General features: G+C 45.4%; 1 protein-coding gene across 1 annotated transcript; it reads left to right on the plus strand.

The window, feature by feature from the left end:
- The first annotated feature begins 18,017 nt into the window (after positions 1 to 18,017).
- Positions 18,018 to 36,898, plus strand: LOC129694578 (uncharacterized). Its single transcript, XM_055631307.1, has 4 exons — positions 18,018 to 20,976; positions 22,122 to 22,257; positions 33,711 to 33,857; positions 36,115 to 36,898. Exons 1-4 carry the CDS (start codon positions 18,055 to 18,057, stop codon positions 36,213 to 36,215), a joined length of 3,306 nt encoding a protein of 1,101 aa, XP_055487282.1. The 5' UTR covers positions 18,018 to 18,054; the 3' UTR covers positions 36,216 to 36,898.
- Positions 36,899 to 69,995: the final 33,097 nt, after the last annotated feature.

Below are 69,995 nucleotides of genomic sequence, written 5' to 3' on the forward strand. Positions count from 1 at the left end.
ATATTTGATCTTCCAATTATTTTAGTGAATAACTTTGTCATGCATCACCTTCCTCTTTGCACTAAATTTCTATACTTGCTAAATTACTGTCATCACTTTCATAAGTTAGTCTCCCTAATACTTTTGTCTTTATAACTCATTAATCAAACAGCCTTGGGATTCCAGAGAAGCAACTTTCTATCAAATAACTGGGAATGTGGAACATTTTTCAGCTCACATTTAACTAATGTGAATAAAACTGAATAAAATAATTCAATAATACTGAATAAAATACTCATCTTTCAAAATATGCTCATATTTGATCATCTCCTAAGTGAATACATAATGGTATTTTAATTCTGTAGGAAGGAACTGCATGTGCTGGTTTAAACCGAAGATAGATACAAAATACTGGAATAACTCGGTGTGTCAGGCAGCATCTCTGGAGAGAAGGAAATGTCACCCATTCCTTCTCTCCAGAGATGCTGTCTGTCCCACTGAGTTACTCCAGTATTTTGTGTCTATCTATGGTATTTTAATTATTTGACTGGTTGAAACATGCAACAAGGAAACAGGCCCTTTGGAAAAGCCACACTGATCATCGATCACGATTCATACTAGTTTTATGATATTCCACTTTTGCATCCACTCCTTACACAGCTGTGGAAAATTACACACAAATCCGCACGTCTTAGGGATGTGAGAGGAAACTGGAGCAGCCAGAGGAAACCCACGCAGTCTCGGAGAGAGAAAGAGCATACTCCACACAGAGAGCTCTGAGGTCAGTATCGAACCCAGGTCTCTGGCGCCATGTTGCAGCAGCTCTACCGATTGTGCTGCTATTAGTTCAAGCAATATCACTAATAGAAGAAAACAGATCTTGCATTCCTAAAGAACTTTCACACTTGAAGCAGTCTCAAATAAATTTGATATATTTTACTATGGTTCTATATTATCTTTCAATACTGCCCCTTAAATGGAATTTGAATATTGAGTATTGCATCAAATATAACCAGAACCCTCAATGGTTTTTCTATTTTATACCGTTGTTTTCGTGGTTTTGTATAACTTAGCAACAGATGCTTTAAACATAGCATTTCCAGCATCAAATGTCTGTTTCAATAATGCAAGACACAATGTCTGACAACGTCTCTTTGTCAAGATATTCGTTTCTTAGTGATGAGTTGAATATAATTTTACCAGCTTATCTAATGAGTGAGGTTAATATTAAATGATAGTATCTCAGAGAAGATTGACGTTGGATCAATTTGTTTGCTTGATATTTGAATTCTTCATTGTGCTTATTTCCCATTTTGCATATTTTTATAATCTATTCCTAGAAAATTAAGCATTTATAAAGCATTGGAATGATTTAAAAAAAATTGAATTAACCAGTATAAATTTCACAGTTATTTGGGATGCAGATGATAGAAATTGATGAAGCTTTAAGGAATATATATATTTTTTAAGTTTTTAGAGATACAGAATGGAAACAGGCCCTTCGGCCCACTGAGTCCGCACTGACCAACAATCACACGTATGCTAGTTCTCTCCTACACAACAGAGACAATTTATGGAAGCCAACTAACCTCCAAACCTGCACATTTTTGGAACGTGAGAGGAAACCGGAACAGCCGGAGAAAACCTACAACCGGAGAAACTGGAGCATACTGGGAAAATGTACAAACTTTGTACAAACAGCCCTGTAGTCAGGATTGAACGTGGGTCTCTGGCGCAGTAAGGTAGCAATTCTACCGCTGCGCCACTGTGTTACTTGACTACTTTGTAACTGGAAAGAAAATAGAATGACAAAATATCAGAAAATGTAATCATGGTCAAAGCCACATATGTCATCTCCTACTCAACAGGAAATTATTTTCCAGATTTTTTTCTATTTTAACTGCTCCTGAGATCATTCTTCTTCTTTTTGGTCACTCCCCTGTAGATTACAATTCTTCAGAATTTGCCACTCTATCGACTTCATGAACTGGAGGCTTTACTCCTTGTCGTTTTTGTTCCTTCCTTGGCAAGGCAGCGTCTTTACCACCTCAGGCAATTGAGGAAATTCAATGTCTCCGAGGATCTTCCAGTGCTTCTACTCAGCGGCTGTGGAAAGCATCATGTCCGGAAACATCACAATTTGGTTTGGGAACTGCTCTGCCCAGGACAAGAATGCTCTGCAGAGAGTAGTGCGTTCGGCTGAACGCACTATGGGAACTACACTCGCCCCCCTTGTATGAACTATACATCAGAAGGTGCAACTCCAGAGCCAACAAGATCATGGGAGACCCCTTCCACCCCAGCAACAGACTGTTCCAGCTGCTATGGTCAGGCAAACGCCTCCGTTGCCATGCTGTGACAACAGAGAGGATGAGAAGGAGTTTCTTCCCAGAGGCCATTAGGACTGTAAACTCCTATCTCACCCGGAACTAACTTACTGTACCAATTTGATGTCTTTTTAAATTGCTGTTTCTTCTTTTTTTTTTCCTCCCACAAATATGTAATTACAGATTCTGTTCTATTCTGTTTTGTAGTTTCTTTGCACAATCCGCGAGCATTGCCACTTTTCATTTCACTGCACATCTCGTATGCGTATGTGACGAATAAACTTGACTTGACATTTAGGAAGCATTCAGCAGCATGCGTTCAGGAGGAAATCTTTCACCGTTTAATTCATGAGAGAGGTTCTCTTCTTCATTAGATTTGCTTCAATTTAAATCTTTAATTGGCTCCAGCCTTGAAGTGGAATCTCACACACTTATTTCATAATCACCAGCCTCAAAAGTAATAAGAGGTTCAGAGGAAAAGCATTTGTGAATCCAAGTCAATTCGACTTGCATTTAGCATATCAGGATCTCACACCAGGCTAATGCAATGTTTCACAAAGCATCACTTCCAAGTGTGTTTTGAGGAGGCTGCTAATTTCTCACCAGACTGAGTCTGTTCTTTGATTCCTACCTAGCTCTTGGCATTCTGTCTATAAGACCTCAACCTTTTTCCTACCAAAGTTATTGATTCCAACATGGGCTAGAGTAACTTAGCCGGTCTGGAAGCATCTGGTAAGCGAATGGACAGCGTTTTAGGTTGAGACCCTTCCTCAGGCTATATCGACATGGCTTTATGCTTGTCTGCCAAATTAAAAGCAAGCACCGTTCTGCAATGTCCTTTATTGTGCAGCTGGGAAATAACACGTGAAACTCACGTGAAGGTCTGAAGTAGCGTCTCGACCCGAAACGTCACCCATTCCTTTTCTCCAGAGATGCTGCCTGTCCCGCTGAGTTACTCCAGCATTTTGTGTCTATCTTTGATTTAAATCAGCATCTGCAGTTCTTTCTGACATGTGAAACTCATGTTTGCTGTTGTGAGAATGCCCTTCTAATCCCCTTGACTATCAGGTTCCCTGTGACCACACATCTGCAAATGTTGCCATAATCTGCAGGAAGTCTTTTCTGCCCCAATACCCTGTGGTGGCCTCACCCTCTACTCAACCCCGGAAGCCCTAACCTGATATTAATCAATATTTCAACGGTGGTTTTATTGTCACATGTGAAACGCACTGTGAAATTATTTTCTTACAAGCAGTCCAGTAGAGCATTGCTATACCAAACCACATACCCAATTAGCAAATTGTACAGAAACTGATCCTGCATGCAAAATACACCATGCATTGCCACCATTTTCAAAGACCAGTCCATGCTCTCTAGGTATAATGAGCAGGGCCCATCCCAGGCAAGGCCCAGGTGTATTTTGTGCCGACATGATTATCCAAGGCACACAAACTGTTCTGAAATTTCCATTTGCTGCAGTCATGGCCCTCAGCCGAAGGACCTCAGCCATGCCAACATTTTTGCCTAACAAACTATTTCCTTGTAATTTTACTTTTGTTAAGTATCTCTTACTCCAACCATATTTGTAAAATTGTTTGCATATACTCAAAGTTCATTTGATGCAGTTCTGAAAATGTGAACAATGAACATTCCCCTAACTAAATTTACTTTTTATCTCCATAGTGCAAATTAAATATGTGGATTATTTACATATTCACTATTTCCTATTGGTGTTAATATTCAAGATTCAAGATTCAAGAGAGTTTATTGTCATGTCTCCCAGATAGGACAATGAAATTCTTGCTTTGCTTCAGCACAACAGAATATTGCAGGTATAAATAAAATACAGAACAGATCACCGTGTCCATATACCATTGAATATACATATATATATATATATATATATACACAAATAAGCAGATAAAGTGCAATGGGCTATTAATGTTCAGCATTGTGTTTGTGTTGAGTTTAATAGCCTGATGGCTGTGGTGTAGAAGCTATTCCTGAACCTGGATGTTGCAGATTTCAGGTTTCTGTACCTTCTACCTGAAGGCAGCGGGGAGATGAGTGAATTGCCAGGATGGTGTGGATCCTTGATGATGCTGGCAGCCTTTTTGAGGCAGTGACTGCGATAGATCCCCTCAATGGTAGGGAGGCCAGAGCCGATGAGGCCACAGGGAGAATGTACAAACTCCACACACCTATAGTCAGCACTATAGACAGCACCTATAGTCAGGATTGAACCTGGGTCCTCGGCGCTGTGAGGCAGCAACTCTACCGTGCCGCATTCTACCTCAACTAGTTCTCAGCACCACCTTTCTTCGCTGGTGGCATTGGGCCTGACATTTCTGAGCAACAATTTCCTGTTAGATAACTTGGAATATGGAAATCAAATCTACTCAGAATTAAGCCTCGTTACACTGAGCAAAGTACTCACTTTCAAAAATATTGTCTTACCTTTTAATTTTGTTTAGTTTCATTTAGAGATACATTGGGGAAACAGGCCCTTCGGCCCACCAAGTCCTCACCGGCCAGCCGACCCCGTACATTAACACTATCCTACATACACTAGGGACAATTTTACATTTATACCAAGCCAACCTACAAACCTGTACGTCTTCCGAGTGTGGGAAGAAACCAGATTTCTCGGAAAAAACCCACACAGGTCACAGGGAGAATGTACAAACTCCATACAGCCAAGCACATAGAATCACATTGAATTATAGGCACAGAAACGTCCTTATCAGCAGAACGTTCAACTTACATCTGTTCAGTGGCACGGTGGTGCAGCAGTAGAGTTGCTACCTTACAGGTCCAGAGATTCGGATTAGATCATGATCTTGTGTGTTGTTTGTACAGAGTTTATATATTCTCTCTGTGACCATGTGGGTTTTCTCTGGGTGCTCCAGTTTCCTCCCAAATTCCAAAGAAGTGCAGGATTCAATCAGTCAATCAATCAACCTTTATTGTCATCTTGCAAGCAACAGTTGTACAGTGCAAAATGAAAAGGCGTTTCCCAGTGAATAGCGGAGCATCGCACATGAAATTTAAAACATTTCACACATAATAACACTAAAAACAATCCAGTCCCTGATGGAACAGTATAAATAGTTAAAAGCAGGTAAAACACAATGTTAAAATACAATAAACCAAGCATAAAAATGTCCGGGGCAGCTGATTTGAGTGGCCAGTGCCAGTTATTAAAGTGTCCGTGCCAGCCGCAGAATCAAGTGACTGTGAGTACAGAGTGACTGTTTAGCAGCCTCACAGCCTGTGGTAGGAAGCTGTTTAGCAGTCTTGTAGTCCGGGCTTTGATGCTTCGATATCTCTTGCCTGATGGCAGGAGATCCAGGTGTATGTGGATCGTAGGTTAATTGGCTTCTGTAAATTGTCCCTAGTGTGTAGGATAGAACTAGTGTATGGGTGATCATTGGTCGACGTGATCTGGGTGGAACATAAGGCCTATTTCCACACTGTATCTCTAAACAAAACTAAATCACCTCCTCTATTCAACATCTTAAATCAATTCTCATAGCGATGTGGTGCCCTATTGTTTTCCCACTCTACAACACCATCTGCACTTCAAAAGGATTTAAATTACATGCAAAGCACTTTAGGAGACACTGAGTTTGCATAGGGTACTAGATAAAATAAAGTTGGCTCTCTTTAATATTTGCATACCCGTTAAGGGCCTGTCCCACTGTACCAAGAAATTCAAGAGCTCTCCCGAGTTTTTAAAAAAAAATCAAACTCGTGGTAGGTATGTAGAATGTACGTAGCGGCTACGTCAGAGCTCGTGGATGTCTCATAGCGGCTCGTACTCAGGAAACGCGGTAACTCGTGAAGTTTTTCCAGCACTGTGAAAAATGTCCACGAGAGCCCCGAGTACCTACAAACGGCTATTACCTTAATTCTCCGAGTTCGAATCAGGGGAAACTTGGGAGAACTCTTGAATTACCTCGTACAGTGGGACAGGCCCTTTAAGTTGCAAGTTGTGATTAGCTTTATGTTCATCTCGACCATTTTTCATCAACTCTGTTTGCATTTTGCGGGTCATATTAAACTTCCTCCATCACTTTGTTCCATATTAACCACATCATTTTATCCCGTTCCATATCACAGCTCATTGCAAAAACACTCCCACTGTTCCATTGGTTGTACGAGGGGTTTCAGTCAGTACACTCATTTTATCCTTGTAGTTGGTGCTGCAGAGGTACATATGTTCTATTGAAGTCAGTGTGTAGCAATAAAAACCTGGTCATTATATTGCCACCCTGTGGCTCAAATTAAAGTCAGTTCTTTTTATGCAGAATTAAACTGATGCACCACCAAGTGGCAGAAAAGAGATTTCCTATTTCATGTGACTGATGTGTTAACCCATGTTTCTATGGTGATGCTGCTCATGTTTATAGGAAACAGGAAATAATTGGAGCTGCAGATTCCATTGACTGGTTGGGTGTAGCATTGACTGGGGACTTGGTATCTCTTTCATTTGAGTATAGGAGTAAAGAGGTCCTTCTGCAGTTGTACAGGGCCCTGGTGAGACCACACCTGGAGTATTGTGCGCAGTTTTGGTCTAATTCGAGGAAGGACATCCTTGCTATTGAGGCAGTGCAGTGTAGGTTCACGAGGTTAATCCCCGGGATGGCGGGACCATCATACGAGGAAAGATCGGAAAGACTGGGCATGTATTCACTGGAATTTAGAAGTATCTTATAGAAACATATAAAATTATAAAAGAACTGGACAAGCTAGATGCAGGAAAAATGTTCCCAATGTTGGGCGAGCCCAGAACCAGGAACCTGTCTAAGGATAAAAGAGTGACCATTTCAAACTGAGAAAAAAAAATTCACCCAAAGAGGTGTGAATTTGTGGAATTCTCGGCCGCAGAAGGCAGTGGAGGCCAATTCAATGGATGGATTGAAAAGAATTAGAGGTCTAGGGGCTAGTGGTATCAAGGGAGAGGGGAGAAGGCAGGCACGGGTTACTGATTGTGGATGATCAGCCATGATCACAATGAATGGTGGTGCTGGCTCGAAGGGCCAAATGGCCTCCTACTGCACCTATTTTCTATGTTTCTTTGTTTCTCGCTTCAGAGCCAGAGGGGAAATTGCATGTAATCAAGTGTAAATAAGCATGTGATTTCTTGCTGGAAATCATTTTGAAATCGTATGCCCGTGGAATGGTTCTAAATATGTCATTATTACCCCCAAACACAACCCTTCCACCTATACACCTCCCTCTGGCTTTATGTTTCACCCAGACTGCAGAGATTCAGCACAGATAAAGACCCTTCGTCCCACCAAGTCCGTGCCGACCAGCAATATCAACACTGCAATATCCTACACTGGGGCAATTTACCTTTTTTTTTTTAACCAAAGCCAATTAACCTACAAACCTGTACTTCTTTAGAATGTGGGACAAACCCAGAGCACCCGGAGAAACCCCACACGGTCTGCAGGGAGAACGTAAGAACGATGCTACACATGTCCTCCCCCCTCGACTCCATTCAAGGACCCAAGCAGTCGTTCCAGGTTCGCCAGAGGTTCACCAGCACCTCCTCCAACCTCATCATCTATTACATCCGCTGCTCTAGGTGTCAGTTGGTCTACATCGGTGAGACCAAGCGTAGGCTTGGCGATCGTTTCGCCGAACAACTCCGCTCGGTCCGCAACAACCAACCTGATCTCCCTGGGGCCCAGCACTTCAACTCCCCCTCCCATCCCGAATCCGACCTTTCTGTCCTGGGCCTCCTCCATTGCCCGAGTGAGCACCACCGGAAACTGGAGGAGCAGCACCTCATATCCCGCTTGGGCAGTCTGCATCCCAGCGACCTGAACATTGACCTGCAATTTCCAGTAGCCCTTGCTGCCTCCTCCCCTTCTCAGCTCTCCCTCTGGCTTATCCTCTTCCTTTCACCTTCACACACACCCCCCGCCCCCACCCTGCTTCAGTATGAAGAAGGGATTCGGCCCAAAACATTGCCTATTTCCTTCGCTCCATAGATGCTGCCGCACCCGCTGAGTTTCTCCAGCATTTTTGTCTACCTTTGATTTTCCAGCATCTGCAGTTCCTTCTTGAACATCCTGGGAATTAACCTTGTAAACCTATGCTGCGCTCCCTCAATAGCAAGAATGACCTTCCTCAAATTAGGGGACCAAAACTGCATGCGATGCTCCAGGTGTGGTCTCACCAGGGCCATGTACAACTGCAGAATGACCTCTTTGCTCCTATACTTGTTATAAAGGCCAACATGCCATTCGCTTTCTTCACTGCCTGCTGTACCTGCATGCTTACTTTCATAGACTGATGAATGAGGACCCCCAGATCCTGTTGTACTTCCCCTTTCCCAACTTGACGCCATTTTGATAGTAATCTTCATTCCTGTTTTTTTTATACCAAAGTGGGTAACCTTACATTTATCCACATTAAACTTCATCTGCCATCCATCTGCCCACTCCCCCCCCCCCCCCCCCACCTGTTCAGGGGTAATTAAAGTAAGGTAATAAATACAGGTGCTATCAACAACGCTGTGATAGTCCCTGCTTCAACTGCCTCCTCAGGCAGCTTGTTCCAAACACCCACCACCTTTTATGAGAAAAAGTTACCCCTCAGATTCCTTTCAAATATTCCCAATTTCACCTGAAACCTATGTCCTCTGGTCTCGATTCCCACACTGGGCAGGAGTCTGGACAAGAGGGTTCGTTGTATATTTTCAGCATTTCTGTTTATCTTTAAACAGTGAATAAGTCTCAGAAAGTAATGTTAAATAAAACTTTCAATCATGTTTATATAATTTCAGTTTATGCTAAGGGGAAAAAAAAAATTTGTTCGGCATGGACTTGTAAGGCCGAGATGGCCTGTTTCCGTGCTGTAATTGTTATATGGTTATATGCCACGGGTGCAGTTACGGCCGAATCACCAGAGAGTTTGAAGCAAAGATCCTACAGCAAAGCTTTGCTATCGAATCTTTGGTTTGAACGTTAACAAGCCACTGCAATTGGACATCTCCACAGCAAAGCTTGTTGGGAAGCCCCGCCCGCCGTGGCGGACCCCGGACTGCGAACACGGCATATGCGTGCGTTGGCATTGGATGGTCGTCGTTGGTTCATGCTCGTTGACGTGCTTCGCATCAATCAACTAGTACCCTGGACAATGAATATTGCTTGCACCCCAACCAATGACAAGAGTTAGCGGAGTTTATAAAAACCGAAATCCTCCCGCTGCTGATGTCGCACGCAAAGGGACAGAAGGGTAAGTCCGTCCGTCACGAGGTTGTTCATGTAGCTGTGTAGGAAGGAACGGTATATGCTGGTTTAAACCGAAGATAGACGCAAAAACCTCCCTGCTCATGCCGCTGTTGTTCAATACTAAGCGTGTAAATGCAGCAAGTGGGCAGCCCAGCGAAATGTTCAAAGTCAAATTTGATTTGATTTTTTTATATTTCATACCTTTCAATCATCTGTTATTTGTATCCTTCCATACATCTGGTTTCCCTCTCTCCTGACTTTGTCTGAAGAAGGTTCTCGACCCAAAACGTCGGCCATCCTTCCTCTCCAGAGATGCTGCCTGCCCCGCTGAGTTACTCCAGCACTCTGTGCATATCTTCGGTGTAAACCAGCACCTGAAATTCCTTCCTACGCAGCTAATTGTTTGAAAACGCATGTTCTGTTTTAACTTCAGACGGCAAATACAGTCTGAAATGGTTGCCTCGCTGTCACTGGGGTAGTTTAAACTTCAGACGGCAAATGCAGTCTGCCATGGTGAAGGGAAAGGACTGTGCTGGGGTTAGTGGAGCGCCAGCCGGCTTTAGTTAAAGCTGTCGCAAGGGATGAGCACAGAATGCTGGAGTAACTCAGCGGGACAGGTAGCACCTCTGGAGAGAAGGAATGAGTGACGTTTCGGGTGGAGACCCTGACCCGCTGAGTTACTCCAGCTGTGTCTGTGTGCGTGTCTCTAAAGCAGCATATGCACTTCCTTCCTGCTCCGTTCCTGCCAAAGATCCTATAGATTCCTGCAGCGTGCGGATCACACCCAAGATCAAAGATCCTAGAGGGACAAGATAGACCACTCCTCCGAAATTCAATGGGCTGGCGTGTAGTACGTGACGGAACGTCACGGCCGCCATTTGTCAATGCGACACGCGACTTCCGGTATGCCACCCGCTGTGATCCAAAGCAAAGATTATAGAGCTCCGCTATAATCTTTGATCCAAAGCAAAGATCCTCGAGTATCTTGTAGCGGGAACAGCCCCCTCCTTTGTGTAGTTTCCCTTGCATTGTATTGCTTTAACACACACTGCAAAAAATTAAATTTAACGTATATATATTTAATATATTTATATGAATGTGTGTCTGTGTGTGAGAGGCAAGTTAGAGATAATAAAGTTTATTCTCATGTATCAGAAGCAACTTTGATTTAAATCATCACTATTAATTTATTTGTCTTGTAAGATGATATACATAAACCATAAAGGCAATTATATATATATAATTATACAGTAATAATAAATATATGCATATATATATATATTTATACGCACACATATATACACATACACACATGCACACATACAAATGCACATACATATTGATACATTTATATGCATACATATATACACATATATAAACATATATATACACATACATATATACACACATATACATGCATATATACACATACATGCATATATACACATACATATATATTTATATATATTATCATTTTCCAACGATCAATAGATTTACGATCAGCTCCTGTGGATTGGAGGATAGCTAATGCTATCCCACTTTTCAAGAAAGGAGCGTGAGAGAAAACGGGAAATTACAGACCAGTTAGCCCGACTTTGGTGGTGTGAAAGATGCTGGAGTCAATTATTAAAGATGCAATAATGGGGCATTCGTATAGCAGTAAAAGGATCTGTCCAAGTCAACATGGATTTATGAAAGGGAAATCATGTTTGACTAATCGTCTGGATTTTTTTGCCACAGGGCTTGGTGTTGGGGCTGCAACTGTTTATCATATATATTAATGATTTGGAAAAGGGAATTAGGAGCAAAACTAATGCATACATACCTACATATTTAAATTCATCTGATAAGTTGGTCAAATAACATGGGCACATTTGTGGGTCAACAGTATTTTGTACCAACCCCCACAATTTCAAATAATTCTAAATTGAACTTCTTAAACAAGGAAAACAATTTTTATTTACATCATTTTGTGTGGCTGTCAAGGTAGCTGTGTTGACTGTAATTGTGAGACTGCCGGGCAGTATCACTGTGAATGGTGGCGGCTGTGTGTTTTAATGCAAGTGTGAAAAGGAGAGTAAATTTAAAGAGACAATGTGAGAACCATCAGGGTTTCATCCAGGAACCAATTTAAAGGCAAGTTTCCATCAATTACAGTATTTTAATTGAAAATCTTACTCTTAATATTCTTCCTAATTAGGCTTTTTCAGTTCCCTCTTGAACCTTGTGTCTCCCAGAGCCTCTGGGGAGGTTCTGGAGATACAATAACCCAATCTTGAGGCAAATAACCATCTTTAAAACTGGCATTGCCTCTGCCTTTAATTCTACATTCTCCGAGGATGCTGGATGCCGCGACAATCTCTTGCAACAAGTACAGAAAGGCAGTCAGCTGCAAAAAGATCAAAGAGAGGAAAGAGTATGGAAGGGAAAGGCTTTTCAGAATCATAATCAGATTTTATTTTCCAAGTATGTTTTGCAATATACGAGGAATTTCATTGGCCAGGTCAGTCATACAATTAAAAGCAACAGCACTCAAAAACACATTTTAATACGGACATTCACCAAAGTGACTCCTACACATTCCTCACTGTGATGGAAGGCGAAATAAAGTTCAAGTCCCTTCCTTTTGTTCTTCCTCGGTCGGGGGCCTCAAGCCCCCTGTTCAAACTCCGTTCAATGGTGAACTCCTCTTGGTCTCCAGGCCTATAGTGCTGCACAAATCACTGCACCACATGCATCTATTTATTCATTTTTCACATGGTTCATATGCAGCTGGATATTAACTTGCTGACATGGAAAGAGATGCAGTGAGCATTCAATAGTTCAGACTTCTGTGCAAATTAAGGGACTGCTTGACGGGCTGAGGGTAATCGAGATTGGCTGATTGTCATTCTTTTGGAAGAACTGATGGAAGTTCTTATGGAAAAGCTGATGAATTGACTACGGGATGAGCTGGTGGGCTCGAGGATTGCTGGATGAGTGTTCTAGAAATATAGAAAATAGGTGCAGGAGGAGGCCATTTGACACTTCGAGCCAACACCGCCATTCATTGTGATCATGGCTGATCAGCCCCAATCGATAACCCATGCCTCCCTTCTCCCCATATCCCTTGATTCCACTAGCCCCTAGAGATCTATCTAACTCTCTCTTAAATCCACCCAGTGATTTGGCCTCCACTGCCCTCTGTGGCAGGGAATTCCACAAATTCACAACTCTCTGGGTGAAAAAGTTTTTTCTCACCTTAGTCTTAAATGGCCTCCCCTTTGTTCTAAGACTGTGGCCCCTGGTTCTGGACTCACCCAACATTGGGAACATTTTTCCTGTATCTAGCTTGTTCAGTCCTTTTATTCATTTAGATGTTTCTATAAGATCCCCTTGCATCTAACAAGAGTGTTTTATTGTCATGTAGAACAATTTCCTGCATCTAGCTTGTCCCAGATAGAACAATTAAATTCTTACTTTCAGCAGCACAACAGAATCTGTAAACATAGTACACTGTAAACAATATGATAAGACCCCCCCTCATCCTTCTAAACTCCAGTGAATACAAGCCTAGTCTTTTAAATCTTTCCTCATATGACAGTTCTGTTAGGTTATTTGATGGTTAGGACAGGTTTAGAGGGGTATGGGCCAAATGCAGGCATGTGGGACTAGTGTAGATGGGACATGTTGGCCAGCGTGGGCAAGTTGAGCTGAAGGGCCTGCTTCTACGCTGTGAGACTCTATGACTAGGTGATCTGTTGAGGCTGGTGGTATGCCATGAGGAACAATGGGCATGGACCTTTGTAAACCACCACCTGGTTGAGTCTCCTTGAGTCACCATCGGCATTGATAACATCAGTCAGGGGTTGATGATCTGCAAAAAACAAGTTGGTCTCATTCTTGTTCTCTCATGCGATACAGGCAGCAGCTCTGAACTGCCTGTGTTTGCCCTCTTGGCTGTCTTGTCAAATTACGCTGGAGATTAGAGTCACCCCTGAAACAAACAGTGCCTTGTGATCCACAGGGGAAAAATAAAATCTAAATGCAAAACAATGGATGGTTTAAATCAAAGAAAATGATACAAAGAGGCCATTAGAGCAATACCGATCTAGGAAACTGAGAGCAGATTTTACAATGCATTTAAAACTCTCCCATTTTTATGAGATGCATTCCTGGAATATGTAGGAAGTTTATTGTAACCTAGTGCCCTAGTGGATTAAGGGCGGCATGGTGGTGCAGCAGTAAAGTTGCTGCCTTACAGTGGGTGCTGTCTGTACTGAGTTCGTACATTCTCCCCGTGACTGAATGGGTGTTCTCCGAGATCTTCGGTTTCCTCCCACACTCCAAAGACATACAGGTTTGTAGGCTTGGTATAAGTGTAAATTGTCCCTAGTGTGTGTAGGATGGTGTTAGTGTGCGGGGATCGCTGGTCAATGCGGACGCGGTGGGCCAAAGGGCCTGTTTCCGTGCTGTGTCTCTGTAAGAAATAGAAGCAAGGATAAGCCATCTAAGTTCACACCACCATCAGTAAGATTATTGTTGATCCTGCAACTCAACACCTTATTCCCACATTCTCTCCATTATCCTTCATCCTTTTTGTATTTGAAAAAAAAATCTCTCCTTTCAAGGGCTCGACTTCCACCATCTCACGCAATAAAGAATTCCAAGATTCCCAGCCCTTGAGTGAAGAAACTGCTCCTTGTCTCATTACTAAATATCATGACCCATATTCTGAGACTTTGGCCCTCGTTCTAGATCACCAGACCAGCCGCAATCTCCACCCACGAGTCCAATCTAAACAGAGATAGACACAAAATGCTGGAGTAACTCAGTGGGTCAGGCAGCATCTCTGGAGAAAAGGAATAGGTGACGTTGTAGGTCGGAAGCCTTCTTCAGACTGCGTTCTGACACTTCTTCTTCTTCTTATTGCGTATGGCGTGCACAGCCTAAAGTTGTAGGACAACTTGTTCTATTTGATCTTATTTGACTGTGCACACCGGGTTGATTGCATTTGTCGAAACAGGGCGGACCACGTGAAGGTTGCAATCTCCCACCCCGCGTTCTGACACCAAAGAGCAAAATGTCCAACGTAGATACAATAATAAATATATCGCCATTTGCATTAGTTTTGTGCAGTGAACAAATCACAATGTACATAAGACGGCAGTTATTTGACAAATACTCTGCAGTTCGGTGCAGGAGATCTTGTCAATGAGTATTCTGGACCCACTGTTGACATCTGAAATTACAGGAGATATCATTTAGGATTAACTAATAAGAAAAAAGATGATCATAACTACATGCCTGAATAATGGATGATATATCACTTAAATGCAATTGTTTTCAGTTGTGTGGAGATCTGTACGTTGAAGATGTATTTTGCCTCTAATATGTCAATTTACCTTAAATGTAGAAGAGATTAAAATCTTCTTACAAAGACCATTAAGTATTTTCTTTCTATCCTCTTTTGGACCCAAGGCATAGCAGAGCTGCCAACTCTCATGAAGAGGTAAGGGAGAGAGAGAGGGAAGGGAGGGAGATCGAAAGAAGAGAGAGAGAGATCGAGAGAAGAGAGGGAGAGAGAGATCGAGAGAAAAGGGGAGAGAGAGATTGAAAGAGAGGGGAGACAGAAGAGAGGGAGAAGGGGGAGAGGGAGATGGGAAGGGGGAGAAGGAAAAGGGGGAGAGGGAGAAGGGGGAGAGGGAGAAGGGGGCCAGGGAGATGGGGGACAGGGAGATGGGGGAGAGGGGAAGGGGGGAGTGGAACGATACCACATTATAACGCGCAACCGTCCCATTCCGACCAAAGATTATAGAGCAGAGCTCCTCTCGTATCTTTGATTGCGGCCGCCGCCGCCTAACCCCCCGGCCCACCATTGCACCCAAAGATGATAGAGCAGAGTTGTATAATATTTGATTGCACCCTTCTTCACGGCGGGCTTGTGATCTTTGCTTGTGATGTCTCGACAATTCGAGGGATATAATAGGTAACAGCCGCCGCATTCTCGGACACGAATCTGAGCTCGAAAAATCCCGTGGTGACTGGGCCTGATGTGTCCGCGGGCCATATTTTGGAAATAAATCCCTTACAAGAACAAAACCTAAAATATACAGAAGTGTTAAAATTGTCTTTATTATTATGGTAAGTAAAGATCTATTAAAAATAAGTCTAATAACTTTCTAATGTACCGACAAACCTAGTTTCCCAATGGCTGTTGATGGGAGAACAGAAAATAACATTTTCACGGCAGAATATCGACTGAAAATAATAAAAATATTTTCTCACCTTTCTTTTTTATTGGGGAACCTAAAGAATGACAGGTTGGGTGGTTTAGATTTACGATTAGAATACTTGATAGCAGAGCAGTGAGATGAAATTTAGATAAGAACGCCATGACAGTGTGGGGGAAGCCCAATAAATGCCTCGAAAAATGGCGTCGACGATCACACACGTGATACTACGCGTTTTTCGAGGAGTGGTCTATCTTGCTCCTCTAGGATCTTTGCCCAAGATCTTTGGACCAGACTCCAGCAAGTGCACGTAATCGGCCTGGCGATTGGTGGCAGGAATAGCCAACCGAGGTGCACTGTTGCTGGAAAGAAGCGCTGATTGGATGCGAGGGTGGAGTAGGTGGTCCCCACTGACCAATGGGCAGTGAGTGCGCACTGTTTGAAACAGACCAGGGAAGGGACTGTAATTTTAGATAGCTGTGCCTCACGGTCACCCCGACTGGCACAGTAAATTGCAGCTCAAAAACTGTCCGATTTCGATGTTTTTAACAGGTGTGAAAGTGCGTGTTTTCCCATTCACTAACATGTACCGGAAGTGACGAGTGCCCTCCAGTTAAAATTTGCGGTCGCGTGGGTCAGGATCTACGCTCCAGTGACCTTTCGTGAAATCACCCTATGTTGAAAATGGAAGGTGTGCGTGTGAATTTCCGATTTTGAATTTAATTGTGTCCTCGCCTTGGAAGCCTTTTTTTAAATAAACGATACAGGGAGCGGGTGAGAAAGTGGGATAACAGAGTGTAGTGCATCGGCGTGGACTAGAAGGATCAAAGGGCCTATGTCCACGCTGCAACCCTGAACTAAACTAAACATCAGAGGGTTTCGTTTGCAGTTTAATTGTTTGGGTGGCCTAAAATTATAAATGTAGTTCTGGTCTTTGATTTTTGACCTAAGATATTCTATGCACGGGAAGCCTGGTTTGTATTCTATGACGCTGAGACCATCCAGCTGAATATTTTAATATTTAACTGAATTTTGACGAGTTTATTGCGATTCAGAATGATTAAAACAAATCATCAGTAATCTAGTTATATATTGATAATCTAGTTATCGCTTTGCTTCTCTTCAAATTTTAATCTCGTTTAAACCATCTAGTTTAATGCTGGAAAGGCATTTTGATAGATATTTTGCAAGAGCAGCTTTTCTTTTCTATTGCTGCCATCCTTCCCATTTCATTGACTTTAAAGAAATTCCCTTTTTTAACCGCTCCCTCCGTAATCCCTTCGTCCCTTCTCACCCAAACCACCCCCTCTCTGGGCACTTTCCCTTGCAACCACAGGAAATGTTACACTTGTTGCTTTACCTCCCCCCTTGACTCCATCCAAGGACCTAAGTGGTCTTTCCAGGTGAGGCAGAGGTTCACCTGCACCTCCTCCAACGTCATCTATTGCTTCCGCTGTTCCAGGTGTCAACTAATCTACATCGGTGAGACCAAGCACAGGCTTGGCGATCGCTTCGCCCAACACCTCCGCACAGTTCGCAATAACCAACCTGATCTCCCGGTGGCTCAGCACTTCAACTCCCCCTCCCATTCATTACCCGACTTTTCTATCCTGGGCCTCCTCCATGGCCAGAGTGGGTCCCACTGCAAATTGGAGGGGCAGCATCTCATATTTTTGCTTGGGTAGTTTACACCCCAGCGGTATGAACATTGACTTCTCCAATTTCTGGTAGTCTTTGCTTTCTCCCTCCTTCCCCTTCCCTGCTTTCACACAGCCTACTGTCTCCGTCACTTCCTCTCTTCTTCCTGCTTCCCCCACATCAGCCTGAAGAAGGGTCTCGACCCGAAACATCACCTATTCCTTATCTCTATAGATGTTGCCTCACCCGCTGAGTTTCTCCAGCAGTTTTGTTTACCCTTTTTTATCCTGTCTTCCAATTCTGATTTATCATTATGGGGTCTAGGTTGTATATAGCTCTTTATTTTAGCCATGCTTAATCTCCAACTGTGCCGTTCCGCCCCCCCCAAAATAATTTCTCCCCCCCCCCCCCCACAGTCCATATCTACCTGTGATGCCACTATCGAGGAACTGTGTACCTGCACTCTTAGATCCCTCTGCTCTACAACACTACCCAAAACCTTGCCATTGACTGTAAGGAACTGTTGATAGAAAAAATACTGTTGCTGCTCAACTAATATGCTGCTTTTCTTTTTTTATCCCAATCCTTGCTAATAAATGATCATTGCCAGATTGACTACAATGAGATCCTCGCTATCTACGTAACGCCATGCTGCAACAAGAGTTTTCCGCCGGGAATTTGAAGAATGCAGCACCTACCGCGGCTAAAGAGATACGTGAGATAAGAGAAAAATGTAGCGTTCCACTGCAGAGCAGAAAAAATGTACTACTTAACAGTCTGGGAAAGCCACCCACTGGGTTGAGGAAAACCACCATTGAAGCCAACGACCTGAAATCGTTTAGGAACCAATTGCCAAGATCAAGTGTTTCAACTATTAGAGGTAGGCGAAACTGCATGGTCTCCTTCAATCAGAATGAGCTCAGAAAGATGGGTGGGAAGATGGACACTACATTTATAAAAGCTGCATGCTCAAAAGAAAACCAGCTCAATGTAACATTTTCTCTCCCATGTTCTGGTGACAACGATGCCAGGCGCAAGAGCGTGGATGAGGTTATGCAGCGGCATAACCTGCCCAGCATTGATGCTGCCAGCAATACCCTTCTGCCCGAGTCAGCACTTTCAGCCCACTTACCAGATATCCCTATCGAGCCGCATAATCTGTCTGGTTTATTACCCGGCTTCGTCAAACAAGAGTGTTTGCGTATAGCTGCTCAAATGAGCAATGAAAGCAACTATGCACGAAATCCACGCCTCATGGACAATTCTAAAATAGATCAAGAGCCTGTGATTGATTTCTCAGTACTCTCGTGTTCAGACATCTCTCCAGTAAAACCCCCACAAATTCGCTATACCGCTGAGTTGCCAGGAAATAGTTTAAAGGATGCTGGATGTCAACTAATCCATACTGAAGTTGATGTAAAACTTAAAGATTCATTTTTTAGTTCCATGTCAGAAGATGAATGCATTGACTCAGGAAATCTGCCCTATTCTCCACATAATTTGATTCGGTTTGATGACACCACCATGCTGAGCGACCCTCATGATCTCAAGGACGAAGATACAAATGTGTCAAAGTCGGAAGGTTATTCCAGAAATCTTGTGAGCTTGTCGCCCACCTGTAGACCTTACTTGAGTAAGGGAGATTTAATGGAATCAAATAAAGCCATGGTTTTCTATGATACATCAAATATGCTGGCAGAGAATGAATGCACTGATAAAAGTGTCATCGAAACAAAGACTTCAACAAACTCCAAAATATCTCTCTCTAAGACTGACTTGCTCTTGTGTAAAGGATCCTTGCCAAGCCATGACGATCTAAGTGTGCCAAAACCGAGTTTTGGTCTGGGAAATGAATTCCAGACTCCAACTGATCAGACTAATATTGTGCCCAGTGTTAGTTGCGGAGACTTGATCAAGTTGAATGAAACCATGACTCTGGCAAATGTAACATTTGAGGTATTAAAACATGAAACCAGCTTTGGAAATTATCTCTCGGCTTCCATCTTGTCGGATTCCAAGATGTCCCTGAATGTCCAAGATGATGTGCAATTAAATGGAACAATGACGGCATTTGATCATAATGCAACATTTGAAAAGTCAAAGCATGAAGACTTTCTTGGTCATGATGGTAAAGCGACTGCCTCGATGAGTTGCAAGTTGGCTCTATCCACAACCACAGAGCTTCAAGCGGCTGAAATCGTGGCAGGGAATGACTGTAAAGATGCTACGTTTGATACATCAAAGCAAGACTATGATTTGGGAAATGAACCCAACAATGCCACTTGCTTGTTGCCTCCATCTATTGGAGATAAAGTAGAATTAAATGGTACCATAACTCTGGAACATAAAAATGCAACGTTTGATACTTCAAAGCATGAGAGTAATTTGGGTAATGACTGCAGCAAGACCACTCCCTTGTTGCCTCCATCACCAGGTGAAAAAGTGCAATTAAATGAAACCGTGATTGTGGACCAAAAAAATGCAACGCTTGATGTATGGCAGCTTGAGAGCTGCGTTGGAGGTAATGTCAGTGACATCACTGCCTCGTCACACTGCAGGCTTACAACTCAAGTGGTGCAGTTAAACGGAACCATGACTGCGACCAATTCTGAGATTGCGAGATTTGAGTCATCAAAGGATGGTATCGGCTTGGAAGTTAAAAAAACGGGCAAAACTACCAACTTGTCCAGTTGTACGCCGTCTCTATCTTCAAGAGACTTGGATGGTCTCGTACCACTGAGCAAATGTGAGGGTAGTACTTTAATTTCTGCAGCAGAGTTGCGGGGAATCCAGTCTAACAGTGACAGTAGTACGTCAAACAATACATATGCTGCGGGAAATTTGGGAAAAGATGATGCGGCGTGTTCTGTAAAATGTGAAGGCAACCAAGGCAATGGTGGAAACATCAACAGTTCCAGAGGACCTCCAGACCTGGTCAAAAATCCACATTTGAGAAATTCCATGCACAATGAGGAACTTGATGCAGTGAATTCAGAATGGGCTCCAGGCTGCATGTCGACCCCAAATATTGCAGTGAAGTATAGTTTTATAGAAAATCCACCATTTGACTCCTCCTTCCAGACCTCGTCCTCCACCCTTCAGAATGACACCCATGTTGCAGTTGGTGATTGTTCAAATAAACAAGCTCCCAAGGGTGACTCGAGTTCAGAATCTAATGAGAACAAACCTAAGTCTTCCAGTGGCAAAGCCATAAATGCACCACTACCTGATAATCAGTTGCGAGAATCCAAAGCAGTAACTGCAGGTTCCTCCAAACCTTTTTCCAACCTTCCTATAACCAGAAGGAAAAATGGCAACCCAGGAGCGACGTCTGTGGAACATAAATGTAGTGGTGAAAAGAAGTCGATACCTTTGTCTACTGGAACCTCTAGGCCAAGTTGTTCTTCGATGGGTAGAGGAGGAAGGCCTCCGATACAACCGCCGAACCTTTCGAAGAAGTCCCTTCCAAAGCCTCGTCTAGTCCCAGGAAGGCCAAGTAGTGTTGTAGGGACAGGGCAAAGGCCACCCAGCAACCAACTTCCATCAAGCAAGACTACAGTCAACACCAAAGTAAGTTGGTTTTTTTTTAACTGTAGTCTTTTCATGCCTTTCAGTGATTCTAGATTAGTCTCTTCATACTGCAGCAGGTTTTGGAGGCAATAAGTACAACACTCAATGCCAACGTATAGTAATCTGAGTAAGGCATCTCCGGAGGGAAGGAGTGGGTGACGTTTCAGGTCGAGGCCCATTAGATCAGTCTGAAGAAGGGTCTTGACCCAAGCCTCAGTGATGTGTTTTGAGTAGTGGGTGGAAGAAGGAATAAAGTTCTCCAACTAAACATCTCGACTAAAGTCAATGATTTTGTTTAGAACTTGTGTTTAAAAATCATCCTTTGGAAAATATTCAAAAGGCCAGGCAATGTCTGAAGAAAGGGTTTGTATTTCAGATTGATCATTCAACAGAGGCTTAAGAGCAACTGTTTATCACTAAATGCTACCTGGTATCTTCTGTTTGTTTTATCTGCACCATCACATTATTCTGCACCAATACTGGCACTGAATTTTAATTCTAATCGTTTTAGCCATTTTAAGCACAAGGCCACATACCCGATGCCTTGAAAAAGTGTTTAGATAATAGGTGCAGGAGTAGGCCATTCAGCCCTTCAAGCCAGCACTGCCATTCAATGTGATCATGGCTGATCATCCACAATTAGTACCCCAATCCTACCTTCTCCCCATATCCCCTGACTCCGCTATCTTCAAGAGCCCTCTCTTGAAAGTATCCAGAGAACTGGCCTCCACTGCCCTCTGAGGCAGAGGTTTAGTTTAGTATAGAGATGCAACGTGCCATTTGGCCCACTAGGTCCAGCAGACCAGTGGGCCCCATTCACACTAGCATAATCCTTCACACTAGGGGCAATTTACAATCTTTTCAAATCAAAGCCAATTAACCTACAAATAGGTACATCTTTGTGGGAAGCTGGGAAGGAATGGAGCACCCAGAAAAACCCACGCAGTCACAGGGAGAACGTACAAACTCCATACAGGCAGCACCAGTTGTTAGGATCGAACCAGGGCCTCTGGCGCTGTAAGACAGCAACTTGACAGCTGCGCCACTGTGCTTACTGCCATTTGGATAGTTCTGTATGCCTTTTCATAGAGTAATATTTATAATGGAGAAATCTTTATTTTTTTGCAACTACTGTTCTCTTTCAGATACCTATGAAAACAGAGCCTAACGTTATCAGCAAGATACCTGGAATTAAGAAACAATCGCCACATGCAACTTCAGAGGAGCCTACCCAGGAACCAAAAAAATCAGAATCTGAACTGGCTCAACTCTTCAGTGTGGGTAAATAGTGTGCTGTAAATGTACAGGCATTTTTGCTTAAATTTAAATATACAAGTAAACTATAAATCTGGTGCTTGGGAAATTTTAAGTAAACATTATTAATGTAGAGGTAAATGCTGATCTGTAGATGATCTTTATGTTGGTGCTTTTAAAGATATTAATTTAGATGGCTTGGAAAAGTATGCAGTCCTGGGCAGGCCTTGTTTTTAGAATTGAATTTCAACTTGGTTGAATGACATTGAAATCCAATTCAACAATATAGACCAAGTAATAGTCCTTGGATAGACACAAAAAGCTGGGATTGAAGTCTGAAGAAGGGTCTCGACCCAAAATGTCACCCATTCCTTCTCTCCAGAGATGCTGCCTGTCCCGTTGAGTTACTCCAGCTTTTTGTCTACCTTTAGTTTAAACCAACATCTGCAGTTCCTTCCTACGCAAGTAATAGTCATTGATTAAGTAATATGATTGCCAGAGTACAAGTGATTCATTATTGGTGTTGGTCATTATGTAAACAATTGTAGCTTGTTTGGGCCATCCGGAAAGATTGGCAAGGGTCCTCCTTAATCAATCCCAAATCTTTCAAATAACCATGGTCTCCATTATTGAATTGTTCTATCAAATTGGGCATCTTGGTCAGCAGAGGCAAATGGGGCCACAGGGCCTGTTTCCGTGCTGTATGACTCTGACTCTAATTGATTGCCATCTACACCAAGTTCCAAGTAGTACCATTTGAATTAAGTCCTAAACTTATAGTTTAAATCCAGTTTGCATTTTTAAAGTAACTTTCCCCCTTGTACATTAATTCATTGCCACAGAAGGTTGTGGAGGCCAAGTCATGATGCTTGATTAGTATGGGCAATGGGGTTATGGGGAGAAGGAAGGAGAATGGGGTTGAGAGGACAATGTAGATCAGCCATGATTGAAAAGAGGAGTAGACCTGATGGGCTGAATGGCCTAATTCTGCTCCTATAACTTATGAATTTATGATTTTTCTAAGACTACATTAAATGCCTCCCCTGTGGACTTGCAGATTCACTCACTACCCCTCCGTCAAATCTGACATTATTTTGAGGGGACGACGGTGGATGGGAGTGAGTGGGGTAAAACAGGCTTTGTCCTGTTTTTGAAGCGGCTTCAGTGGGTGAACATGTTCCTTATTTCTTTAACATGAATCAAAGGGCGGCATGGTGGCACAGCGGTAAAGTTGCTGCCTTACTGCACCAGAGAACTGTGTTCCAGTCTGTGCAGAGTTTGTACTTTCTCCCTTTGACCTGCGTGTTTTTGCCTAGATTTTCGGTTTCCTCCCACATTCCAAAGATGTGCAGGTTTGTAGGTTAATTGGCTGATATAAATGTAAGTTGTCCCTAGTGTAGGATAGTGTTAATGCACTGGGATCATTTTCGGCGCGGACTTGGTGGGCCAAAAGACGGTTTCCGCACTGTATCTCTAAACTAAAAGTGCTTATGGTTTTCCTCCTGGCTTGTACACTGTAACAACTACAGGATAAAAACAGACGGCTTACTTTGGTAACCAGCCTTTAAAATTCTCATGCTAATCTGACCACTTTGTATTAAAAATTCAATATTTATAGAGCTTTGAGCATTTTAATTGACAGTGATGATACAGTTGGTAGCAATGATAAGAGTCTGGATTATTTTCCCAAAGTAGAAATTTGAGCACTATCCAGACAAACATCCTGACATTGTTTAGTCTTCCAAGAGAGATGTTGAACAGAGCCCCTGATTTCTCTCAATTAACCACAAGAGAATCCACAATGTTATTAAGTAGACCACTTAGTTTTTCTGCATTTTCTTCACTATTTATCCCTCAGTTAACATTTAAATTATCTGGCCTTTTCCACATTGCTGTTTGTAGGAGCTTGCTGTTCATAGTTTAGTAATGTTACAGTAGTGAGTGCCTGCTAAAATACTTCACTAGTTGCACAGCACATTTGAGACTTCACAAATGGGACACTGGCAAGCACTCGCCTATCTGTGAAGCCTGTTTTTTTTTTAAGCATGAACAGTTTCTATTCCTTGGAACCTGATGGCAATAATTTGGAACAGTCGGTGGGTCAAGCAGCATCAGAATATTGAGTTTGAATGGGAGTGTCTGATGCTTGTACTGGTATCAGTTGTCTCTTTGGTCTTCATTGAGCCGGTTCTTGTTTTAATTCCACAAATGGAGTTAAAACATCTACATCGGATGGAAATATATATATTTTTTTCCTCTCATTAATGTGTTCTGTTTCCCTCTATCTTCTACTAAAAATAAACATTTTTAGAATAAAGGTTTGCCATATAATTTGTATACCATTTTGTAGCATTTTTACTTAGCAAGTCCAAAAGGGGGGGGGGGGGGGGGGGGGGGGGGGGGGGGGGGGGGGGGGGGGGGGGATGAGTGCTAATGTTTTAAGCTTTACTTCACTAGATCTTTAAGCGTGGTATGTTGCCAGCTAGGCAACATGGAGTCCATGGCTAATGGCCATTGGAAAATTAGTTGTGATCTGCCATTCGGCCCATCGAGCCAGCACCGCAATTCAATGTGATCATGGCTGACATTCCACAATCAGTACCCCGTTCCTGCCTTCTCCCCATATCCGCTGGCTCCGTTATCTTTAAGAGCTCTATCTAGCTCTCTTCAAAGTATCCAGAGAACTAGCCTCCACTGCCCTCTGAGGCAGAGAATTCCACAGACTCACAACTGTGTGAAAAAGTGTTTCCTCATCTCTGTTCTAAATGGCTTACACCTTATTCTTAAACTGTGGCCCCTGGTTCTTGACTTGCCCAACATCTAGAATATGTTTCCTGCCTCTAGTGTGTCCAGATAAGATAAGTTTCAATAAGTTGCCCTCTCATTCTTCTAAACTCCAGACCATACAAGTGCAGCAGCTCCATTCTCTCAGCATATGACAGTCCCGCCATCCTGGGAATTAACCTTGTGAACCTACGCTGCACTCCCTCAATAGCAAGAATGTCCTTCCTCAAATTGGGAGACCAAAATTGCACACAATACTCTAGGTCAACGTGCCATTCGCTTTCTTCACTGTCTGCTGAACCTGCATGCTTACTTTCATTGACTGATGAATGCGGACCCCCATATCCCATTGTGCTTCCCCTTTTCCCACCTGACACCATTTAGATAATAATCTGCCTTCCTGTTTTTGCTACCAAAGTGGATAACCTCACATTTATCCACATTAAACTGCATTCGCCATGCTTCTGCCCACTCACCCAGCCTGTGTCACCCTGCAACCTTGTTTGTTAGCACCTCCAGTTTAAATTCCATTTGGAATATTTTGGAGGACCAAGGAGACCAAGAAACCTAGAACCACTGGGTCTAAAGCCTTGAAGTAAAGATAGACAAAAAGCTGGAGTAATTCAGTAGGACAGGCAGCATCTCTGGAGAGGGAATGGGTGACGTTTTGGGTCAAGATACTTCTTCAGACCAGTTGGGGATAAGGAAAATGAGATCTAGACGATGGTGTGGAGAGATAAAGAACAATGAATGAAAGATACGCGAAAAAATAACGATGATGAAGGAAACAGGCCGTTGTTAGCTGCTTTTTGGGTGAAATCGAGAAGCCGGTTCTTTGAAATCTTTGAAGTAATAGCATAATGTTTCCAGGTTAGGGTGGTATGTGACCAATACCATATAACCATATAACAATTACAGCATGGAAACAGGCCATCTCGGCCCTACAAATCCGTGCCGAACAATTTTTTTTCCCCTTAGTCCCACCTGCCTGCACTCATACCATAACCCTCCATTCCCTTCTCATCCATATGCCTATCCAATTTATTTTTAAATGATACCAATGAACCTGCCTCCACCACTTCCACTGGAAGCTCATTCCACACCGCTACCACTCTCTGAGTATATACGGGGCCCTTCGGCCCACAGATTCCATGTGGACCGTAATTCACACAAACTAGTTCTTTTATCCCACTCTCACATCCACTCTGTATGCCCTGGGGGCAATTTATTCAGGCCAATTAACCTGCAAACCCACCCATCTTTGGGATGTAGGAGGAAACCAGAGCATGTCGAGGAAACCCATGGTCACGGAGAACGTGCAAACTGCACACAAACAGCACCCAAGGTATGAATTGAACCTGGGTCTATGGAGCTGGGAAGCAGTAGCTCTCAGATTTTACTTCGGAGTCACGCGAGTGACTACGTGAAGAAGCCCGCTACACGCATTGCGAAATGTCAGACCCGGTGGAAGGACGTTCCCCCACGGCGGCATTTTAAAAAGCCGCTATTGCAGGTAAGGTTTTACTCTGCGGTCTTTTGCCTTTTTGCCCACTACAGATGGGGAATGGAGAAGGGGAAAAAGACAACGAGGGCTGCGATGAAGCTGGTCAGGGAGGACCGCGGAGCAGCGGATAGCCAGCAAAAGCAAGCGTCGGCACTGAGATCACCCGTAGTGGGATCAGCTGTGCCCTGTGTAGCCGCCGCGCCAGCCTAATCAACGCGGCCGGGCGGCAAGGCAAAACACAAAACAAACAGAGTCGTGGACTCGGAGAAGTCCGACTCTGATACACCGCGGGAGACCAGCAATGAAGGGCGCTGGACCCGTATGGACGGTGTTGGGAGCATCTGCTCCAGCGTGACCAGCTCCGGGATTTGGAGTCAGGCCACTGTGGGCCCTATATCAAACCCACAGCAGCACCTTTCCAAGGGCTGCATAGTGTCTCCACCTTATCGGAGGGGAGCACTTTGAGTCAGTTCTGGGCTGACTTGGAAGAGGGGTCCGCGGAAGAACATACAAGTGTGCATGGGGTGCAGGACAAAGAAAACTTGCTGGATATGGTGGCAAACTTCATACAGCCAGAACAAACTGGGGCAAACCTGGAGCCAAAGCTTGCTGCCAGTATTGACTATATGTCACTGCACCAGTTACAAGAACAGGCTGTAGTGGATACGACAGGAAGACATATGGCACCAGGCAACTGCATTTCCCTAAACGTCCCAATCATCAACAGCTGCATCTGGAAACACATCGGACCAGGGGTCAGAAGTATGGACGTGAAATTTCAAAATGTCCTAAAATTGCTGACTGCAGGAATAACGGCATTTGCCCGCACTGTGGACGACAGGGTTATGTCCCAAGATCAACAGGATGCGCTGGCACTGTTCTGCAATACGCAGCATGAATTAAACAGCATCAGAAAAAGTGCCATACAGCCGACACTTAATCCTAAATTTGCGGGACTGTGTAAACCTAGAGCCACCAAACCATCCATTCTCCTGTTCGGAGGCAACTTATCAAAGTAAGTAAAGGAGCTAGACGAAGAAGCAAAACCTTTGGGGTTAATAAAAGGAACAACCCACCCTGCAAAAACCCACCACAGCCTACGACTGCACCCTTACGCACCCACCAGCGGAACTGGTGAAAACTTGAGGGCACGGCACTCCAAACATGAGTCTTTTTTAGGCCATGGCCCAGGCCGGACTTCCTGGAAAATGCGGGGAACCCCAACAACACCATTTGGCTGCTCGTGACATATTTTTACTTTTTTGATTTTGTTCAATCACTTAAAATTGGGTCCTGAATATCTTGTAATACTTATTTTACCTTCATTGAACACGTTTTGTAACTCCAAATTCACAAAGTTGATTTGATGGGGTTTCTAAATATATACTGGCAGTTCTCTGCATCCCAGTTGCTTTGAAGAAGGACCTGGATTAAAGATCTGTTTTCAGGGTCTCTATTTGCTTTTGGAATTTATCACTGTTTCTGACTTTAGATATTCCTGTGTTCATCTGTTCTACCTTCACTTTGTAGAAAATAACCTGCTGATGATCCAGTTGCAATCATGTGTTTGTAATATGGACACATGAAAATGTATGCACATACTTTTCACATAGGAACTCTTCACAAATGCTTGATTCAATCCTGTTCTGGTCTTGCCTTCTATTATATATTATTGTTGCCCCCCCCTTTTTATTATTTTTGAGTTATCGGGTTTGGTTGCATGCTATCTCTAAGTAAGTGCCTTGCACCATCTGGTGTTGTTGTTTGGTATTGCATCTCGATCAGCAGTCAAACTGTGATTTGCTTTGGCATTTCATTTCTGCTGGTTGATGGTAGCATCCAACAAATGGTTATTTGAAACTAACCAGAGATAGACACGAAAAGCTGGAGTGGCTCGGTGGGTCAGGCAGCATCGCTGGAGGAAAGGAATAGGTGCTGTTTTGGGTCGAGACCCTTCAGACACTAACCACCCTGGTAACTCTAGCCTTGATGTGAAAATGTCTGAAGTGACAATGCAAAATGCACAGATTCCATTTTATGCAGTGGATCAAAGTGGGGTGAATCAGATATCCAGGTGTTGGACCCAAACCTCATCTGCTTGAAGGACATCTGACCTCTGAAAGGAAGGTGGAATAAAATATTTAATAAATGTTAAGAATTGTTTTAATGTTTTAAATTTTTGCTATTTTGTTTTTAATGCTCAGTTGTTGAAGGCTAAGAACAGAGTTTTGGGTGAACATGGTAAAGGATCAGGCTTGGGCATCATGGAGCAGTGGTTAGTGCTGCTTCTTCAATTCAGCCTTGGCCTCGAGTGCTGTCTCTGTGGTGTCTGCATGTCCTCCTGACCATTTGGGTTCACCCCCAAGTATGCTGAGACATCACAAGGACATGCTGGGCTGTAGGTTCCTGTAAATTTCCCTACGGTAGATAGGTGTGAGTAGGGATGGGTTGTTGGGCATATGTGAGAAAAGATTACTAGGAATTTGAGAAAGGGATTGATGGGCCTGAGCTACTATAGCCTCAATGGGCTGAATGGCATTGTGAGAAATATAGAATGATATTTCTTAAATGGCAAAGCAGGGCTTGATTTAGTTCTGCTGCTCTTGACTTTAAGGCTCTCCCCCTTTTTTGTTTATTTATTTACTTATTAGAAGTAAGTACAATACAGTGGTACCTTTTTTCAGGTGCCAAATATATGTTGGCATGTTACATTCTATGTACAGCTTCATTTTTTAATTTTTTTAATGTGAAAGAGAAAAAGAGAGTAAGCAATAGAGAGTAGAAAAAACATGTGATGTGTAGTGTGTGAGAAAAAAAAACGAAAGAGAGAGAGAGAGTGAGGGAGAGAATTAAAAAAAGAAGAAAGAGAGAGAGAAGAAGATAAGTATTTATATTTTACTTCGGAGTCACATGAGTGACTACGTGAAGACCCCGCCAGCACGCGTGTGCGACATTGCATCTTACGCAGTGCAACAGCGACGAGCGGGGGTGGAGCGCTCCCGCGGGAAAAATTCAAACGGACCTACACAGGTAAGGAAAAACTGATGTTGTATTCTTCCCCTTGCTGTGCTTTATGTTACAGCACGTTGGACAAGGGGAAAAAAACCGGACCTGGACCGCAGGCTGCCGTGGGGAACCAGGCAGTTCCCGGCAGCCGACAGCCACGAGCTACCAGCGGCTCCAGGACCGCAGGCTGCCGTGGGGAACAAGGCAGTTCCCGGCAGCCGACAACTCTAAACGTCCGGCGACTCCAGGACCACAGGCTGCCACGGGCAGCCGGGTAAATCCCGGCAGGCAACGCCACTAACGTCCAATGGCCCCAGGACCACAGGCTGCGGGGAACCAGATAGGTCCCGGCAGCCGACACCACGGACGCCCAATGGTTCCAGGACTGCAGGCTGCGGGGAACCAGGAAGGTTCCTGCAGCCAACAGCCATGAGCAAACAGCGGTTCCAGGACTGCAGGCTGCGGGGAACTAGGGAAATTCCAGCAGCCCACATGGGCAACCAGCGGCTCCAGGACCGCAGGCTGCGGGGAACTAGGAAGGTTCCGGCAGCCGACAGCCAGGTACGACCAGTGCAGGCTGAGCCCAGCACCGTGAGCTGTATACCTGGAAACAACACAGCGGGCTGCAGGCAGGCAGGAGTCGGTACGGCCGATAGACTTGGGGAGTCCGGCCAGAAGGACGCACTGCCTAAGGGCAATGAAAGTGACCATTGGCGTGGTTACTAAGGTCCACTTACCGACTCCAAGCTGAATCCAGCGCCATGAGTCGTACAACACAAAGCAGCGCAGCAGGCTTGAGGCAAAGCCCAGCAGGATTCAGCCCGGCTGATCAAACTCATCTGAGTCCGGCCAAAGGGGCGCATTGCCCCAGTGCAGCAGAGGTCCGCCCGTGACTTGCTCCGGGAGATGGAGCAAGCTCACTATGGGAGTCTTCGCACTCCCACAACAGCACCTTATCGAGGGCTGTAAAATAATGCATCTCCCTCGATAGAGGAAAGCGTTGTGGACCAGGGCTGGGCTGGACTGGAAGAAGGGGACGTTGCTGAAGAAAACGACAGTGTGCAGGGGGTGCAGAATCCTAAGGAGCTACTGGGCGTGATCACCAAAATTACGGATCAACGAAAAATACCATTACAGACCAGGCTGGCGGCCAGCATCGACTACCTGTACTTCCATCTTCTGCAGGAACAGGCAACAAAATTACGCAGACGTATAGGCCTCCTGTGAACTTTACTTTGTTTTAAAAATGCCTGCAGCAAACAATGCGATCTGGGGGTACAGTGGGACTGGCACAAAAACCCAGTAGGTCAAACTACAGAAGATTTCAAAACTTCTGACAGCGGGCATATCATTGGTTGCTCGCCCAGACGATGGTACAGAGAAAAGCTTGACGAAGAGATTAAAGCCATCGGGCTCATAACAGCGTCATCAGCAACGATAGCACCCCTATGCATCCACCAGCAGGTATCAACACCAGGACGCTGGGGCCACGCAGCACCACAAGGTCCTTTTAGGCCAAGGTCCAGAGCGACCCTCGTTAAAAACGTGCCAACCCCGCACTCCGGTGCCTCTTCCGCAGAAGAGGCAGAAATTGAAGAAAGGGACGTACCACCGGCAACCAGGTAAGTAGGTGGATCTGGTTCCTTCCAGAACACAAAGGTGTACGACCTGTACTAACAGGGGGAATATTACGCTTGTTTTGGGAGACATGAGGGATCATTGTCGATACCTAAAATTTAACTGGATGGGGCAACTATGGCAGGGCATAGTGTTGCCTAATGGGCTAACATCAGCCCCAAGACTTTTCACCAAGATATTAAAACAGGCCTTGGCAATATTAGAAACAAAAACATATTGTCGTGGCATATCTTGATGATATATCATTTGTGGGCAAAAAAACCCTGGATCCAAACATAGGGCGTAACTCTGGGGTCATCTCCATCCAGATAAATCTAAGTCGACGGCATCCACAACTGGACTTTCTGGGATTTACAATTAACGTTATCCATATTTCTGTAACATTGCCAAAGAGTAAAGCAGACTTGGATAAACCTACAAAATAATTAATTACTAAAAACACTGGTGTTGGGTGCGTTTTATGGGCTAGAAGCCTACTGCTAACAATGCACCATCTGCATGTCCACCTACAAATTGATAATATCACAGTGGTGGCATATATTAATCATATAGGAGAAAAGATTGATACCACGTGTCAATCTGGCCAATATATTTGGCTATGGTGTGTTAACATACATATTTGGCTATCAGCAAACTTACCTACCAGGTAAGCTCAATACTGAGCCACACACCAGGTCATGAAAATTCAATGACAGCATCGAATGGCTGTTGGACCACAAAAAAGTTGCTGATATTACCAAAAGAGGGACAGCAGATATCGATCCATTTGTATATAGACCCAATCACCAGTTACCTACATATGCCGCTTGTGAACCACACTTGGGGCAGCAGCAATGGACGTTACGCACTTAATGCGGAATAATTGTTTACAATGTTTTTCCCTCCTGCCTCATCAGTCGGATCCTAAGCAAAAACACATATGGACTCGACATCAAGTGTCTTGAAAGTACCTGATTGGCCAACACAGCATGGATCCCTGTGGTCTCGGACATAGTCTCTGAACCATAGTCCACCATGCTAGATCCGGGCTGGCGGACATGAGCATGATCACGGCAGCCTATCAAGAACCATCAAGGACTGGTGTAGCGTATAATACAGCTACAACCACCAACGTCCTGGGAATTCCTATCCAGCCTTCATGTAGATGAAGGACTGAGCTACAGTACTATAATTATGCAGGTGTGCCCTGTCAGCTTGCTGGTGGAAGGCGCCACACCAACTCTCCATGGGATGTCACCCTCTAGTTGTCAAATTTATGAGGATTATTTTCAACACCAACCCTCCTAGAGGGAAGTACTCCCAGATCTGGGACGTCAGTGTTGTACTAACATTGCTAGGGGCACCAGCAATGTCCCTGTCCTTGGGGGGGGGGGGGGGGGGGGAACTGACATTTAAAAACAGTATGCTGATAGTACTGGGATATATGATGGCATCTCCAGAAAAGATAACTTCGCATATTAGAGCTTGTTAAACAAAGACCAGGAACATCAGGACAAAATTTGGAATTCCAGATATACCCAACTGACACCCCACAATGTGTAATAACACACCTTCTATTAAACCTTAAAACTACTAAAACTTAAGCGGAAGTAAATGAGCTGGGTATCAGCACTAACCATCGCTAGATGGTTCAGACAGGCTTGGGAGCTGCTGGGGTGGATACTGACATCTTAAGTTTCTATCCACAAGGGCAACAGCAACACCAGCAGCTAGAGACAAGGAAGTGCCTATGGACCATATCCTGGCTACAGCAGGATGGTCAAGAGAAAGACCTTCCAATTCTTTATAATAAGCCAATAACCAAACCTACGGTATTGCAGAATCAAGTTTGAATTCTTCAATATATTTAGCCTGAGGGAGGATTATTTTCTTAAAATAAATTGTTATTGCCTGAATTGGATGCATGTCTGAATACAATAACATACTTCCTCCCTTGAATGACCGGCAGTGAGTGAAGCATGGACTGTTCCATGGCTTGAAATCAAAGAGCTTTAAAATCTTCACGTAGTCACTCGCGTGACTCCGAAGTAAAATAGTAAGATTAAATGAGAACTTACCAGTTTGAAGTTTGATCTTTATTTTATGAGGAGTTACGATGAGGGATTACGCGCCCTCTGCTCCCCCCCCCTCAATTATAAAGGTCAACTGGTATCTTAGTTCTCCTTGTCTTTACTATGTTTACTTCAATTACTATTTTCTGTGATTCCACACCGCTGCTTTGAAGAATGTTGCGCACGCGTGCTGGCGGGGTCTTCACGTAATCCCTCATCGTAACTCCTCATAAAATAAAGATCAAACTTCAAACGGGTAAGTTCTCGTTTAATCTTACTATTCTTGACCATCTTTCACCCAGACCTGAAACAGTTGGTTTTTACGATTTTGTTGCACCATATGCTTCCAAGAAGTCAATAAATGGAGACCAACATTAAGAATTGGTCTGGTTTATCTGTTAGGAGGAATCGCATTTCTTCAGAATGTGCTGTGTCCAACATATTTATAATCCACATTATAAGGCTATCCCTTTTTTAACCACTTATTTTACACAAAGGTACGGCTGGTCCTTCAAGCACCAGAAAGAATATCCACACACGTCATGCTTTGGCCTCCAACAATGTTATCACTGGCATAAAGCGGCCAGGCAGTACACTGGAGCAGAAGAGACAATGCCCATCTCCAAAGAGACACAAGGCCGTGGGTATGTTTTAAACCAAACCAATACAAAATTATTTAATAACTACATTGCTTTGTGGTATGGTTGTTGGTTGTAAAAAATGTTTGGTAATGGTTAATATTTGAGCTATTGTATCACATACTAAGTGGATGTGTTGCTGTTGCATGCTGGGATCTAGTCAATGGGGCAAATGTCTATAACAATCATATTGTCTGATTTGAGTATGGTATTGATTTAGACTTTAGAGATACAGCATGGAAACAAGCCCTTTGGCCCACTTTAGAGATACAGCATGGAAACAAGCCCTTTGGAGTCCATGCCAAACTGCGATCCCTGCACATTAACACTATCCCTGCACACACTAGGGACAATTAAAGGGCCTGTACCACTTTCACGACCTAATTCACAACATGTTTTTACACGTGAACATTTTTCATCATGCTAGAAAAAACTACCCGACCTACTTGTTGCCACAAGTACCTACGACTAGCATCATGGCCTGGTATGACCTACCTACGACCATGCTGTGAGTACGAGTCAAGGGCAAACTTTTTTTGAAATAATGCATTACTCGTCTGAAAAAGCCACTTTGGTTGTGCACAAGCAGAGGTTTTGAGGCATGCTTTTCTTTTACATGCTTGCTGTCAAATTCTATAGCCTAATGAAAGATTGTCTTCCTTCAGTTAAATGACTTGTTGGGTAAAGAAAATATTGTTGTTAATCATAGCCATAGTTTTACAGCATGGAAATAAGGCCTTCAGTCCAACTTGCCCACACCAACCAACATCTACACTAGTCCCACCCACCTGCGTTTGGCCCATATCCCCCCCCCAAAGCCTATCCTATCCATGTACCTGTCTAAATGTGTCTTAAATTACCTCCTCTGGCAGCGCATTGCATGCACCCACCACTCAATAGACAATAGATGCAGGAGTAGGCCATTCAGCCCTTCAAGCCAGTACCGCCATTCAATGTGATCATGGCTGATCATCTACAACCCTGTTCATGCCTTCTCCCCATATCCCCTGACTCCATTATCTTCAAGAGCTCTATCTAGCTCGCTCTTGAAAGTATCCAGAGAACCGGCCTCCAGAGAATTCCCCAGACCCACAACTCTGTGTGAAAGTGTTTCCTCATCTCTGTTCTAAATTGCTTAAACTGTGGCCCCTGGTTCTGGACCCCCAACATAGGAAACATGTTTCCTGCGTCTAGCGTGTCCAAACCCTTAATAATCTTAAGTTTCAATAAGATCCGTTCTCATCGTTCTAAATTCTGCTCCATTCTCTCAGCATATGACAGTCCTGCCATCTAGGGAATTAACCTACGCTGCACTCCCTCAATAGCAAGAATGTCTTTCCACAAATTTGGAGACCAAAACTGCACACAATACTCCAGGTGTGGTCTCACTAGGGCCCTGTACAAATGCAGAAGGACTTCTTTGCTCCTATACTCAACTCCTCTTGTTATGAAAGCCAACATGCCATTTGCTTTCTTCACTGCCTGCTGTACCTGCATGCTTACTTTCAGTGACTGATGAACAAGGACCCCCCAGATCCTGTTGCACTTCCCCTTTTCTCAACTTGACACCATTTAGATAATAATCTGCCTTCCTGTTTTTGCTACTAAAGTGGATAATCTTTGACATCACTGATGTCAGGCTAACTGGTCTATAATACCCTGTTTTCTCTCCTGCCGTTCTTAAAAAGTTGGATAACATTACCTACCCTCCAACCCACAGGAACTGATCCTGAATCTATAGACCATTTGAAAATGATCACCAATGCGTCCACGATTTCTAGGGCCACTTCCTTAAGTACCCTGGGTTGTAGACCATCAGGCCCTAAGGATTTATCAGCATTCAGTCCCATCAGAAAACCCATTTCTTGCCTAATGTGGATTTCCTTCAGTTCCTCCATCACCCCAGATCCTCTAGCCACTACTATATCAGGAAGATTGTTTGTGTCCTCCTTAGTGAAGACTGATCCAAAGTACCTGTTCAATGCATCTGCTATTTTAATGCTCCACTGAAAGTTGTTGCTGTTCTTTGGGAGGGGTTGCTGGTGCCTGCTGAGCCTCATCAATGGGTTACACATTTATGCTGATCAAACTGGTGATGAGAAAATGTGAAGCAAAACATTTTGCCCCTATCACAGTTGCGAAGATTTCGGAAAGAGAGCAGTCATACTTTGTGGCATTAATTCGTAGGATGTGGAAAGAGAATTGTCCAACTTGAAAGAAAGCTTCAGCTGTTTTGAGCAGGGCTCTCTTTTTTCCATTCCAGCACAACTTCACAGGAAAATCAAAGAACTCGAGGAGAAGGTCGCTGAGTTAGAGCTAGAAAATGCTTCACTTCGTCAGAGAGTGTCCCAACATTGGCCTTGAAGATTCCAATGTTTAACACTATATCTGATGCCAACACAGCACTGCTTAAGTGATGATGTCCACAACTGTGTTTCCATATTAATGCACTGCTAGTATTACATTTTGCCTAAGATTTAAATTGTTGCATGTATCGCCCACATCACATTGTTGCTTAGCATCTCAAAACGTTATATCGGTATTTGTTAAGCAACTTCATTCATGCATATCTTGCCTGGAGAACCTCAGGAACTATTTCAGTCATGAAACATTAGTCTTAAGTGGCAGGAAGCAAGACACTTCCAACATATTAAAATAATCTTTTGGATGGTTAATAGTGGTGTGCATTAATATCCTACTTGCTTTGAATTAACTTTACCCATAATACGCACCTGTGAATGATTCTCGGAATTATCAGCTAACTACTACTTTAGTTTTCAACCATAACCTGGTTCTCCAAACCTGCAGTGTTGGTTAACGTAATATATTCACATGCAAAGCCTTAATGTGCTATCTGTCTGCCTATTGTCTGTGGTAGTTGTGTATGTGAATGTCCAACTAAGGACTCGCTGCAGTCAGATTAATGTTACAACCTGCAAATGCCTCGATTTAACTTGTTTCCTGTGTCTGGTTTTTAAATGTTTACATTATTTATGCACAATGGGTTTAAAAAACTTATAAACAAATAAAAATATATGAATCACTAATCAACTCGTTCGTGAAGGTAACTTGCTTCATTTTTTGGGCATGATTTGACAGTCCATCACTTTCGTAACAGATGGCAGGTGAGTGAGTGAGTTGAGCTTTGGCATTTTCATTGACTGAAAAGTAAAGAAACTGGGTCATTGGCTCATCGAGTCTACGCTGTCCATTGATCACTCGTTAATACTAATTCTCTTATCAAAGTCAAAAGTCAAAGACAATTTTATTCGTCACATGCACCCAAAGGTGCAGTGAAATGAATTTGCCAGCAGTGATACACGTTAAAAAGAACACACAATACACCATAAGATTTAATGCAAACATCCATCACAGCATTCTTCACTGTGGTGGAAGGCAACAAAGTTCAGCCAATCCTCCTCCCTTGTTCACCTGTGGTTGGAGCAATGAACTCTCTGTAGTTGCCACTACGTACGGCCCGATGTACAGGCCCTCTAGTCGGCATGATCAAAATTCTGACGTAGGGACGGTCGAACACACTCCGCGGCTTGGAGTGCCCGAATCAGCATATTTTTACCGGAGACCTCGGCTTTATGATGTTATCGGCTGGCGGTCAGTGCTCTACTCCGGCGATCCCCGGCAAGGGATCCCATGATGGTAAGTTCATGCCACGCCCGCAGCTAGAAGCTCCACAGACCACAGCCCCATGATGCCAGTCATCAGGTCAGTGATCAGAGCACTCCTCACTGGTGACCCCCGGCAAGGGTTCACCCGCTCCACAATGGAAAAGTCCACGCTGCACCTGCTGCCGATGCTCCGGGCCCGACTCCAGGAAAGGCCGCTCCAATCCATGCTGTTAGGCTACGAGGGCGGCGACATGGAAAAAGTCGCCTCTCCATCGAGGAGGCAACCGAAAGCGGTTCCCCCCCTTTTTCCACCACCCCCAACAAGACACACCAAGAGACACTAAAACAAACATTTGGCCACTAAAAAAATCAAAGTCGAAATAACAGACGACTCTAGCCAAAGATCCTATTTTCCCACCATCCTACGTTCACATCTACTCCCTGCAAAGGGGCAGTACGGTGGCACAGCGGTACAGTTGCTATCTTACAATGCCAGAGAACAGGGTTCGACTACGGGTACTTTCTATGGATTTTGTACTTTCTCTCCGTGACTGCGTGGATATTCTCCGAGATCTTCAGTTTCCTCCCATACCCCAGAGAAGTGCAGGTTTGTAGGTTAATTGGTATTGTAAAATTGTACGTTTTCCCTAGTGTGTGAAGGGTAGTTGTGTAGGATAGTGTTAATGTGCGGGGATCACTGGTCAGTGCGGACGTTGGGCCGAAGAGCCTGTTTCTGTGCTGTATCTAAACTAAACTAAGGGCAATTTGGAGGCCAATTAATCTACAAACCTGCACGATGTGAGATGAAACCAGAGCACCGTTGGAAACCCACATTTTTACAGGGAGAACATGCAAACTCCATATAGACAACATCCAAGGCTGGAATTGAAGTGTCTCTGGCACTGGTGCAGCAGCACTACCAGCTGCACCACCTGTTCTCCATTGGATTTTTTAATAATTGTAGTACAAATTAGTAACCTCTTGTAATCAGATCATTGCCTCAAATTTGCAGACCATTTTGTAATTAGTACTATTCTCTTGCCTACAATTCCCAGTTTATAACCATATAACAATTACAGCACGGAAACAGGCCATCTCGGCCCCTACAAGTCAGTGCCGAACAATTATTTTCCCTTAGTCCCACCTGCCTGCACTCATACCATAACCCTCCATTCCCTTCTCATCCATATGCCTATCCAATTTATTTTTAAATGATACCAACGAACCTGCCTCCAACACTTCCACTGGAAGCTCATTCCACACCGCTACCACTCTGTGCGGTTGTGTTACTACGTTTGTATTATTTTTAAAAAGGTTTTTACAAAATATGTCTGAAGAAGGGTCTCGACCCGAAACGTTGCCCATTTCCTTTGCTCCATAGATGCTGCCTCACCCGCTGAGTATCTCCAGCATTTTTGTTTACTTACAAAATATAAATGGAGGTTTTTGAGAGCTTGAATTGAATTCCTGCCACATCTCAACGTGTATAAACCTGTATTAAGAAGAAAAAATGGCCAAAATATGGAGCCTAGCATAGCAGAAGCAGGCCTTCCAGTGGCAACAGCAAATCCTGGCTACAACAGAGTGTTCGTGTTTGGGAACAAGTAGGTACAGTTATGAAACTTCTTGCATGAGCAATTCTTAAACGTATTCATCGGAGCAAAGGAAAGCAAATGTTAAATAGGTTTTGAGTGTTTATTTTGGCTTTGGTGTCAAGCCCTATGGATGGTACCTCTCCTTTAGTGACACTAAGCTAAATAATTGGACAGGCTTGATGCAGGAAGATTATTCCCGATGTTGGGGAAGTCCAGAACAAGGGGCCACAGTTTAAGGACAAGGGGGAAGTCTTTTAGGACCGAGATGAGAACATTCTTTTTTACACAGAGAGTGGTGAATCTGAGGAATTCTCTGCCACAGAAGGTAGTTGAGGCCAGTTCATTGGCTATATTTAAGAGGGAATTAGAAGTGGCCCTTGTGGCTAAAGGAATCAGGGGGTATGGAGAGAAGACAGGTACAGGATACTGAGTTGGATGATCAGCCATGATCATATTGAATGGCGGTGCAGGCTCGAAGGGCCGAATGGCCTACTCCTGAACCTATTTTCTATGTTTCTATGGTTCTAAAAGGGCCAGGTAAAACAAATATAACTGGAAAAGAACTGCAGTTTTTATGGAGGAGAAAAGGTGGTGGTTATTAAAGAGTGAATTTTATTAAAGTTATATTTTTAAAAAAGAATGATCATCTTAAGATAGACAGGAGAGTGATGTAAAAATAGCACTAAGTTAGGACTATTATAAAAAGAGTGCATCATGAAGTCTATCGTAGCATTAAAAACCCATAATAGCATTAAAAAGTGGGTTCAATGGGTCATTTTATTGTCACGTGTACCAAAGGTACAGTGAGATTTTTATATTGGCAGTGAAGGGGTGGTTTGATAGCTAGAGAGTTGGATAAATAAATGGGGTTACCAGCGGGGTAGTAGATATAGAAAAATGATTAATCGCAGGATGAGGGAAGAAGATTAGACTTTATAACCTTCCATCACAGTGAGGAATGTGGGAGATCCACTGTGGTGGAAGTTTATGTTAACTTTTATGTAGTTGTGAGTCTTGTTGCTTTTTAAAAAAAAGTATGGCTGTATGGTAATACGAATATCACTGGACCTTAATTGATGCACATGACAATAAAAGACCTTTGAATTCTTTGAAATCCTTGAAAGAAAACGTTGACACTACAAGAATTATCTCAGGGATGATTGGGTTAACATATGATGAGTGTTTGACGCCACAGGGCCTGGACTTCCTGTAGTTTAGAAGGAAGAGGGGGAAACTAACTACAACTTAGCAAATAGTGAAAGGACTGGATGGAGTGGGTGTGAAGTGGATCTGGTATTTTGTGGCTCACATGCATGATCAATGGTGTTTTATCGTTAATGTTTTATTATTATTAATGTTTAGTGTTTTCTGAGTCATCATAACTGTCACGATGTCATGTTGTTACTTGTGGGCAGAGCACCAAAGCAAATTCCTTGTATGTGAATACTTGGCCAATAAACTTACTTACTTCCAGTAGTGGGAGAGTCTGGGACACACTCAGAATAAAAGGACGTATCTTTATAACAGAGATGAGGAGAGATTTCTTTACTCAGAGGGTGGCAAATCTGTGGAATTCTTTGCCGCAGCAAGCTGTGGAGGCCAAGTCAATGGATATTTTTGTGGCAGAGATAGACTCTTGATTATTCAAGGTTCAGATGTCGGAGGTTATGGGGAGAAGGCAGGAGAATGGGGTTGAGAGGGAAAGGTAGATAAGCCATGATTAAATGGCGGAGTAAATGTGATGGGCTGAATGGACTAATTCTGCTCCTAAAGCTTATGAACTTCTAACCTTATGGACTCTCAGGAGCTACCAAAGCACTTTATGCTAATTGAGTACAGGCGACCATGCATTATTTGGAAGGGTTGCATTCCCAGAAAATGGCCCGATTCACGATTTTTCATATTGCAAAGTTGCATTATCTGCGCATGCGACAGGAAATGTGAGTTGAACAAAAATTTATTTTGTGTTTATACTTTTTTTCACATAAATTCCATGAGGTCCAATTTTATTCCATATCTTATATTTCTGTGAATTCTGTAAGGCCACATTTACATGATCTGAGTGGCCATATCACATGGTTGCCTGTATTGATGAATTTATTAATATGTTTTAAGAAAGGTGATGAAAGTAGGGCATCAACCTTAAATGTTAATTTTGTTTCTCACTCAGCAGATGTTGTCAGACCTGCTGAGTCTTTCCAGCCTTCCCTGTTTTTATTTCAGATTTCCAGCATTGCAGTTGTGCTTATAGAAATATGAGAGGTTGCCTGGAGACAAAATTACTTTTTCAGTGAGGGGAAAATGTGGCTGAATCAAATAACATCCTTTGACTTGCCACACAGGGCTGTCCATGCAATAAAGCAAATGCCTGATGTGGGACATAGTTCTGGGAGCTGGGAGTGAGAAATTCATTCTTTAAATATGCAGTATGGTAGCATATCTGTATTGAATCACACTTCCAAAACTCAATGTCCATGCACTTGCAATATTGTGCACTTGACACTTGTGACAACGGCTATATTTGCTTTCTTTATGTCTAATTAAGTAATTTACTTTGAATGTTAGCACACTGTTACCAATCCGTGGCTTTTAAAGATAGAAATACTCACATTTTCATGGCTGAATCACATCCCTTTCAGGGTATTTTCAAGGTGGAGAGTGACAGACACTTGATGGGTAGGGCTATCAAGAGTTATGGGGAGAAGGGAGGAGAATGGTGTTGAGAGGGAAGAATAGATCAGCCATGATTGAATGGTGCAGTTGACTCGATGGGCTGAATGGTCTAATCCTGCTCCTTGAACTTATGATTAATGTTTCTGAGCATCAGAGGCTCCTGAGGAAAATACAGTGCTGGAGTAACTCAGTGGTCACTGGCATCCCTGGAAAGTATGGATAGGTGGTGTTTCGGGTCTGGACCCTTTTTCGGACTGATTGCAGGTTTGGGAGGAAGGAAGCCAGAAGAGTGGAGGGGCAGGACAAAGCATGGTAGGTCACAGGCGAGGCAGGTTAGTGATGGGTAGATGGTTGGACAAAGGCCAGAGATGAACACATACAAGGAGTAAAATAAAAGGATTAGAGTTGCGAATTGTGAAGCTAGAGGATTGACGAGGCTCGAGTTGTGTTGGAATGGAGGGGGAGGGGGGAGATGGGTGCAAGATGGGCTCAGGGGAGGAGGGGTTTATAGGGGAGGGATCTTGCTATAGTCAGGGGATGGTGAATCTGTGCAATTCATTGCCGCAGGAGGCTGTGAGGTTTAAGTCAATGGATATTTCAAGGCAGATTCTGGTTTAGACAGGTGACAGAGGTTATGGAGGTGAATTTAGGAGGGAGAGTTAGATCAGCCATGATTGAACGGTGGAGTAGACATGATGGGGAGAATGACCTAATTCTGTTCCTAGCCCTAGGAACTCATACCTTGTAGCCTGATTCATGGGTACAGAAGATTAATAGTAAGATTAAACGAGAACTTACCATTTTGAAGTTTGATCTTGATTTTATGAGGAGTTATGATGAGCGATTACGTGAAGAAGGGCCGTCCGTCTGCGTGCGCGTCAATCTTCAAAGCAGTGGTGTGAAATCACAGAAAACAGTTGTTGAACTGAACATAGTAAGATAAGAGAACCATAATACCAGTTGAACTTTATGATCGAGGGCTGGGAGCGGAGGGCACGTAATCCCTCAACGCTACTCCTCATATTTCAGATTCAGATTCAGAAAACTTTATTGTCTGTCGTAACAGAAAATCTTCTTTGACGTGGCTCAACATACAGACAGGACAATGTACTGATAAGCAGTCATAAAACACAGATTTCTGCGAGCACACGCAGTGTGTATCGATCTTAAAAGCAAATATAAAGAATAAAAACTGTAAAAATAGACAAGATAAAAGTTGTGGATACGTGTAAAGTGACAATGCGTCAGAGTTAATTTGTCCATTGTTCATTTTTTATTTAAGCTATTTATGGCAATGGGTATGAATGAGTTTTTGTGGATGTTTTTCTTGGATAGGGGGACTTTATATCGGCGTCCTGATGGCAGAAGTTAGAAAGACTTCTGGGTGGGTGGGATCCTGTGTAATGAGATTGGCTTTCCTTTTAACTGCCTGGGTGTGGAGTACTGATAATTGATTTTGAGTTTTGCCAGTTATTTTGCTTGCCTGATTGATGATCCGGGAAAGCTTTGATTTGTCTATGACAGAGGTGAGGGTGAACCAGGATGTGATGTTAAAGGTGAGTACAGATTCTATAAGTGATTTATAGACAGCTGTTAAAATGTCCTGTCTGACATCAAAGCTCCTGGGTTTCCTCAGCAGGAACAGGCGTTGCTGTGCCTTCTTGTACACAGAGTCTGTGTGCTGCGAGAAGGACAGGCGGGTGTCAATCTCTGTGCCCATGTATCTAAAGGCCTCTACCTGCTCAACTGTCTGCCCATTCAGCCTCAGAGATTCAAAGAGAGGTTGGGGGGAAGATGTTCGCCTCCCCCCACAACACAGCTCCTTGGTCTTGGAGATGTTAAGCTCCAGAGAGCTCTCTTTGATCCACAGCATCAGGGTATTGACCTGCTGATAGTAGGCAGCCAGAGAAGTGTGATCCATGATGTGGGCCACCAGGGCCATATCGTCTGCATACTTAAAAAGGGAAATGTCACTGTTATTGTTTGTTATGTTGTTTGTGTAGATGGAAAATAAAATCGGTGATAAGACACAACCCTGGGGGACACCAGTGTTTAAAATCATGTTCTTGGATTTAAAACCATTTACCACCACATGCTGAGGCCGGTCCTGCAGAAAGTCTTTTATCCACAGGATAAGTGATGGGTTGACTTGTAGATCCAGAAGGCAGTTGCAGAGGGTGACCGTGTTAACTGTGTTAACAGCTGAAGAAAAGTCCATAAATAAAATCCGTGTGTGGGGGTGTGGGAAGTTCAGCTGTCTGCTAACTGTGTCCAGGAGAGTCAAACAGGCATCCTCCACCCCACGCCTTGCCTTATAGGCAAACTGGAGTGGGTCAAGCCTGTCCACCACCATAGCAGTGAGGTGATCACTTACCACCCTCTCCATACACTTGGAAAGAATGGATGTGAGTGCCACCGGTCTGTAGTCCTTCATCTCCCTGGCGTTAGATTTCTTCGGCACCGGTATGAGTGTGGACTCCGTCCACATCCGTGGGACACAGCTGGAGTCAAGGAGATGCTGGAATAGCTGAGTGATAACATCACCCAGCTGAACTGAGCATTCCCTCAGCACCTTGCCCCTGAGCCTGTCCGGGCCAGAAGCTTTGTGAGGGTTGATGCGGCCCAGTATAGATGTAACCTTCCTTTTATCCACTGTGATTGATGAACTGCTGGTGAGGGTCCAGTCATTCTGGGGGGGTGTCCTGTCAAACCTGCTGTAATAGATGTTGAGTTGCTCAGCAAAGGTGGCAGGGTCAGAGCATTGGATCAGGGCCGGTTTCTGGGCTCTGCCCATCATGGTGTTAAGTCCCTGCCATGCCTCCCTTGCATTGCCAGTGGTGAATTTTTCCTCCACTTTGTTTTTGTAGTGGAGTTTGGCCAGCCTGGTCTTCCTTCTCAGCTCACTATTATACTGTTTTACTCTGTGTTTGTCTCCCTGTAGGAATGCCACTTTTTTGTTGTTAAGACACTGCTTCAGGTCCTTGGTAACCCAAGGCTTGTTATTAGGGTACAGCTTGACCTGTTTTGTTGGTATAACAGCATCCACACAGAATGACAAATAGGAGGAGATAGAGTCTGTCAGCAGATTTAGGTCTCCCTCACAACTTTGGAAAAATATTTCCCAGTCAGTGATCTCCATGCAGCCCCTTAATGCATCGACAGAGTCATCGTTCCAGACTTGAATAGTTTTTGTTTGTATATCTTCTGTTTTTAGTTTTTGTCTGTATTTTGGAAGCAGCAGAATGACATTGTGGTCGGAACGACCGAGTGGTGGGCGGGGCTTTGAGACATAGGCTCCTGGTATGTTACCGAAACACAGATCCAGCGTTCTGTCAAGTCTGGTAGGTGTGGTGACATACTGCTCCAAGGTTGGAAGCAGTGTGGTGACATCGCATCTGTTAAAATCCCCGAGCAGGAAGACAGGCCGATCGCTGCTCTGATTGACAGCGATAAAGATCAAAGATCAAAATAAAGATCAAAATAAAGATTAAACTTCAAACTGGTAAGTTCTCGTTTAATCTTACTATTTTACTTCGGAGTCACATGAGTGACTACGTGAAGATTTTAAAGCTCTGTGATTTCATGTCGTGGAAACGAGTCCATGCGTCATACACTGCATCAGTAGGCCAGTGATGAGTGAACATTAAGAATGCATTCAGACATTACATAGATATAGACATGTTGATGCTATTAATGAATAATAGTGGCAATAGTAACCTCCCTCAACCTGGAGGAAGTATGAACCATACCTAACATAGAGTTGGCAAATACCACTGATCTGGCAACAGGTTTATTCTGAATATTTGGACAGATCAATAGTTTGACCATCCTGCAACCGCTAGGATGTGGTCCATCCCTGCTGCTGAGGTATAGCGGTCCTGGTGGAGTGAGACTCAATGTACACTCCTGTATATGCCAGACCCATATAACCATCTGGAGAAGGTTCGTAGTGATTCGTTCTAACAAGGTTTTATGTAACTAATAATATTGCTGTCAGTCTATAAGGCTCTTAGGAACCTTGACACACTGGTGTAAATGCGTGATCACACGCAACCCAAGGTCCATAGGATATGCAACTCTGGTTTGGTCTTGTGTCCCTGTCTAATCTGCTTGAATAATCATAAACAAAACATGTTATTATAGCTCGCAGATATGATCATCCTATCTAGTGTTGCAATGACTGGACCCATAGTGCTGTACTCAGTGCCATGGCGTAATCACTAGTATGTGAGTATGACCACGGGCAGGGATGTTGCTGATGCCCATCGGTGAAGTGACGTAGTACAATGTTAACAACCCATATCTCTGCGTCCCTAAACCTGGGAGGTTTTAAGCTGACGATACCTTCATTCTCTGGATATCAGAGGGTGAGACCGGATAGGATGGTTTATATACTCATCAGCCAAATGATTAGGAGGTACTTATGGCACAGTAATGGAATAGTAACTTAATGTTATAATCCCATAAAACTGAATTTTAATGTGTCAGTCATCCGTGCCAAGTTAAACGTAAGGAAGCATAAACAATGCTTCCCATCTCCTATGCAGATTGCTGCTGTCCCTCCAATCTGTTGTGAGCACTCTTAACGCTTATGGTTTGACAACCCGAGCCGCAGAAACGATCTCTCAGTGTCTGTAAGTCTATGATTGATATATCATGCAGAGGGTGGTTTCAACATCACAATTGAACCAGCATCTTTATATCCGGAATTAACCATGTAAGGTTTTATGTTCATTCTTCACCTCAGCAGGAGCCATAGGTGTATAACCCAGGCAGGCAGTATGAAAACCCGGAAGCGTGAATCTTGCTGAATTTTGCAAGACCCGTTTATTGAGGCCAAATGGAGGAAGACATAAAAGAACATTCCTTCCTAGTGTAGCGAGAATGCACCCTTCGCCACTGTATGCCTCGTTCACTGTTGATTGAAATTGGATGCAAGCAACTCAATAGTTAGTGTTCTATCAATCCACATTGTCATTAAATACTTTGTGATCACACATTCATTCTGTGTTGTCATTGATTTTGCATAATAATACCAGTGCAAAATGCGGTTTAGTAAAACTATCACCGGATACTTTGATTTGATTGTCCCTTTGTGATTAACATATACCACCACCAAAGTGTATCACCTCGGACTTGTGCATGCCGTATATACATATCCACACACCCTTTAATGCACAGAATGCACCTGGTATCCATTGGCAGTTGATACCATGACTGAACACTTGATAACTCATGCTAATCCCATCGGCCTCCGTAACTAGAGATGGTATTTGTAAATTACCCATCTTTGGGCAATAGCATCTTTGGAAATGACTGAAGATTTACGGATAAGAGGTTTTAGTGGAGCAAAGCTGTCCATCATTGTGACTGATTGTTTCAGCTAAAAATAGCAGAGGTCTAATCTTTTGTCTCAGAGCTGATCCCAGACCAATAAATGGATGATTGTATCCCAACAATCCCAACAATCAATAGTTTCAGTTGGTATCAACTTAATTTAAATTTAACTGGACGGGTGAGAATCAATTCCTCAACAAATTCCGAACAAGTTAGGGCTTTATTCTTTGGAGCGCAGAAGGTTAAGGGGGGACTTGATAGAGGTTTTTTAAATGATGAGACGGATAGACAGAGTTGACGTGGAAAAGCTTTTCCCACTGAGAGTAGGGAAGATTCAAACAAAGGGACATGACTTGAGAATTAAGGGACTGAAATTTAGGGGTAACATGAGGGGGAACTTCTTTACTCAGAGAGTGGTAGCTGTGTGGAATGAGCTTCCAGTGAAGGTGGTGGAGGCAGGTTCGTTTTTATCATTTAAAAATAAATTGGATAGTTATATGGATGGGAAGGGAATGGAGGGTTATGGTCAGAGCGCAGGTATATGGGACTAGGGGAGATTATGTGTTCGGCACGGACTAGAAGGGTCGAGATGGCCTGTTTCCGTGCTGTAATTGTTATATGGTTATAATATAGCTATGTGGCTGATAAGGCTAATTTAGTAAAATACAGTATGTTCAATATCATCCAGATTGGCCATGCTACTTATTTGTTAGCTCTGTGAAGTCGAAGCACTGATAGTAGTGATTTGGTAAATAATCTGGTAACTGGATGATGGCATATGGCATATGGATGAGAAGGGAATGGAGGGTTATGGTACGAGTGCAGGCAGGTGGGACTAAGGGGAAAAAAATTTGTTCGGCATGGACTTGTAGGGCCGAGATGGCCTGTTTCCGTGCTGTAATTGTTATATGGTTATATCGTTATATTATATGGAGTTATAATATAATGCATTGTAATGCAGCTGAGTGAATTGTTGCCTCATCCAGTTAAATTTCAAATATCTTCAACCCTGTGAGCGGAAATGATCAGATGGAAGTTATTCAGAAAAGTCTATACTGCACATGCGGGTTGAGGCTATTGACAATGATCAGTCCACATCCCATTCTTGTGAGCATTGTCTTGACAGGCATCTCCAACCATACCTGTGTGCCGTATAAACTAATCTAGTGTTATCCCAAACCAGTGTAAATATTCAAACCAGTTTAATATTACCAACTTGTATCCGTGACAGGAGACATCATCGATGAGGTTCCATACCTTTATCCGAATGGGAGGACTTATGCAACCCAACCCAGGGGTGCTGCCGTCGAAGATGTGAGATCTTGCGTGATGATGTGGCCTTTCTGAACCCGACGGCACTCGTCGAGCTCCTGCTGCTGGTAGTGTTGTTCCTGCACCCCCTGCACACTTGTGGTTTCTTCAGCCAAACCCCTGTCTTCAGAGTCGGCCCAGAAGTGACTCCTAATCCTCCCCTCTGTCGAGGGAGATGCATTATGCAGCCCTCAATAAGGTGCTGCCATGGGCGTCCCAGGTCCCCCTGGTGACTAGGCTCCATTTACTGGAGCATGTCACATTGGAGCTTCTGATCCATCAACTGCTTCATGCGGGATATGCAGTCACAGTTGCTCCCGCCGGCGGTGAGTCTTCCGCAGTCAGTCTGGATGCGGTCCATTCCTGTAACATGTTCTCACAAAGTAGCACAAAACGACCTTTGAGTAAGGAATTTACCTGCATGTCCTTTTAAAACCTTCTGCTGCGGGGCAATGCTCCTCCCGAGCCTGGTCTCGTGGTCGTGGTTTGTTACAGCTGGGGTTCCTCTGTGGTCCTTGTAGAAACATTCCATTGCGGGTTATTTCTCCCCCAAGCTTTTTCTCCGCGGCCCCTTATAACAGGGCTTCTCAACGGTGTTCCCCAGTTGGGGCTTTCTTTCCTAACCCCCGATCTGGGTATCCCCGCAGTAACTGCAGCCGGGATATCCCCGCGGTCCCTATCAAAGTGATAGCCGCGATTTTTAGGGGGGGGGGGGGGGGGGGGGGGGGGGGGGGGGGGGGGGGGGGGTATATGAAGCCGCTGGTTTAACTGCCAGCGGCACAGTACTTACTGCCGTCTGCTCCTCGCATCCCACATCCCACAGTCTACGGAGCGGGTTCTCAGGTCGCTCTCCATATTCCACAGTCTCTGGAGCAGCTGTCCCGGTGTCCCCGGCACCAATATGAAGCCGCTGGCACCACCGCCAGCGGCTCGAAGGTGAATCCTCTAAGTAGAGGTTCCTGCAAGAAGATTTTACAACCTTTTTTTTTTAAACTTACCTCAGGTCTGTTGCTGGCAGGAGAATCACGTTCACCCTGCCAGTCGTCACGCAATGCGATAGAAGATATGACACGCATGCGTACAGGACGGGGTCTTCACGTAGTCACTCACGTAATTCCGATGTAAAATAAGAATGGGCCTCCACAGGTCAGTACATGTGGGCAGTGACCCAGATCGAGCAACATTCAGCCAAACATTGCCCTGGTCCATCTACAATGGAGATAATGTTGAATTGCTTATAAATAGCAAATTTGGAATAACATTGTACTTGATCGTTTTTTGTCAAGTTAATGCCAGGATCAGATCCCATTCATACTGCTGAAGTGCTTGCATCTTCCTCCAGCATCGTTTCCAAGCACAGAACCCTTTGTCTGGAATACAAAACTTTGTGAAGAGGGATCCCCAAGAGGAGGATAATGTGATATTTTGCACTCACACCGTTGTGGTGCGTGTGTCTCAAAAGGAAGCACGAAGTCTAGTGTTTTGAGAGGCACCTTTAATTATGTTCCTCCCGGTTGTAGGGAAAACCAAACAAGAGAAAGATGGCACCCAAACCCCTGCCTTTAAACCCTCTGGCTAAGGGCCGCCTCCAGACTGAACCACTCCCGTGCAAAGGGTTCTGTTCGACAGGTATGATGGCACGGCCCTTGGGAGCCGCCACAGGACCCCCCCCCCCAGAACCCGAGGCACAAAACGCACCGGCGGGCGCACGACCCGGCCGGCCCACGTGCAGAAGTCAGCAGATCGTGGGCTGGCGGAGGCATAGATGGAGGGGCAGGTCGAGAAATAGGTTGAGGGATAGATTGAGAGACCGGCGGGAGGACAGGTGGAGTGACAGGTGGAGGGAGACATGAAGGGGGGCGCCCTCGAGGCCGAGGTTGGGCAACCAGCATCGGCTGGTCAATGTCCAGGTGCGCCGGCTTCAACCGGTCAATGGACATTGCCTCCTGCCGGCCCCCCATGTCCAGGACAAAAGTCGACTGCCCGTGTTCCAACACCCGGAACGGGCCCTCGTACGGCCTCTGGAGTGGCGTCCGGTGGGCATCACGGTGTAGGAAGACATATGGGCAGTCCCTGAGGGCTGATGGCACGTGCGGGCGAAATGTCCCATGGCGGGACGTCGGGACGGGGGCGAGCCTGCCATTTCGCTCACGAAGGCGCTTTAGGGTGGATGAGGGCGTTCCCTGCTGCCCCGACGCCGACGGCACGAACTCCCCGGGCACCGTGAGTGGCGAGCCATACACGAGCTCCGCCGATGATGAGGCCAAGTCCTCTTTAGGAGCAGTCCGGTGCCCAGCATGACCCACGGCAACTCGTCCATCCAGTCCGGGCCGGAGAGTCGCGCCTTCAGTGCTGCCTTTAGCTGCCGGTGGAACCTCTCCACCAGAACGTTAGCTTGCGGGTGGTAAGCCGTGGTGTGGTGTAGCCGCACCCCCAGCAAGCGAGCCATGGCTGACCACAGCTCGGACTGTGGCTCCCGGTATGAGGAGATGTGCACCGGCAGACCCGGCACTGCAACAGGCCAGCCGCTGCCCAGGGCATAGCCACCCGATAGCTCGGGCTTACCTGGGGCGCCTGCCGAAGATGCCCTTTCTTCACCTCACCGGCATGGACACTGAAGATCCCTGGGTGCTGTCTACCTGTCCGGCCCAGGGATTCAAGTCCTCTTCCGCCGGCCGGCAAAATGGCCACCGCGGCTGCCTGATACAGGCGGCCGTACGACTACAAACATGGCCGCCGTGGCCGGCCGGAAGAGAAACTCAAACTTACCATCCACAGCGCCACCTTCCAGCTGGATGCCGTCACTGCAGCCTGACTACCAGCAACAGCGCCACCGTCAGGACGACTGCCGTCACTGCAGCCTGACTACAGGCCACAGCGCCATCGTCTTGTTGGATGCCATCACTGCAACACTATTCTGCATTATGGTCAATTTGAACTTTGGATGCTGATGGCACTGTAATTTTTCTTGTTGCTGTTCATTTTGTGTTAACTGTTTTTCCACGCCCGGTTCAGGAATTGTTTTGTTTATTTTATCTCCTGCGGCTTCTGCACGGGTCCCCTCACACCGCTCGATACCTCGGGATCGCCCATCCAGAGCGTCACTGCGCCCGTGGAGCCTCCGTCCTGACTGTCGCCCGGGGTGTCCCCGACCCACATGCAGGAGCCGCTCTCGACCGTTATTTTCCTTCCTTGTTGCTGACGTCTCCTAGCCGTTGCTGGGGGACGTTTTCTCAGGACATTCTCCCTTCGCTGGTCGAGGAGATACGGCTGTGTCTCTTCCAACCGGCAGCTTCTGCATCGGTCCTCTTGCATCCCTCGGTACCCCGGGATCACCCACGCAGAGCGTCGACTGCGCCCGTGGAGCCTCCGTCCCGACACTCACCCGGAGTGTCCTCGACACACATGCAAGAGCCGCCCTCGACCATTCTACTCCTTCCTCCGTGTCTGGGGGGTGGGGTGGGGGTCCCGTGGCGTCAGCCTAAACAGGGCCACTCATGCTCGAACCTCGTCAGGGGATATGAGGGCGGGCACGTGACGTCATGGGCTAGAGGCAGTGTTGTGATACAAAAGCTCTCTCACCATGAGACCTAGCGAGTCAACTGTCAGCACGAGGGAACAACCTCGCTCAGCTGCAACAACATTGTATTATAGTTAGCGCACCAACTACCACCGAATAAATGATTCTTTGAACCGGCTGAAATCTCATCTTTATTCGCCACGTATGGTGCCACTACACCATGGTGCTTCCCACAAGAAGGCAATTAGAAGGCCGGATGATCGTGACAGCATTTGAATGTGGGTTGGATAATGTTTCTGAAGATGCGGTGGTGGCAGTGGTGCATACATTGGAGGTACTGCATTAATGTTCAGTTTTATTTCATTACAAACATATTTAGGTTCTTGTTCACTTAACCCGAGTTGCATCCTGCTATACTGCAGCATCATCTGCCTCCCATGTACTAGCAGTAAAGCTGGGCAGCACAGTGGCGCAGCAGTAGAGTTGCTGCCTTACAGCGCCAGAGACCCAGGCTCGATCATGACCACAGGTGCTGTCCGTACAGAGTTTGTACCTTCTCCCCCTGACCATGTGGGTTTTCTCCGGCTGCCCCAGTTTCCTCCCACACTCCAAAGACGTCCATTTTTATAGGTTAACCTGAAAAAATAGTCTCTAGTGTGCAGGATAGTGTTCGTATATGGGGTGATTGTTGGTCAACGCTGACTCGGTGGGCAAAATGGCCTGTTTATCTCTAAACTAAATTGTATCTCTAAAGTAAACTAAATAAATCTACGGTACACAAAATTGCTGCAGAAACTCAGCGGGTGCAGCAGCATCTATGGAGCGAAGGAAATGGGCGACATTTCGTGCCGAAACCCTTCTTCAGATTGTTGGGGGGCTGGGGGGAGAAGAAAGGAAAAAGGGAGGAGGAGGAGCCCGAGGGTGGGGGGATGGGAGGAGACAACTTGAGGGTTAAGGAAGGGGAGGAGACAGCAAGGGCTAGCAAAATTGGGAGAATTCAACGTTCATGCCATCAGGACGCAAGCAACCCAGACGGAATATGAGGTGCTGTTCCTCCAATTTCCGGTGTTGCTCACTTTGGCAATGGAGGAGACCCAGGACAGAGAGGTCGGATTGGGAATGGGAGGGGGAGTTGAAGTCCTGAGCCACCGGGAGTTCAGGTAGGTTATTGCAGACTGAGCGGAGGTGTTCGGCGAAACGATCGCCCAACCTACGCTTAGTCTCCCCGATGTAAATCAGCTGACATCTAGAGCAGTGGATGCAGTAGATGAGGTTGGAGGAGATACAGGTGAACCTTTGTCGCACCTGGAACGACTGCTTGGGTCCTTGAATGGAGTCGAGGGGGGAGGTGAAGGGACAGGTGTTGCATTTCTTGCGGTTGCAACGGAAAGTGCCCGGGGAGTGGGTGGTACGGGAGGGAAGGGAAGAATTGACAATGGAGTTGCGGAGGGAGCGGACTTTGCGGAAGGCAGACATAGGTGGAGATGGGAAGATGTGGCGAGTGGTGGGGTCACGTTGGAGGTGGTGGAAATGGCGGAGGATTATGTGTTGTATTTGCCGGCTGGTGGGGTGAAAGGTGAGGACTAGGGGGACTCTGCCCTTGTTGCGAGTGCGGGGATGGGGAGAGAGAGCAGTGTTGCGGCGTATGGATGAGACCCTGGTGCGAGCCTCATCTATGGTGGCGGAGGGGAATCCCCGTTCCCTGAAGAACGAGGACATTTCCGATGCCCTGGTATGGAATGTCTCATCCTGGGAACAGATGCGGCATAGGAGGAGGAATTGAAAGTAGGGGATGGAGTCTTTACAGGGGGCAGGGTGGGAAGACGTGTAGTCCAGATAGCCATGTGAGTCAGTGGGTTTGTAGTGTATGTCGGTCAGGAGTCTGTCCCCTGCGATGGAGATGGTGAGGTCAAGGAATGGTAGGGAAGTGTCGGAAATGGTCCAGGTGTATTGGAGTGCCGGATGGAAGTTGGTGGTGAAGTGGATGAAGTCAGTCAGTTGTGTGTGGGTGCAGGACGTGGCCCCAAAGCAGTCGTCAGTGTAACGGAGGTAGCAGTCGGGGATGGGACCCTGGTACGTATAGAACAAGGATTGTTCAACGTACCCGACAAAGAGGCAGGCGTAGCTGGTGCCCATGCGTGTACCCATAGCTACGCCTTGTGTTTGGAGGAAATGGGAGGAGTCAAACGTAAAGTTGTTGAGGGTGAGGACCAACTCTGCTAAGCGGAGGAGAGTGTCAGTGGCTGGGTATAGGTTGCTCCTCTGGTCGAGGAAGAACCTGAGGGCTTTGAGGCCATCCTGGTGGGGGATGGAGGTGTAGAGTGACTGAACATCCATGGTGAAGATGAGGGGGTGAGGGCCTAGAGAGTGGAATGCGCGGAGGCAGTGGAGAGTGTCTGAGGTGTTTAGAACATAGGTGGGAAGGGATTTGACCAAGGGGGATAGTATAGAGTCAAGGTATGTGGAGATGAGTTCGGTGGGGCACGAACAGGCAGAGACAATGGGTCTGCCGGGAGAGCCGGGTTGGTCTGATGGTGTCGCGGGGCGTCGGGAGCGGCCTGGAGGCGGGATAATTTAAGGTCCTTGGTGGAGTTAAGGTAGGCCAGGAATTTTTGATTGAAGAGGTGGATCTTCCGGCGGATGAAATATAATTGGGGAATAATAAATAAATCTACGTTTTCTTCACCTGGGTGCTGGGAAAACCAAAGTTATGACTTTAGTTTGCCGCCACAGTGTCTTTTAAATTGTCACCAATTCCATCCTTCTCTCTGGTAACCATGTGACAGTTAACCTGACTGTTGGGGATGTTGTTACCCTGGATAAACTGAATTTGTAGGCAGGAACTGAAGGTGCTGGTTAAACTGAACTTGGGCTTTGAACCGTATATCCCTGTCATCATTGCTGACATTGCCCTAATATTGCCTCATTCCATCTCAACTCATCTCATCTGCTATCTCTTTGTAACAATTCCAAATTGTTTCTGGATAAATGGAAACACAAGGAACTGCAGATGCTGGTTTACAAAAATAGACACAAGGTGTTGGAGTAAATCAGCGGGTCAGGCAGCTTCACTGGATAACGGGGAAGTAACATTACGGGTCTGAACAACGGTCCCGTCCTGAAATGTCACCTATTCATCTTCACCAGAGATGCTGCCTGTCCCACTGAGTTACTCCAGCAATGTTTTGGAATTAACTCTATCTTCTACCCTCTAAGTTAATCTATTATCAGCATCCTAACTTGTACATGATCCTGATAACTCATCAGCTCACTGTTAACCACTTTGATTTGAGATTTGAAAAATAAGGGGTAACCTCATTGAAACATATAGAGTAGTGAAAGGCTTGGATCGAGTGGATGTGGTTAGGATGTTTCCATGAGTGGGAGAGTCTAGGACTAGAGGCCATAGCCTCAGAATTAAAGAATGTTATTTTAGTGTGGAAATGTCTTTAGTCTGTGGAATCTGTGGATATTTGGCAATTCTTTGCCAAATCAGTGGATATTTTTAAGGCAGAAATAGATAGATTATTGATTAGTACAGGTGTCAGAGGTTATGGGAAGAAGGCAGGAGAATGGGGTTTGGACGGAGAGATAGATTAGCCATGATGGGCCTAATGGCCTAATTCTACTATCACTTATGTTCATATGATTTTAAAGATGCTACCCTTGTTCTAATCTCCCTTTTCCAATAATTCGAATGAGCCTTCAGTTACAGGCATGGGTTTTGATTGGGGACGATCAGCCATGATCACAATGAATGGCGGTGCTGGCTCGAAGGGCAGAATGGCCTCGTCCTGCACATATTTTCTATGTTTCTATGTTTCTATTAAAGGACTGGAATGGTGAAAATGAATGTGAAAAATCCTCCACATTAACTTTGTTTCACTCTGCAGAGTCACTACTAGCATGTTTTCTAGCATTTTCTGTATTAATTGCAAAAAAATATCCTACGTCCTCCAGAATCACCTGAAGGACATCCTAACAGCAGTGATATCCAGTAGAGGATCATACCGTTTACGTGACGGCCATTTAAAATATGCGTTTGGAAGTAGCATCAATCCCCAGCCATATTTAAAGAACAGCATTATTGCGTACAACAACATTATTGACTGGTAACGAATATATCAAATGTATATGACATGTTAATTTGTTGAAGAAAATATATGGGGAAAAAAAAGAAATGTAACACGATCCATAAAAAGGTTAATTGACAATTTGTTGAAGAAAAACACAACTTAATATGTATTTGTGAGAAAATCCATAATTAATTTGTTGAAGAAAATATAGATAGGAAAATAAAAGGTTAACATGTATTTGTGAGAGAAAGCCATAAAAGTTCACAAATAATGGTTTTGTCACTGCTCTTAATCTCTGCAGTTATTTTAATCTTGATATGTATTAATTGTTTTTCCCTCAGTTCATCTGCAATATAAATTGTCGTCAACTCCTCCAGCCAGCTGTGGTTGGAATGTATATCTTTCATTCAGTCACTTTGAGTTTTGCTCTCAGCTTCAGAACCAATTAGACTTTGCGGTGACCTTTTTAAATTCAGGGGTTGAAATCGAGCTCTGGATTAGTTGAGTCCCTCGTTCAGGAAGCCAGTTGAGGAGTTGAAAGGCCACTGACAAACATTTTGAGGTTTCTGGCGCAGTCCTCAGTTACGCCCCTCCCTCCGCTCAGCTTCCTCCCCTACTCCCTCCCTTCCACTTCTCAGAAGCAAAGGAAGTTAAACTGGCATGGTACTTAATTTATCCCATGTACCGAGTACAGTGAAATCCATTTTTGTATACAGTTCAGTACGTATCACCATACATAAGCACTTAGATACATGTTAGATAAGAATCTCAGATGGAGTAAACATACAAACATAGAAAATAGGTGCGGGAGTAGGCCATTCGGCCCTTCGAGCCTGCACCACCATTCAATATGATCATGGCTGATCATCCAACTCAGTATCCCGTACCTGCCTTCTCTCCATATCCCCTGATCCCTCTAGCGACAAGGGCCACATCTACCTCCCTCTTAAATATAGCCAATGAACTGGCCTCGACTACCTTATGTGGCAGAGAGTTCCAGAAATTCACCACTCTGCGTGAAAAATGGTTTTCTCATCTCGGTTCTAAAGGATTTCCCCCTTATCCTTAAGCTGTGACCCCTTGTCCTGGACTTCCCCAACATCGGGAACAACCTTCCTGCATCTAGCCTGTCCAACCCCTTAAGAATTTTGTAAGTTTACGTAGGATCGCCCCTCAATCTCCTAAATTCTAGCGAGTACAATCCGAGTCTATCCAGTATTTCTTCATAAGAAAGTCCTGACCTCCCAGGAATCAGTCTGAGTACAAGTGTATAGCAGTAGTACACTGAGACGGTACACGGAGTCGCCAGTTTGGCCCCATTTTCATGTCCCAGTTGTTGTAAGCGCAGGGATATTGACCTCACTGTGAAGCTCTGTTGTCCTGGCGGCGTTGCAGGGTCGGCCTGGCCCAGCGTAGCTGTTGCTGCTGTAGGTCGTGTGTGGTCCACATGCGTATTATATGTGCTTTCTGAAGCTGCAGGTGAATTCTCCACGTTGCCACATATTGTGTTGCTTCACTGTACTTACTTTTCCATCTTCACTTCTGGTCTCATGGAATGACAGAGCTGTCTTTTAATGAAAGATTTAATGAATTGGACTTATTTTTGCTCCAGTTTAAATGAGTGAGAGGTTTAATTTAGTTTAAAAACACAGTGTGGAAGCAGACCCTTCAACTCATGGTCAGCACAGAACAATAATCACCCGTCCACTAAGTTATCCCAGTTTCGCATCCTACACATGGTAATATTGGGCATTTTGGGTGCCTGACAAATTGGAGGATTTCTGCTTTTGTAAAGCCTGCTTGACATGCAAAAGTTGCAAAGGCCATAAGAGGATCATGGCTCCAGAGTGGCTGTGGCCATGCCAAACAGCTGATTGCATTTTCATTTCAATTCCATTGCCATTGCAGTTTCAAGGACAGGGCAGGCGCTGATTGCATTTTGATTTCACTTCCACTGCCATTGCAGTTTCAAGGACAGGGCAGGCCAAGCCAAACAGCTGATTGCATTTTCAATTCACACCGACTGCCATTACAGTTTCAAGGACAGGGCAGGCCAAGCCAAACAGCTGATTGCATTTTCATTTCACTCCCACTGCCAATGCAGTTTCAAGGACAGGGCAGGCCAAGCCAGCTGATTGCATTTTCATTTCACTTCCACTGCCATTGCAGTTACAAGGACAGAGCAATCCAAGCCAAACAACTGATTGCATTTTCATTTCACTTCCACTGCCATTGCAGTTTCAAGGATAGGGCAGGCCAAGCCAAACAGCTGATTGCATTTTCATTTCACTTCCACTGCCATTGCCATTTCAAGGACAGGACAGGCCAGGCCAAACAGCTGATTGCATTTTCATTTCACTTCCACTGCCATTGCAGTTTCAAGGACAGGGCAGGCTAAGCCAAACACCTGATTGCATTTTCATCCCACTTCCACTGCCATTGCAGTTTCAAGGACAGTGGAGTTAAAGGGAAAGAGAGTAAAGGGATGGTTAGTGACCCAAGAATTAACGGGAAAGGTAGCTCACAAAGGGATAGGAGAGTATGGCCAAGTGTAATAGGGATTGATGTGAAAGGTGAGATGCGTAAGGAATTAAAAGTATTGTATATGAATGCGCGAAGTATAAGAAGTAAAGTAGATGAGCTTGAGGCTCAGTTAGAGATTGGTAGATATGACATTGTGGGGATTACTGAGACGTGGCTGCACGAGGATCAGGCCTGGGAACTTAATATTCAGGGTTATACGTCCTATAGAAAGGACAGGCAGGTGGGCAGAGGAGGGGGGGTAGCTCTGCTGGTGAGGGAGGGAATTCAGTCTCTTCGAGGGGAGAACATAGGGACTGATGAGGTACAATCACTGTGGATTGAGTTGAGGAATTGTAAAGGGGCAAGAATAAAACTAATTGGTGTTATTTACAGACCCCAAAGAATAGTAGCCCGGATGTAGGGTGTAAGTTGCATAGGAGCAGGAGTTAAAACTGGCATGTAACAAAGGAAAAGCCACTGAGGTGATGGTGGCAATATGCAGGTATAAAGAAGGACAAAATCAGGTTCTTTAGATATGTTAAGGGAAAGAGAGTTTGTAGAGTCAAATGAGGGGATCCCTTTAGAGCAGACTTGGGTTGGGCCGACACAGAAAAAGCTGGGCAATTCTGGATTTAGTGCATCTATGGAGCGAACCAAATATGCAAGAGTTTCGAGCCGTAAAGGAGGTTCTTGAGACATAATATGATTAGTTTTAATCTGACATTTGAGAAGGAGGACGTTAAATCGGAGAAGGCAGGTGCAGTTGAACAAAGGGGACTATGAGGCATGAGAGGGGGGCCAATGTAGACTGGAAAGAAACCCTAGCAAAATGATGACAGTGGAATTGGCAGGAATTTATTGGGCCCCGCAGGATCATTTCACTCCCGAAACGGAAGATGAGGTGCTAAGGGGCTCCAATTTCCCGTGGCTGACTCGAGAAGTTAGGGAGGAGAGACCCAGGACAGAGAGAAAAGATGTATAACACAGGGGGCAAAGAAGTGTCTGAAGCCCGGGAGGTGGGAAACTTTTATAGGACAACCGAAGGAAGGTGTTCGGCGAAACGATCGGGGCTGAAACCTCCGCTTGAAGTACGATAGGGAATCTGGCCAACATATAGAGAGCGGACGCAATAGATGAGGTTGGAAGATATGCAGGTAAACCTCTGTCGCAAAGGAACGATTGTGGGTCCTTGAAGGCAGACAGGGGGGAGGTAAAGGGGTGTACACATCTCTTGCGGTTGCAAGGGAAAGTGCCCGGGGAGGGGGTGGAGCGAGAGGGAAGCGAAGGAAATTGACAAGGGAGTTCGGGGGAGCCCTTCTTCGGAAGGCTGATATGGGGGGAGATGGGAAGATGTGGCGAGTGGTGCGGTCACGTTGGAGGTGGCGAAACTGACGGAGGATTACTTTTTGTATGTGACGGCTGGGGGGGGGTGAAAGGTGAGGACTAGGGGGGCTCGGCCCTTGTTGCGAGTGCGGGGATGGGGAGAGAGAGCAAAATTGGGAGAATTCGATGTTCAAGAGCCCCCTGGTGCAGACTCCTCAAACGGAATATGAGGTGCTGTTCCTCCAATAGTCAGGACATTTCTCGATGTGGCCATGGTGTGAGACCCAGGACATCCGTGGAGCAGATGCGGCATAGACGGAGGAAGTGCTGAGCCAGGGGAGGTCAGTCCTTGGTTATTGCGAAGACCGAGCGGAGGTGTTAGTCCAGATACGATCCCCCACCTCCGCTTGGTTTCACCGATATTGATCTGCTGACATCTAGAGCAGCGGATGGAGATAGTGAGGTCAAGGAATGGCAGGGAAGTGTCGGAAATGGTCCAGGTGTATTTGAGTGCCGGATGGAAGTTAGTGGTGAAGTGGATGAAGTCAGTCAGTTGTGTGCGGGTGCAGGAGGTGGCACCAAAGCAGTCGTCGATGTAGCGGAGGTAGAGGTCGGGGATGGGGCCCTGGGGTATTGAACGAGAGGCTCGAAGGGAAGAACCTGACAAATAGGCAGGCAGGGAGCTGGGGCCTTTGCGGAAGCCCATAGCTATGGGGGGATTTGGGGAAGTGTGGAGGAGTAGTGGGGTGAAGTTGGAGGGTGGCGAAACTGACGGAGGATGGAGGAGAGTGTATGTGGCGGGTATGGGGTGAAAGGTGAGGTCTAGGGGACTCGCCCTTGTTGTGAGACCATCGTGGTGGGGAGAGATCATTGTTATGGGTAACAAGAGACCCTGGCAGAAGAGAGCCTGAAAGGTATTTTGGAGGGGAAACCCCTTCCCTGAAGGAGAGACATTTCAGATCTACCTGGTGTACTGGAGCCTCATCAGTGGAGCTAAGCGGCGTAGAGGACTGAAAGAACTTTGGGAGTAAGGGTATGGAGTCGCTTCAGGAAGCAGGGCCTCTGAAGCCTAGTCCGCGTTTTAGCCATTTTTTGTCTGTGTTTTATAGTGTATGTCGGTTAGAAGTCTATCACCTGCAATGGAGATAGTGAGGTCAAGGAATGGTAGGGAATGGTAGGGAACTTTTGAATCTCTCCCTGCACTGGAGACCCGACCTTTTCTCGTCGGGTCTCAGTTGTCGTTGGGGCCGCAACGAGGAGCGGCCTCCAACAGGAAGAAGCCGGGGACTCAGGTGCCGACTCACCTCACCGTCGCGGAGCTGGCCGAGACCGGAGCGGGTGGAGCGGTGGTGGAGCGCTGCTGCTGCCGCTGCTGCTGCTGCTGCTGCCGCTGCTGCTGCTGATGCGGAGGCTGCTGCTGCGGGTCTGTGGACGGCGGCACCGGGAGCCCGCGGATCCCTGGAGGGAGACCGCTTTTCGGGGCTCCTGCAACGGCGACTTCTCCCGCCCGAGTTGCGGGGTCGAAGAGCTCCTGGAGCGGGGCCTAGCACCACTGCCCCGCGCGGCTTGGAATGGCCACGGGACTCTGCGAGCGCACACCGGGGGCTCCAACACCAAGACCCGGTGTGCGACCTCGCACCACCCGGCGTGGCTTTAATGGCCGCGGGACAATCGCCATCGCCAGCCGGGGGCTTTGACTTTGACTCTGACATCGGGGGGGGGAGAGAGTGCAGTGGAGAGATAAGTTTATTTGGCCTTCCATCACAGCTATGTGATGGATGTTTATGTAAAATGTAATTATGTTGTGTCTGGGGTCTATTTGTGTGTAATGTATGGCTGCAGAAACGGCATTTCATTTGGACCTCCAGTGGTCAAAATGACAATTAAATAGACTATTGACTATTGACATTAGACGAGAAATAGAATTGGGTAGGCTAATGGGACTGTAGGATGATAAATCCCCAGGGCCTGATGGCCTGCACCCCAGGGTCCTCAGGGTGGTGGCTCTAGAAATAGTGGATGCATTGGTGATTACTTTCCAATGTTCAATAGATTCAGGATCAGTCCTTGTGGATTGGAGGATAGCTAATGTTATCCCACTTTTCAAGAAAGGAGCGAGAGAGAAAACAGGAAATTACAAACCAGTTAGCCTGACTTCAGTGGTGGGAATGATGTAGGAGTCTATTATTAAAGAGGTAATAATGGAGCATTTGGATAGCAGTAAAAGGATTAGTACAAGTCAACATGGATTTATGAAAGGGAAATCATGCTAGACTAATCTTCTGGAATTATTTGAGGATGTGACAAGTAAAATGGATGAAAAGGGTGCCAGTAGATGTAGTGTATCTAGACTTTCAGAAAGCCTTTGATAAGGTCCCGCACGGGAGACTGGTGACTAAAATGAGAGCACATGGTATTAGAGGTAGGGTGTTGACATAGATAGAAAATTGGATGGCAGACCGGAAGCAAAGACTAGGAGTGAACATGTCCTTTTCTGAATGGCGAGTGGAGTGCCGCAAGGCTCGGTGTTGGGGCCGCAACTGTTTACCATATATATTAATGATTTGGAGGAGGGAATTAGGAGCAACACTGGCAAGTTTGCGGATGACACAAAGCTGGGTGGCAGTGTGAAGTGTGAACAGGATGTTAAGAGGTTGCAGGGTGACCTGGACAGGTTGAGTGAGTGGGCAGATGGCTGGCAGATGCAGTATAATATAGATAAATGTGAGGTTATCCACTTTGGTGGCAAAAACAAGGGGGCAGATTATTATCTCAACGGGGTTAGGTTAGGTAAGGGGGAGGTACAGCAAGACCTGGGTGTCCTTGTCATTGAAAGTTGGCGTGCAGGTACAGCAGGCAGTGATGAAAACTCATGGAATGTTGGCCTTCATAACAAGATGATTTCAGTATAGTAGTAGAGACGTTCTTCTGCAGTTGTATAGGGCTCTGGTGAGACCACATCTGGAGTAGTGTGTACAGTTTTGGTCTCCTAAATTGAGGAAGGACATCCGTGTGATTAAGGCAGTGCAGCGTAGGTTCATGAGATTGGTCCCTGGGATGGCGGGACTGTCATATGAGGAGAGATTGAAAAGACTAGGCTTGTATTCACTGGAGTTTAGAAGGATGAGTGGGTATCTTATAGAAACATATAAAATTATAAATGGACTGGACAAGCTAGATGCAGGAAAATGTTTCTCTATGTTGGGCAAGTCCAGAACCAGGGGCCACAGTTTTAGAATAATCGGGAGGTCATTTAAGACTAAGGTGAGAAAAAAGAAATTCTCCCAGAGAGTTGTGAATTTATGGAATTCCGTGCCACAGAGGGCAGTGGAGGCCAAATCACTGGATGGATTTAAGAGAGTTAGATAGAGCTCTAGGGGGCTAGTAGAGTCAAGGGATATGGGGTGAAGGCAGGCACGGGTTATTGATAGGGGACGATCAGCCATGATCACAATGAATGGCGGTGCTGGCTCGATGGGCCAAATACGCTCCTCCTGCACCTATTTTCTATGTTTCTATGACAGGGCAGGCCGAGCCAAACAGCTCATTGCATTTTCATTTCACTTTCACTGCCATTGCAGTTTCAAGGACAGGGCAGGCCAAGCCAAACAGCTAATGGCATTTTCATTTCTCTTCCACTGCCATTGCAGTTTCAAGGACAGGGCAGGCCAAACAACTAATTTTGTTTTCATTGAGGGCTAACAAATCATTTATTGCAAGTAGATTGCAGACTTACAGTTCAGTTGATTCACAGTTTAGAATGGGAGTTGTGGCCTCTCCCTCGCAATCTTGCAGAGTGATTGAGTCATGTCCAGTCATCTGGGGTTTTATACTCCCTACCCTGGAAGGGGCGTTACCTTCATCACGGTGATTGACAGGCGAGAGGATCGTAAGGTATTTTAAACACTCATAATTCTTTTATTTTTCATCGATGGGAAAAATCCTCAGGGCCTGATCAACGGAGGAGGACTATGAGTAAGATGGCCATTGCAATATATAGTAGTGTTTTTTCTAAAATCAATATACAGCACAGACGGAAGTGGTCAAGATGAGACTTTAAATTATATAGATAACTAGACCAAGTGCAGACCCGTCGGGTCTGTTACCCCAACGGCGTTTGCGGGGGGGGGGGGGGGGGGGGGGGGGGTCTGCGGCATCACACTCACATTAACCAACCACCAAACACACAGGTGGGGGGAGGAGGGGTGAGAAGAGGGGAGGGAGGGGAGAGGAGGAGGAGGAGGAAACAGGACAGATTTGGGAGGGAAGGGAGAGCGGGGTAGGGGGGGTGAGAGAGGGGGATGGGGAGAGAGATGTGGGGGAGGGGGAATGTGGGGGGGGGGGGGGGAGAGGGAGGGTGAGAGGGGTGGGGGGAGAGGGGAAAGAGTGGGGAGGGAGAGTGGAGGGGAAGGGGGAGAGATGGAAGAGTGGGGATGGAGGAGGAGAGGGGTAGAGGGAGTGATGGAAGAGGGACAGAGGGGTAGGAGGAAGGGGGCGGGTGGAGAGAGGGAAGGGGTGGGGTAGAGAGGGAAATGGGGTGAGGGAGAGGGGAAAGGGGGAGAGAGGGATGGGTGGCAGAGGGAGAGGGAAACATAGAAAGATAGAAATTAAGTGCAGGAGTAGGCCATTCGGCCCTTCGAGCCTGCACCACCATTCAATATGATCATGGCTGATCATCCAACTCAGTATCCTGTACCTGCCTTCTCTCCATACCCCCTGATCCCTTTAGCCACAAGGGCCACATCTAACTCCCTCTTAAATATAGCCAATGAACTGGCCTCAACTACCTTCTGTGGCGGAGAATTCCAGAGATTCACCACTCTGTGTGAAAAATGTTTTTCTCATCTCTGTCCTAAAGGATTTCCCCCTGATCTTTAAACTGTGACCCCTTGTTCTGGACTTCCCCAACATCTGGAACAATCTTCCTGCATCTAGCCTGTCCAACCCCTTAAGAATTTTGTACGTTTCTATAAGATACCCCCTCAATCTTCTAAAATCTAGCGAGTACAAGCCGAGTCTATCCAGTCTTTATTCATATGAAAGTCCTGACATCCCAGGAATCAGTCTGGTAAACCTTCTCTGTACTCCCTCTATGGCAAGAATGTCTTTGAGTATTGGGCATTGTGACATCACACGATGGAACGTTCACCAGGGGCTGGGGCTGCTTCTATGGGTGAGAAGCCAGTTTTTTTTTGAAATATTGGGGGGGGGGGGGGGGGGGGGGGGGGGGGGGGGGGGGGGGGGGGGCGGGAGAAGAAGGATTTGATTAAAAATGTGTACATACACACGACGAAATGTTATCGGCAGGCACACCGTTTTATACATTAATGGAAGATAGATAGATAGATAGATAAGATAGATAGATGATAGAAGATAGATAGATAGATAGATAGATATAGACAGATATATATAAAAGATACAACCTGCACAAATGTATCATCTCTTATCTCAACATATGTGTAATTAAATGTAGCAAACTTAATACAGAATCCATTATTATTCCAGCCTTGTTGTCTTGGACGTATAAACAGTCATAAATCCTGAGCCATGTCGTTACAACAGAATTCAACAACAGAAGCATACAAACTGGCAAGGGGTAACCTATCCCGGGGGATCAGGGAAGCGAAGAGGCTGTACGGACAAAAACTCAATAGCCACTTCGCAAATGACAAAGACACACATCGCTTGTGGCAGGGATTTCAGACCATCACTGACTACAAGCCCCCCCCCCGCTGCGGATATGCCAAAACAACCCCTCCCTACCAGATGAACTGAACGAGTTCTACGCACGGTTTGAGGTTAAAAACAGCACCCAGACACGTGCACTACTGCCATCTCCCAGTGACCAGTCGCTCAGGCTGTCCGCAGCCAGAGTTAAAAAGGCCTTTGCCAGCGTCAATCCACGCAAAGCTGCAGGGCCGGACAACATTCCTGGATGCGTTCTAAGAGACTGTGCCGAGCAACTGAAAGATGTCTTCACAGACATTTTTAACATCTCACTCAGCCAGGCAGTAGTGCCCAACTGTCTTAAGAGTGCCACCATCGTCCCTGTCCCGAAGAAACCAAACCCAGCCTGCCATAATGACTTTCGACCAGTGGCCCTAACACCCATTGTAATGAAGTGTTTTGAGCGACTAGTTATGCAGCACATCAAAAATAGTCTACCTGCCGACCTAGACCCACTGCAGTTCGCCTACAGAGCCAACCGATCCACAGAGGACGCAGTCTCAACAACGCTGAACCTCGTATTGTCACATCTCGATCGGAAAAATACCTATGCCAGGATCCTCTTCATAGACTTCAGCTCTGCTTTCAATACAATCATTCCGCAGCAGCTGGTGGAGAAGTTGGAGCTGTTGGGGGTTGATGCTGGCACATGTAGCTGGGTCCTGAACTTTCTGTCGCAACGGCAGCAGACAGTCAGGGTGGGCAGTAGGACATCAAAAACCATAGCCGTGAGCACTGGCTCACCCCAAGGCTGTGTCCTAAGCCCCCTTCTGTTTAGTCTGCTGACACACGACTGTACTGCCAGACTCAATAACAACTTCATCAACAAGTTCGCTGATGACACAACAGTAGTGGGTCTCATCAGTGACAATGATGAATCGGCGTACAGGATGGAGGTGGAGCTGCTCACAGGTTGGTGCAAATCCCACAACCTCATTCTTAACGGGGGAAAAACTAAGGAGATGGTGGTTGACTTCAGGAGGGCGGGGAAACAACACCATACACCTCTGCACATCGACGGAGCTGATGTGGAAAGGGTCAGCAGCATAAAGTTCTTAGGACTACATCTGTCTGATGACCTGACGTCCACGGCCAACACCACAGCTCTGGTCAAGAGAGCCCAGCAGCGACTTCACCCTCTCCGAAGACTATGTAAAGCAGGCCTCCCCACCACACACCTACGGACTTTTTATAGGGGGACTGTCGAGAGCACACTGACATACGGCATCACTTCCTGGTTCGGGAGCTGCAAGGCGTACGAACGGCACCAACTGGACAGGATAGTGAAGACCGCAAGCAGGATTATTGGTGCTCCACTCCCCTTCCTGCTGGACATATACAAGAAGAGATGTATCAACAGAGCCATCTCCATCATCAAAGGCCCTTACCACCCATCGCATGACATTTTCTCCATCCTCCCATCTGGGAAGAGGTACAGGAGCATTAGCTGCAAAACCAGCAGGATGCTCCTCAGCTTCTTCCCACAGGCTATAAGACTGTTAAATGGACTTTGCCCCCTGCCAAGTATCGCGCACAAACCCCCACACTGCAGCAGAGCCACTGTTGTGCCGCTGCCGGTCGGAACGGCTGTTGAATGTTTAGTAGAGTGTTAAATTTGTTCATGACATGTATTTTTTAATTTTAATTCCTATTTATTTTTTAATGCAAACTGAATGGACACTGGTTGAGCAACGTTTTTTTGTTTCCTCTGGGTATGCGAATACTCAGGAAATGACAATAAAGATTTACAATTACAATTACAATTACAATTACAACACTTGACAAGAATGTGACATCGAGAAAGAGAAAATGGCCTGTGGCCTCGAGAGGCCCACTGCCTGATCAGACTTTTTAAGATATAACTTCTTTTCAATACAAGATTATAGAAGATACATTTAATTTAAACGATAATATATACTATAGTTTCAGCCTGTATGTTGTAGAATACAAATTTGGAACTAGGTGGTGTGAGTGCTTTAAAGCAACTGTTGGTGTTTCCTTCATTTAGTACAGAATTAGATTTTTGCTTTTTTAATATAACTGTAAACTACTCAGTTACCATTCAATTGAGTTTACTTGTATTGCACTGTGGTAAATTTTACTTCAAGCATTCGACAGCACAAAATGAGGCATCCTGATTGTAATTAATTATAATTGTTATGGAAACAGATTTGTTCTTGGTTGCTGCATCATCATCGGCGGTCACTCGAAACGAGTATGACTGTCCTCTCCTCCCTCTAGGGTTGTCTACTTGTGGGTCTGCACATGTCCGCAGAGGCCGATCCACACACATTGGTGTAAAGTGGGCAGTGGAGAGTGGGGGTGGTTGGTAGTCGTCGTGGCTCTCTCTCTCTCTCTCTCTCTCTCTCTCTCTCTCTCTCGCTTACGGTGCTGTCGCTTTGTCTCTGTGACACGGCGTAGTTCCATTTCATGAAGTGCAGCTCCTTCCTGCACAGATTTCCTCCAGGAGCTCCTGTCCAGTACAATGTGCTCCCAGTTGATCGATGTGATGTGAAATTTCTTCAGACTGTTCCTGATGTTGTCCTTGAAGCGTTTCTTTGGCCCGCCGGGGGCTCGCCAACCTTAATTTAGTTGAGAGTACAGGATCTGTTGAGGGAGACATGTGTGGACATGTGGATGACATGACCAGTCACTCAAAGTTATTATGGTGGTGATGCTCGTCATGTTGGCTTCCTCAAACGCTTATGTTGTTGCGTTTGTCCTCCCAAAAGATCCTCTGAATCTTTCGTAAGGATCTTTGATGGTATTGTTCCAGGGCTCTCAGGTGCCTGCTGTAGGTGGTCCATGACTCGGCTCCATACATCAGGGTGGGGAGGACAATGGCTCTGTAGACCAGCAGTTTTGTTTCGGGCCTTTAGGTCTCCGTCTTCAAAGACTCCATTTCTGAATCTGGCGTAGGCTCCACGGGCACAACTTAGGCGATGGTTGACCTCATAGTCGATGTCAGCTTTTGAGGAAAGAATGCTGCCATGGTGGGGAAGTGGTCAACGTTTTTAAGAGTGGTGTCGTCCACTTTTATAGTGGGCTGGGTAGACAGCTGGTTGGGTGGAGGTTGATGTAGGACCTGGGTCTTCTTGACGTTTAAGGCTAGGCCCATGGCTCTGTATGCCTTGGCAAAGGCATTCAGGATGCCCTGGAGGTCTTCTGTGTAGTGTGCTGCAAAGGCACAATCGTCCGCATACTGAAGCTCCATGATGGCGGTGTTACTGACTTTGCTCTTGGCCTTCAACCTATTAAGGTTGAAGAGCTCACAGTCAGTTCTGTAGAGGATTGAGATCCCCTGTGGCAGCTCTTCACCAATGAGGTGAAGTATGGCAGCAACGAAGGTGACAAACAGGGTGGGTGGGAAGATGCAACCCTGTTTGACCCCTGTTTCCACAATAAAGGGCACGGACTCAGAGCCGCAGTTGCTGAGCATTGTGACTGACATGCCATCATGTAGAAGCCTCAATATTCTGATGTACTTGTCGTGACAACTGTACCTTGATCCAAAGAGCCTGGCGGTCTACTGAGTCAAAAGCCTTTGTCAGGTCTATGAAGCCCATGTACAAAGGTTGCCTTTGTTCACGGCATATTTCCTGGTTTTGGCGTGCTGTGAATATCATGTCTGCTGTACCTCTGGATGGGCGGAAGCCACACTGTGATTCTGGGAGTACCTTCTCTGTGGTGCATGCACATAAGTACACCATGCAGCAGTGACTAAACATAGTTTGAAATTTGGTCCAGACCCGTGGGTGTTAGTGGAGTACAACATGCTGGCCACTGTTGCATTGCTACACAAGGTCAGATGAACAAGGGCGTTCTGTGTGTTGAGTTTTGTGGTATAAGTTTATTCTTGGCTTGAAATTACAATTGTAACATGGTTATAGTGTTAGCCCACCCCACTTATTAGAATGACACTCAAATATGTGCATAAAATTGGATGCCTTCATCTACAACTGATAAAGTCACAGTTCTACATGGCATCTCTGCTTCATGTGCCTAATTTGTTTCCTCCTGTATGTCTCATTCCCTCTTTTGTACTTCACCCCATGCATAGTATGAGTAGTATCAGAAGCACGTTGTTGGATTTCAACAATTGCTCAGTTTGTGATATTCAGTTGAGGAGTGGCTATTATCAACACCGTTCCATTAACCTAACTCAGCGTTTCTCAACCGGGATTCCCCCCAAAGCTCCGGTTCCGCAAGAGGTCGCTAGGGGTTGCAAGAGAAATAGTGATCAACTGGAGCCACCCCAGTCAGCTGCGCTCCTTATATGGCGTGAGAGGCCACGGAACTGAACTCTCGTCGGTGAGAGTACTTGTGATTGTCTGAAGAAGGGTCTCGACCTGAAACGTCACGCATTCCTTCTCTCCAGCGATGCTGCCTGTCCCGCTGAGTTACTCCAGCTTTTTGTGTCTATCTTCAATTTC

The sequence above is a fragment of the Leucoraja erinacea genome, unplaced genomic scaffold (genome assembly GCF_028641065.1).
Source record: "Leucoraja erinacea ecotype New England unplaced genomic scaffold, Leri_hhj_1 Leri_713S, whole genome shotgun sequence".
NCBI lineage: Eukaryota > Metazoa > Chordata > Chondrichthyes > Rajiformes > Rajidae > Leucoraja > Leucoraja erinaceus.

Bases quoted from the DNA above. Each gene is read 5' to 3' on its own strand.
- LOC129694578 (XM_055631307.1), top strand. From the start codon at position 18,055: ATGCTGCAACAAGAGTTTTCCGCCGGGAATTTGAAGAATGCAGCACCT. The intron at 20,977-22,121 runs GTAAGTTGGTTT...GTTCTCTTTCAG, and splicing joins AGACTACAGTCAACACCAAA to ATACCTATGAAAACAGAGCC. The intron at 33,858-36,114 runs GTATGTTTTAAA...TTTCCATTCCAG, and splicing joins AAAGAGACACAAGGCCGTGG to CACAACTTCACAGGAAAATC.